Raw genomic sequence first — 72,089 nt, 5'->3', positions numbered from 1 at the left:
AGATTTGTTCTGCCCCTCGCGTATCCCGCGGCCAACTTCGCCATTTCTAGAATTCCTTCCAGTTTGCCCGTTTTCCGAGCAATAAATTCAGTACTGAATTCAAGTTAATACATGGAATACACGGAAAAGAAAGTTATCACCTTTTCAAGCGGTTGCTTCAGGAGATACACGAAGAGACATAAGCCGACAGGCCGGCAGCGGCGGTGGCGGATTGACCCGGCTGTGCAAAAGCGAGAAACATTGGGGCACACCGACTCGCGCTGCTGCTGCACACTTCTGCGAATCCAAGTCTCGGCAGTGGTAATGCACATCCGGCTGTCGAGGAACACGTCCTTGTAGAGGCCTTGAGCGTTGTCGTGCAGCACGGGTAGTTTGCGATTGCGCCGATGCGACCCACCGCCGAGGCTATGGCCGCCATGCCAAATTTGCGGCCGTATGTTTATATCAAGTGGCTTATACGCTAGTGCAGCCAAAGCAGGGCTTCCAGTTAAGGGGAAAGGCGCTCTGTTTTTCCTTGAACTTTTTCCGCAGTTGCTTTTGGATCCTCAATGCTTCGGCCCAAACAATTAACAGGCAGTATGCAGTGATATAATAGTTTTCGCTTTAATTACCATGGCCAATTCTCTGTAATGATTTGGGAATGACTGCCGAATGCGGTTCTGCTAATTCTTATGCTTGGGTGAAATTCCTTTTCCTGGTTTTGCTGTTCCGTTAGTAATTGCCTATGAATACACATTCTTGCATGAACTCCAAAGTATGGTTTACAATCACCAACTTTTATCTTTCGTCAGATTTGTTTACCATTATCATTGTGTGGATCATGATTCTTCGCCCTGAATTAATAATTTATCAGTTTAATTCTTTATTCAATTTGTGGGCAAATCTTTGCCGCACAGATATTCAACTGTAGTAGGATTGATAGGCGGGCGAGTTGGAACTTATCCATCTTTGCGCAGCGCACGAAATTGACAAGGACACAAGAGAAGAGGACGGGACAAGCGCTGATCTTCAACTGAAATATTTTATTTGAAAAAACAAATATATATCTATAAGAGAAACCACCGTGCCACGCAAGATTACACTCGATCAATGAAACGGATTTCTTGTTCCGATAATGAGGACTGATGGCTGACTTATACAAACACTATCAGAGGCGTACCACATGGCTAAGTGCGATAGTGTTTGTATAAGTCAGCCATCAGTCTCATTATCGGAACAAGAAATCCGTTTCATTGATCGAGTGTAATCTTGCGTGGCACGTGTGTTTCTGTACATATATATTCGTTTTTTCAAATAAAATCTTTCATTTGAAGATCAGCGCTTGTCCCGTCCTCTTCTTTGTGTCCTTGTCAATTTCGTGCGCTGCACAAAGACAGATAAATAATGCGCACCTTAAGCCCGCTTTGTGCAAGGTCACAGTCGACGGCAGGTGTGGAGCGATAAGCAACGCTTATAACTTGTCGTAATTTAGCACCCATATACCCGCACTCTTTGAAATATGTACTCTATCTCATCACGGAGGCGGCGTAATGAAGGAATGAACACGAAGATAAACACCGAACAAAAATGAAATGCTTCTTAAATGTCAAGTAGTTTCGGCTTCGGCTTCAGTATTAAAATGGACTAGGTGAATATGTGTCCGTTTTAATTTTTTGACGGGGGCTCTTAGAGTGCGCCGTTGTTAGGCTGCGGTCAAGCCTGTTTGGCTTTTTTGCGTGTTATGTATGAGAAGCAATTCTAGCTACTGGCGGGAGCATTAGTTTAATTCCTTCACGATTACGCTTGTCTTAACCCAGTCAGCCTCATGGTTACAGCCTACTGCTTTTGCGGCATAACTCCCCTGCACACAGCGAAAGCCGCCTGCCGTGCTTCCGTGTGGTTGTTTGACGGTATTTTTGTCCCAACTTATTGCATTATCTCAATTAAGTGCGCAATCTCGAAGTGGTGGTAGCAACTTTATTAAGAACTCCGGCAAATTCCTGGCCTGGGCCTAGGGCGCCCCCGAGGAGGACCGGAGACCGTGTCTCCTCGGCGCCTCACGGGCTCGCTGGATGGCCCACAATTGATCATGCAGGTTTGAGCTGCGCAGCGCGACTGCATTTTCTACGCCCATAAACCCATTCCCAAAGAATGTGCCTAAGAGATGCGTGAGTCCAGCCGCACAATTTGCAGTTATCGTCTAAATAGACGTCTGGGTATATCCTTCTGAGTTGAACGGGGTTGGGGAAGGTCTCGGTTTGTAATTGCCTCCAATCTACCGATTGGGGCCTGTCGAGTTTAGGGCTTGGGGTGGATATATACACATGAATTTTTGATAAAATTTTGTAATGTCACAGTATCTAGTCATTCTATCTCTCTCTGTCCAGCCCTCCACTGGATTTCCATCCGGGGGTGTGGGGTGTGGGATACGGGGGTGTGGGGGGACGTATGAGCCGGGAACCATATAATGTGTCGTTCTTCCGTCTCTTCAGAGGTGATATAATGCGCGTCCGCTTTGAGGATAGCTGCGGCCTCTGTGAAATTTCTGCCTTGTGCATAATTTCTGTCCGCCGCCTGCGAGTCACTTATGATATACGTGCAACAATCTTGAAGTGCGACAAAAAGTTTAAACTACTGCACGACGCATAAGACATCGATTGTTGCCCATAATTTAATTTCTAATTGGATTACATTGAGAATCCAGTTATGAATGTCCATTGCTCTGGAAGGTAATTTATGCATCTGATTCAATCATGCCCTCCGTGTAGTACAAGTGATAATCTGTGACGTAGAGCGCAGCGCATATCACAGCAAAGCAATACGTATAGGTTGCACAGAGGTCACTTAGCGAGAACGCACAACCTGCAGAAATACTTCATATTTAACTTTGCATTAGACCATGTGATATATGTGAACAACACAGATTGAAATACCGAGAAGTGGCCGACAACAATTCTGCCGTTTTCCCAGACACTGATTCTAAATTTTTTGTATTTGCATGGCTCACATATTTCCCAACATAACTGAGAAACAGCTGGCGGAACTCAGTATATTTGTGAGCCCTGAGTTGTTTCCTAATGTACAGTGTGCTTGCGATATGTGTTTCATAATTTGGCCTGCAGTTGTTTGTTTATAAATCCTGGTTTTCCTAAATTAAATCGCATTGTGGTAAGCAGCAGTACGAAAACCAGACAAACATGAGTTTGCATGAAGAAGGTAACGTGACACGCTCAAAGCCTGCAGATAAGGTATATCTCAAGAATCGAGGGTTATTTCGACAATGGAATTTGCCTTCCTTCTGAAGTTACAGTGTCTCTTTGAAATCACTTTTTGATCACAGAAATGAGAGGCGTTCTTGCAGCAATTCTAGCAAAAGCTGCCAGCTTTGGCTCGGTCAGATAGTGCATGATCATCATTTCCAATGGAACTTTCCGTAAACCATAGCGCCGCGCTAGCTCCTCGCAGGCGCGCAAAGCAATGTGGAAAAGAAGTGCGAGCCGCGTTTCATTTAACGTTCTCCTTACTTGGTGCCCGCGCCATTTTGTGCGTGTTCTCGCACGTTTAGATTAATAAATGCCGACGTGATCAGTGCAGGCTGTTCCTTGTGACGCGATTCCGTCAATATGAGGACGCGAATTGGCGTAATGTGTTCCAGGTAGTGATAACAACAGGATGGTGCATGGACACATTTTACAGCACAGCTGCTAAGGTCGAGTTTGGCCGCGCGTCGTAGATAGACGATGATCATCATCATGAACCGGCACGTGCCATCTTTTTTGTCGCCCACGGAGGAAGGAAAGAGCGGAGGAGAGGGCATGCCCAGTCGGCGCGCTGGCAGAAAAGTGTGGAGGAAATGACGTCATGGCGGCCATATCCACAGGGCACAATGGCGGCGTTGCTATGATTACGTGGCGCATCGGTTGTGCAGTGTAGCTGGCGTAGCGGCGGCGGCTACAGCGCTTCCGTAGGTCTTGTACCGAACCGGGGCGGATATCCATTTTTTCTGCCGCGTTGCTCGCTACCCGGTGTTCAACCAGTGGTTATTGTATCTAGCAACGTTTACAAAACCTGTTGGTAGCCACGGGGCGTCAACAGTGCGTGGAACGAGCGCGTATCCACGTACCGTGCAGCGTATAAAGCAGATGAAGCATGTATTTGAAGCTCTGAAGTGCTTAGAGAAATCGGGCTTAGCCGCCATGACAGCACGGGGCCACGACGAACGCCTTGCAGGTCAGCGTATAAAACAGATGAAGCATGTATTTGAAGCTCTGAAGTGCTTAGAGAAATCGGGCTTAGCCGCCATGACAGCACGGGGCCACGACGAACGCCTTGCAGGTCAGTGAGTGTTGTGCAGTGTTCCTGCTTGTGACAGTGGACGAAACATTCGTGCCCCGCAAGACTAAATGAGGACTATGTAGATTTGTGCTCTATAGGTTTACAGTAGGAACTTGCTTGTGCGCATTAAAACAAGTTTTCTGCTTTCATTGCGATGCTCGCTTCTAGCAGTGTACTCTCGGCATTAGAGCAGCCGCGTTCGAGTGTCATTCGCACTCCTGCACCATGCACAAGCTGTCACCGGTCGCATATTGCTGGCGGCGGTGAGCTTTTACGTGGAACACGATGACCGGGTGCCGCGTGAGAGACGGGATGAAACCATAGAAAGCGGCGCAAGGCCGATCGTGTTTTCTGTACAGGGCGTGAATAGATGTCGTACATACATTGACACCACGCGCCGTAGTCAGTGTATCTAGTTCGCGGCGTTCTCTTGTGATTGCTCCTTGTCGGTGTGCTGTTGCTGGCCATAATTCCCCGGCGCGTGGCCGCCTTGTTCAGTAAGTTAGAGCGATTCCTAAGCCATGAAGAAAAGACGTGTTTGCGCTCGTAAAATTCCGTTGGTATTGTCATGGGTCTGTATGCTGGAATGTACGTACGTACATGAAGTACGAGCTCTGTCGGTCATCGCCGAGCATTCTTAAGTGCCGTGAGATTGTGTGGATTGTATTCGTAGACTATCGCCGCGTCAAGCTCGCATTGTGGCTGATAGCCCGAAGAGAAGAAACAAAGCAGCAGCATAAAACTAAAGCGTTTAAAAAACGCGGTTGATCCCTCCGTCATATGAATCGGAATAACACGAAAGTAAAGCGTGCCCTTACAGAAGTAACTGAATGCTTACTGTACATTGATGTAAGAGAGTTTGCACAATGTATATTGATGTGTGGCAGCTAATGGCGCCGTTCAACGTGTATGCACCCACTTTGATGATTGGTCGTAGATCCCCATCCCGGCGACTAACGTCCATGTTAAATGATTAAACAAACCCTTGTGGTAGCTGTAGTAGTTAACGGTGAAAGCGTAATCAGAGAACAAGGTCTGATAGCCAGAAGAGCGTCGCATATTGGCCGCAGAAGTTGGTCGCCATCCCGCGGCATGTTAAGATGTGATTGAACACCACGGCCAGACTAGAGGGAAACGCAAAGCGCGTCGTGCCGCCCTGGTAGCGCGGCCGCGATTTTAAGGGATCCCGGTCGACGGTTAGGGAGGATGAGTGTGGGTTTAGGCTGACGCCTCTACCCCGTCATCTATTTGACGGGTGTCAATAAAGTTACTTCTCTCTCTCTCGGGGCGAGCGCGTGAGCATGGAACGCGGTCAGCCAGGTGAGGCAGGCGCGCGTCACAGAGCTATTTTTGGTTTGTATTAGCGTGATGCTGAGCTACGCCGAGGCTTTTACGACGCTTGGGCAAAGGTTGCCACCTCGCGGTGTATTAAGGCATTGACAAAATTCAACTTCTATTGAAAACGCGCCAAATGGGAGGGACACGTAACGCGTTGCAGGTGCTAGTCGCGGAGGCCACAGCAATGATGAATTACTTTACCTTACCACTCCCAGAGGTCAGCACCACCCAGCCGACCGTAACGCGCAACAAAACGCGCATCAAGGCACCCTAGCCGACCGGGAGAGTGGTAGATATAAAATGCGCGTTTGTAAAGCCTCCAGAGTTTGTGACCGTGGCGCAGTGGATAGCGTGCCCGGCATCTGTTGCGGACCGAGCGGTCGTGGGTTCGATGCGCGTTGACGGTACCTTTTTTTTTCGTCTATCTGCTTGTGCATATTTTTTCGACGTCATTTTCGTGACGGAAATACGTCACTGAAGTCTTGGTGGACCCCGGCATAAAACACTTTCGTGTTAATAACGTCTGTGGTTTAGCTCGGCTAGGTCCGGTTATGCAATTGAGCGAAAGCTTCTCTACTTGGTTATGCTTATTTGTCCTGCCGAAGCACATAATAATATTAATATCTGGGGTTTACGTCCCAAAACCTGCCGAAGCACAGCTTGCCAACCGAACGATATGGCTAGTTGAACGTTCCGTACTGCGTGTACTCACTACAGGCGTTTCGTCAGTTACAGAAGCCGTCGACGCGAGAAACGCCAGGCCCCTAAACGCCTAAACCACCAACAGACGCTCGCGCGCTCCTCTGCTAGCAGACGCGCGCGCTCCTTGCTTTTTCACCTCGGACGCTGAAGAAGGGCTTTCAAGGGTAGACAGACGAGCCGAAGAATGCGGTAGGCTCGTGCGCAACTGCAACGCACGAAACGATTTCGCCAGCGGTATCGCGCTGGCCCCGCGTGTTGAATTCCGTTCAGTTGGTTTCGGATCGCCACGGCACGCGCGCCGTGCGGCCCACATGCTTTTCGAGCGGGAGAGAGCGACGCGCCTTCCAGTGCGCTGTTCGCACGTAAACTAGAGAAGAGGATCTGCCCGGTTAATATGGCCGACTTCCGGCTTCACCGAGGCTTCACTGAGTGTGACGTCAGGGGCCCTCATCTGTTCTTTCCTTCCTCCGTGTTGTCGCCTTCCTCTTCTGCTTCGCTAAAAGAGGAGCTGCGCCGATTTGTCCTGAGAATGGCATAGTAGCTTCATGGGCGAAACGAGTGTAGAGAGAGCGAGACAGAAATATAGAAAGAAATAGACTGAAAGAGAAATTCCTGGCTAAAAGAAGTTGTTATGCCGTAGCCAGGATCCGGAGGCGAGCGTCCTACCCACTCGGCTATCCACACAGCATAGTCTTGTATAGGATAGTACAGAAATGTGGTGGGAAAGGAAAGTGAGCGTCAGGAGGCGAGATCTGAGGTTCACGAGGAGGGAAAGCAGGATGGGAGAACGAGTAGAGAGAAAGAGCTATGTACAGAGAGATAGATGGGCAGATAGATAGAAAAATACAGAGAAATACATTGAAAGAAAGGAAACAAAGAGAGAAAGAAGGTGGAAAGCGAGATACCAACTACGCAGAGAAAGATACAGAAATAAAGACATAGACAAGAGAGAAAAATCACACCATCCCCCGCTAAAGGGGACCATGAGGGGATGCGAAGCAGCGTTTCGGCATGTAGAGCCCGCGTTTAAGAGGGGAAGTGGGGAGGGGAGAGAGGGGAAGTGGAAAAGGAGAGGGGGAGGGGAGAGAGCGATAGGGTAGAGGTAAAGTGGAGATGGGAAGAGAGGGAAAGAAGAGAGGGCAATTGGATAGTGTAAGGGTGAATTGGGAGGGGAGTGGAGAGGGAGAGGAGTGCGGAGAGGGCTTGCGCATGCGCAGTAAGGGTGGTCACGCCGCACACAACCACCACCGAATTGAACTCCGCTATAACATGCTTCACATCTAAAAGACAGGAAGACACAGAAAGATATAGACATGGAGAGAAAGAGCTTGAAGCAATAATAGCGAAAGTTGGGCGAGTTGGTGGTTCATGCTTGGGATGTAAAAACAGCGCAAAATATAGACAAGGACCCATAAACTTAATTCCCCGTTCAGAGCCATTAAATCAGAAAAAGGAACTTGGCTGTCTGAGATGTCGGCTTACTTGCAGATGCACCTGGAAGCCCTCAATGTAGTTGACCCTTTTGTGGTAAAGAACTCTGAAGGTGCAGTAGATTTTCTCAGAACTAATAACCCGGGTTCTTGTTTGGCATTAAGCATCGACATTGAGGACATGTTTTACTCCTTACCGCATCTGGAACTGCTGCAGAGTGTTAAATCTTGTGTGGTTGAGGACAATAATGAAGTTCGTTAACAGTTGTGGCGTTTCCTTGGAAAGTTTTCTGGAATTACTGACGTTTTACTTGCGGTCAATGTGTGTAGAGTGGAAAGGGGGCGTTTATGTCCAAAAATCTAGTGTTTGCATCGGATCTAGGGTGGCACCAATTTTAAGTAATATTTTCCTGGGACAAGTCGACAGGTCCGTTGCAGATAAATTTAACAATCTGTCTTGCCACATTTTTCGGTATGTTGATGATTTCTTTGTTGTAATTAAAACCGACAGTCGGCAGAGCATGAGAGCTGACATTTTAAACATTTTTAAGGATTCTGGCCATGGGCTAAAGTTCACCTACGAGCTGCCTGAAAAAGGAAAGCTTCAGTTTCTAGATATTAGACTGCGGTTTCACGAGGAACATTTCTGTTGGCAATACAAGCCCCGATCCGTAAAGGGTATCTTGCCGTTCGCCTCAGGCCATTCTAAGATAGTTAAGTCCGGCATTATTTATGCTGCGCTGCTGGCTGCGCTCCTGAAAACGTGCACGCATGCGTTGAAAGGAAGTTTCCTGAGCCAGGTTGAGAGGCTGAAGTTGGCGGGCTACCCTGATACGGAAATCTTGAGGAGTTGTCAAAAGCTAATCAAGTGGGTTAAAGGCGTGAGTGATACGCACAGGAGAACAGAGCGCGTGCGCAATGAAAAGAAACCGGTTGTGGTACCCTACGTGCACAAGTTTTCACATAGCTTAAAAATGCGGCCAGTAGGTATGGGGTACGTGTAGTGATGTCCGCTCCCAATAAGTTGTCCTCTATTTGCTCCCGCGTGCATGAAAGAAGTTCGGGTTTACGAAAGACCTGCTCGTTCTGTCCGGAGAAGAGAAAAAATAGATATGTTCAGTGTAAATCGTGTGTTGTATATAAGTTGCCATTGTCATGCGGGGGGGTTTATATAGGACAAACCGGGCGGTGCATTAACGTGAGACTAAGGGAACACTTAACCACATTAACGGCAGCTGGCGCGTTGCACTTGCCAGCTCATTGTAGGGAGTGTGGCTGCGAACCCATGGCAGATAAAGCCACTTGTTTGTTTGGGCATCGAGACAAATGCACTAGGGAAGTGATGGACGCTTTTTTCATTGAAAGGGAGGGGGAAAGGTGTGTAAGTAAGCCGTCTGTGGCCCTTGGTGAAAAGGAGCTTCGGTACCTGGGTTCAGCGCTGCCAGGTTAAAGTGATTATTAGTTTGTTATGGACTGTTGCGCATGCTTTTTGGAGAGTATGAAGGTGGTGTTTTTAGCTTTTTCTCGGTTGTTACACAGGTGTTGATGTTCACAATGATTAGGCATGTTTCGTACCTTGTTTGCTATGCTGCGTAGACGCCTTTGGTTTGCCACGTGACCGGGTCAAATGCTTGATATATGTGCGTGTAATTTCCAATAAAGTTTAGTTGCGAGTTCAGCGCGGTGTCGTCTCTTCCTCTGTCCTTGTCTATATTTTGCGCTGTTTTTACATCCCGAGCTTGAAGCAACACAGAAGCGGAGAAAAAAAGTAGAAGGCGAGAGACTGACTAAAGAGAGAGAGAGCAATAACCAATGAAGAAACAGATATAAAATGGTGACGCTTGCACTGAGCCGCGCAAGGGTTAGAAAGCGAAAGTGGACGATTCTGAAGACTGATCTTATTGCTTCTAGGTTGTTTCTAGGCCTCACCTAGGTGATGAGGGTTGCTTCTAGGTTGCTTGTAGGTCACTGCTAGGCATCACCTAGCTGATGCTAGGTTGTTTGTGCTTTCATTCTCAGCGCAGATATGTTCGAGTTAAACCATAGACATTCTCAAACACGACACGGACGGCCAAACTCCAGAGACAGAAACTTGCGCTGAAACCAAGTGTTCGCCCCTTATAAATCCATGGGCAAGTCGTCGTTGGCGTAGGCCTTCCATCGCTTTGGGGTATTCTCGCAGCCGCAGTTGCCTTTCCCGTTACATAGTATTCTCTCGCTGTAAGTACTCGGGGCCTTCGGCTCGCCGCCATCGCTTCGCAGTCATATTTTGTTCAGCTAACTGTTCTCTCCTTCATTTTTAGTCGACCAGTGGTGAGTATAGTGGGATTTACCCGATTTCTGTGGCACATTTGTTGGGCTAACTGTTCACTTCCTTCATTATTACTGGACCAGTGACGTGCAGTGGGATTTATCCAATTTATATGGCACATACCCGTTCATAATGATGATTGTTTTTTGGTTCGTCGGACAAGCAACGATTTGCTAAATAGCTTCGCTGTTAAAAAGACAGAAGGCGAGACACCGACTACACAGATAGAGAGATGAAGAAACAAGGACATTGAAAGAAAGATAAAACGAAAAAGGACAAGAAAGGGAAGAACGAGAGACGACCGAAAAACAGAGAACGAAAAAGAGAGCGAGAGAAAGAGATGGAAAGCAACAGACACAAAAAAGGTGGGAAAAAAGACAGAAAGCATCGCAGTGTATAGTACAGTACAGCAAGTATAGCATGCTCTGTGGTGTAAGAAAAGCTATCATCTTTATGAACCGGCACGCGCGCTCTTCATTGCCTTCATCCTGTTCTTCCTCTTCTGCTTCGTTCCCAGATCACGTGCGCCAATGTGTCTACCGTGGGATGCAAGGACAACGACTGACGGAGGATGCTACATTTACCACGGTAGCAAACTCATAAATCCCGGCGTACCGCCGCCGTGCCACTCCAATATTCGCTATATTGGAGTGGCACGAATGGCATCCTATTCCGAGGTCGGACGACGAGGACAAGGAGATGGACGACGCTGACTGGATCTAGGCAACCGCACTGTACATAGTAAATGCACTGCACAAATTCACCACCGGGCCACCAGCTTTGTTGTGACCTCACCTGGCTCGACTTTTCGCAAACTGCGCTAATCTCTTTACCCTATACCCATGAAAAGAGCAGATGGAGACAGCATGGGTTTTGGTGGATAAACCGGCAAAGACGAGGTGGACCGTTTGGAATTTGTCAATTCTCTGCGCACGACACTTTGTACGTTTGGAAAATTGTGTAGCATGAAGTGGCGTAGAAAACTAGAAACACAGCGAACCACAGGACAACAGGAGAGCGATGGACCGAGCGTTGACTTACCACCAATGCTTTATTCCTTACAAGGGAGAACACATACGCACATTGTTCATGAAAGGGTGTGAGAGAGAGGGCAACAATGCCAAGGTATCAGTTAACAATTGTACACGATCAAGTGAAAAATGAAAAGCCATCATACACGTCAATGATATGCAAGTTGCTGAGTGAGGAGCGCTGTCGAAGGCAAACTCACGCACATATAACCTTTTTTGTCGATGCGATACGCCTTATATATTTAACGTGCTCGTAGGTCATAATTGCGCCTGACTATTTTGCATTGATCATATATAGCATGACAACCACAGACACAGCTGTGCGCGGCTTGCGTATCGTTCACGGGTACGACTGCCTCTCAATTTTTGCTTCATGAACAGTGAGTATCTCTTGTACAGAATAAAGCCCTGGTATAAGCCAGCGCTAGGTCCGTCCCTGTCATGTTGTCCTTTGTTCGAGCTGTTTCTCCTTTTCTAAGAACATGTAGCAACCGGCCCGAATAAGCACTCCACAGAAGTAAGACCATGACGCATATATTTGTCGGTAGTAACACTAGCCTCGCAGAATGACGACAGAAATCTCTAAAATGTTTTCTCCAAGCATACGTAGGGACGCTTCTAAACAAAGCAGTCGTGGGAGTTTCCGAAATGGCAGACCTGCAGAACAACTGTGAAATAAACGATGAAATAAATCAACTTGTTCGATGAACAGTACTTTATACACGGTGGGACGTTTAAGCATAGCTATGAACAAAAATTACATTTTTTTTAAACTCTTACAATGCAAATGGCATAGTCCAAATACGGCAATGAAAGTTTAGCAAAAACGCAGGCTAACAAAAAATTACACCATTTCCCGCTAAAGGGGACCATGAGGCGATTCGAAGCCGGATCACTTGCACGATCGCGTTCCGTTGGCGTTCTTTGGGCATGCTACCGACCTGGTGTCGTAGAACGCGAAGGGGAACGCTACGCGCGTCTTGTCTTCGGCAGGCATGCGAAGTCGGCAGACGTGCGTGAGGGGAGCAGCGTAGGAGAGGAGAGAGAGGGGGAGGATACGCGCATGCGCTGGTGCTAATCGCGGCGTTGCGCAGGAGAGAATTTCGGCATGTTTAACCCATGTTTCAGAGGAATAGTGGAAAGGGAGGGGAGAGGGAAAGTGCAGAAGGAGAAAGGGGAGAGGGGAGGGGAGAGGGAAAGTGGAGAGGGTGTGCGCATGTGCAGTAGGGGGGTCACGGCGCACACCACCACCACCACCACCACCGGATTGAACTCTGCCATTAGATACTTCGCATCTAAACATTACACCATTTCCCGCTAAAGGGGATCATGATGCGATGCGAAGCTGGAGCACTTGCACGATCGCGTTCCGTTGGCGTTCGTTGGGCATGCTACTGACCTCGCGTCGTGGAACGCGAAGAGCAACGCTACGCGCGTCTTGTCTTCCCTCTAGCCTGGTCGTTCATTCACACAGGGTGAGCGAGGAACGCGGTCGACAGACGCTCGAGAGGGGGCAGTGTAGGAGAGGAGAGAGAGAGAGAGGGGACGCGCATGCACAGGTGCTAATCGCGGCGTTGCGCAGGAGAGAATTTCGGCATGCCTAGCCCGCGTTTCAGAGGAAGAGTGGAAATGGGAGGGGAGAGCGGAAGTGGAGAGGGCGAAAGGAGAGAGGGGCAGTGTTGAGAGGGGGAGACGGAGGGGAGAGGGGAAATGTGAGAGGGGAAGAGGACAGGAGGAATGGTGAGGTGGAGAGGAGGTGTGTGGAGAGGGTATCTGCATGCATAATAAAAGGCCCTTAAACCACCCAGAGGTCGCAATTTAGTTGTGGCGTCGCAGTTGTGCACGAGACTACAGCGAACGCGGGTGGAGTTGCACGCGCTTTCTCGTTTCGCTCTTTCCTTCGCTAGGCTGCGTTCGTCGGCTCGTCTATCCACCTTCCGAGTGCGTCCGAGATGGAAACGCAAGAAGCGCGCGCATCTGCTAGCAGAAAACAGGCTCTTGTTTGCCCACTGACAGCGTCTCTTGCTCGCGACGTCACCTAATCATACAGGTGACGTCACGGCGGCTGTTGTCGACAAAGCAAATGCACGGAGAGGAGCAGGCGAGCGTTTGTTGGTGGTTTACTGGCCCTGTAAGTGTGGTGACGCCGCACACCACCACCACCTAGGGTGCCTTGATGCGCGTTTTGTTGCGCGTTTTGTCCAGGGTGAGGACATCTGCGGCGTCCACTGCGGCGCGGCTGCCATATTTTAGCCCACTGCTTCTTACCGGCGTCTCACCCCTCTACGGCAGCTGCGCTGAGAGGCACGAGACGCGGGGCAAAAGATGGCGTCGTGGCGGCATCAGCCCCTTCAAAGAATGGCAACACCCTAAGGGGGGCGCAAACATCGAGGCACACTACCACCACCGGATTGAACTCCGCTATAAGATACTTCGCATATAAAACACGCGCACTGTCGAAATCTGACATTGAGTGTTTAGAGAAAAGAGGGGCTATCAGAAATACGCACACTACAGAGCTCAGGATCGTCCGTGCGTGCTACATTTTCAATATTAGAAGCTTTTATTTCGCATTACGAGCTCGCTCGGTGACAACGTGGTACGAGCAAGCGGTTTTCCGAAGCAACGAACTCGTGCCACGCAATGAAAGGCGTGGGCTGGTAGGGAAGGGTGATTATTTGCATTGTTGCTGCTAACTTAAGTTGCAGCGCATGACATGCCTTGCGAGGTACAACGTGGGTTTACTCCGTAGCCTCCGACGACAATCCCAATATGAGAACTAGTGGTAACAACGTGATGGCGTCCGGAGACGGCACGTGAAGCTACATCACCACGTGCATGCGACAAGCCCGAACGTGCGGCTGAAGCAGACGTCGGAGTTGGGCGCTGTATTTTGCCATGGTGCACACGTCCACGCATTGTGACGCGCGCGAGCTTTAGGAAAGGTCCATTGGGCCTTCTGTGGGGACCTTCTTTGGGTGGCGTAGTGACGGCCGTGGAAGTAGCTTAAAGGGGTGGTGCCACCAAATTTGTGGCTTGCGCGTTCTTTCCTGTAAGCGTTTACTATAGCTCCTGGAAGCATGACACACGCACCAAGAGCCATGCATTCTCGCTAAATAATTTAATATCGCCTTTTTATGCGGACAACTTTCGGTTTCGTTTTCTGGGCGCCGAGCTTGGACACTGACGAAGCAGTGTGGAGGCGGGGGGGGGGGGCTTGGTCACGTGACCGCATAAGGCTGTGACGCACTTAGCCAGGAAGCGATCTATGGCGAGTGATGTAGCAACCGATGCTTTGCGTTGCGGAAGTGGCGGAGGTCCGGAGGTCACTCACATCATTACAGCACAGCTGGTGTGACGTTACTGCAACTTTCGTTGTCCCTCCTACAGCGCTACGTCAGTGTTGGCGCGCTAGCGATGGGTCTCGATCGGGAGAATGGGCATTTAGTTACACGTTGGAAGTGAATTAAAATGTATTCTAAGGGTTTGCTGTGTCCGACCCTTCGTGTGGAGTGTCTTTGCATACAAAGGGAACCCAGAAAAGGCTTGTTATAGCCTCGAAATTTGATGGCCCCACCTCTTTAAATCTATGCTTAGGTTCTAACAGTGCGTTAGTCAGCTGTGGTTCTCAACGTGTGTGCAGACAGTGACACGAAGACTCAAATGTCAATGGCTGTCGTTGGAGCCGAATAAGTAGGGGCACAACTAGCATAAGGCATCCAGAAAAGCCGCCATGGATGATCAGGGTATAGGGCAGAGGTCTGCTGCCCATCTTATAGCTGTATTTATAACCATGCAACAAAAAGCACTCAAAGAATAGAAATAAGGTATGCATTTTACCCTTTACCCAAATGAAAGCAAGGTAACAAAAATGGTGCCGTTTCAATGGTTGCTCCTAACCAAGCAAAGTGAAGGTTCAATCAAAAGAAACTTCACAGCCATAGAAATGAATAGAAAGACGTTTAACGCTCATTTGAGTGTATTTAATGGAGCTAGCCCCGGCGTTTGGTCAGCTTATGGATAAGTTGGGTAAAATTTAGAGAGAAAAATGCTGCAGTGTTGCGGGTGTGTGCCATCTTGATAGCGCATATCCGCCATGAAACTGTCTGCTCTTTCAATTAACTAATTCAAATAATTCAAGTGCACTCAATGAGTTTCGCAGCGTTCATCACACCGCTGAAACGGATCGCAGAGCCACGTAAAGATAAGTGGGTGGTTGGTGTGCTCCGTCAGGTACATCAATGATCCCAGCCATAAAGAAGAAAACAATGTGCTTCGTCAATTGACAAATTCAATTTATTTTCGTTATAGATTGTGACAGTTGTATAAACTAAACTTATACTCCCATATAATATGTATTCCGCACAACTCTTGGCTTGGATAATTGCCTCGTATTTGTATGAGTTTTTATTTTTCAAGGGGTTTCATAACATTAGAACCAATGCTTATCTTCCGGTTGGCTGGGTGCGAGTTCTGGTGTGCTCCTAAAAAGAATTATCCCATAGATTCCCAGTGTCATACATATAGCATGCCTCTTTGATGCACGCTAACATCGCTATTTCTTTAGCTGATGACTAGCGCCACCTCCAGCACATCAAGCAGGCCTCATCAAGCGAGCCTCCAGCACATCAAGCAGGTCTCACAGACCATCAAGCAAGCCTAGACATTGCTTGCTTTTCATGCGACCACGTGCCGACCGCTTTTTCCGGGCAAAGGCGTGCTTTGTATAAAATACGTCATGGGGAGGAAGAAGTGCAATGTCCTTTTGCACTTGAAATGTTTCAAGGCTTACCACACCCGCACTTAGCACCCCTAATGCCCAATGTCCTATATGTATAGGACGGCTTGAAAAACAATGTTGCGTTTACCTAGCACTAAATAAAGAAGTTGTGCTTTCCTTTGAGGGTAGAAGTACAGTTTTTGTGAAATAAAATATTTGTTTTGTCATGTTTTCTGAGTTTGGACATATAAGGGTTAAGACGCTTATGTGTACAAATGCAGCGGTGTAACCATGCGTTACTTGCGCCCGAGAGACATGGGCAGACCTGTCTTGCTTGAATATGCTGCGTAAGCATAGGGTTCGGATGCCACACCATAAAGGGCCTGTTAGAGAGCAGGCCACTTGACAAAACTGCAGCCTACATTATTCGACAATAGCTCGCATTATTCCTTTTTGTAGTCTATCTTGTCACTTTGCTTAATGACATAGCTGTGAATCTGGTAATGGTGGTGCTGTAAAAAAAACCCACCACCGCGGAAAAAACACATGACGCTTTCGTCCAAAAACACTTGTTGCGCACAGCTGGTGCGGATCAGAGAAGTAAAAACTCACAGGGTCCTTTATGCATTCACCTCAGCCTACTCAAACGTGAAAGCCATCTTCTGTTCCTTCTCAATTCATGGATCTATCCCACCCCGCCCCCCTCCGAGTGCTTTCTGCGACTAACGTGGTTTTTCACTGTCACCAGCATCGGAGGCATTGTACGCTTTCTACACCGCGCCTAGTTTTGTACTGCCTCCGTGATCGGCACACATTTCACCAAGGGTACAAATGTGCCAATATGGGCTTGTTGGTTCATCGTAAACTGGCTTGTACCAAAGCACGGAAACAAATAGGGACAAAAGACAATGCAGCTGACATGCACAAGCTCTTGTCGCGTGTTCTAGTTTATCTTTTGTACTTGTTTGTTTCCGTGCTTTGCCACAAGCCAGTTTATGATTTAACCACTGGACGATGTCATGTTATAAGGTCATCGCGTGATGTCACGTTGTTCGAATTGGTATTGACGCCGCAAATTTTGACGATTCGTGACGTCATGATGACGCCATATGGTGACGTTTTCACGTGACGATGATTGTTTGCGGTACTCGTGTTGACGCCGTCGACGCGTGACACTGATGCCGCCGAAGCTCAATTTTCACGTTTGATGAAGCGTCTAAGGTATTTATTTGCCTTAATAAAATATCGATGTAGAACATATATGATACTAGGTGCTAATATAGATACCCAGTGAAATTTCTTACCTAGAAAAATTACTCGTGGGCATATGAAAACATCTGCACAGTTCTTACAAGTATACCTGCATAATTGCAGTCATGTCCGAATCAATGCGGGACTCATACGCTGATTTTATCGCTGGGTGGGAACTGGGCGACCGCGAAAGTTACGAACATTTTCTTTTAAGAAGCCGGAGTAGCCCACCACACTCTAAGAACCGGAAAGCCCGCAGTAAGAGTTAAAGAGCTTCGCTGCTGCTACAGATCTCACTCCACTCTCTCTACCGACGAGGAAGAGTATTAACGCCTGTTCATGCCACCTGGCAAAATGAGCAAAGTTCCTGTTCCATTTTTGCGTCCCATGAGAGAGTTCAGCGCTTGTTTTACTCTTCTACCGTATGAAAGCTTGTTTCGGATCTTGTTTTAGTATTAACACGTGGGATCGATTCCCAGTCGCGTTGGTCGCATTTCGATGGAGGCAAACAATTAGAGGATCGTGTACTTAGATTTAGGTGCAGGTTGAAGCACATCAGACGGTCAAAATATCCGGAGTCACTACCCTACTGCCGAATTTCCACTAAATCATACCCTGTTTTTGGGGATATAAAAGTAAACAATTAAATTAATTGAAATATGGTTTCAGTCTTCCCTCCCATCAATTTGAAGGAGCTGTAAAGCTTGTTAAGTCTTCAGTCTTACCGGAGGAGCTGTGAATTTCGTCACGTGACGCAAGCAGGCAAAACAAAAGAGCGTTCCACACTCGCTGTCGTGGCTACAAGCGGCACTGATTAACACTCCCAGGTTTGAATGCACAAATATACACGATAAAGTGGACGGGAGGGTGAGCGGCGCCGTAGCTCAATTTGTAGAGCATCGGACGCGTTATTCGAAGGTTGCAGGTTCGGTCCCTGCTGCTGGAAGTTATCGGTTTGTCCACTTTAATTTCTTCATTTATATCACAATTATTACAAATACCATCTCCTATACTTTCCTTGGCTTGAATATCTGTTAGTCTTCATTAAATGCTTTTTCTGGTCCTTCATCATGTTGGTGATCTTGCAGGGGAATATTTTGCAAATGCAACTATGTATTGTGCCAATTTCTTCGGGGCTGCCGCATCGGCACTTGAGGAAGTGCCTCAAAAATGTTGAAAATAAACAAAGCCATCAAATCAGAAATCTGTAACGCTCTTAATTATACGCGAAACTTTGGCGTAGTTGGTGGTTCAGATTCGACGCGTAATCGAGGCGTCCCTGTTCTCGCGGAAACACACTAAAACAAATATCGTGTAAGCAGGCTTACGTGAAGCATCGGAATTACGGCGGCGGTCATCCTCCCGTCCACTTTATCCGGTATATATGTGCATTTATACCTTGGAGTGTTAGTCAGCGCCGCTCGTAGCCACGACTACGAGTGTGGAACACTCTTTCTTCTTGCTGCTGGCGTGACGTATCACGTGATATTTTCACGAGCAGGCAGCTGACCAAGAATCCCTCGCATACTACATGAGGCTCTAGGCTCTGCAGCGCCGCCGCGGTAGCGTCTCAAAACTATGCGTGTCACGCCTTCCCCCATTGAAAACGCACCCATTCGGCACGCCGGACCTCTTTTTTATTTAGCGGCCGTGCCACAGTAATGAGTGAATGAATGAATGAATGAATGAATGAATGAATGAATGCTCCATTTGAGTGTACTTTAATGGCCCTTAAATCACTAACAGACGCTCGCGTGCTCTTCTCCTTTCCTTTCCTTTATCAACAACAGCTTGCAACAGCCGTCATGACGTCACCTGAATGATTAGGTGACGTCGCGAAGAAGAGACGCTGTCAGTGGGTGAACAAGAGGCTGTTTTCTGCTAGCAGATGCGCGCGCTTGTTCCGTTTGCACCTCGGACGCTATGCAAGGGCACTCGGAGGGGTGTATAGAGGAGCCGACGGGCGCAGCCTGGCGAAGGAAAGAGCGAAACGAGAAAGCGCCTGCAATTTCGCCAGCGTTCGCTGTAGACTCGTGCACAAGTGCAACGTCTCAACTAAATTTCGAGCTCTGGGTGGTTTACGGGCTCTTTAATGGCGCTAGCCCCAGAATTTGTTGCAATTTTGGTTCATTTGTGTAGACATAAACTGAAAGAAGACTGTTCTATAGAGGGTGTGTGCCATCATCGCGGCGCATACCCGCAAGTCAACTGTCTCTTCCTTCAATTAACTACTTCAATTAATTTAAGCACGCTCGAGGAGGTTGTGCAGCGCACCGTTGCACTGCTGAAGCGGATCGCAGAGGCCACGTAGAAGGAAGTGCTTGCTTAGCGTGCTCCGCCAGGTACCTCAATAATCCTGCCGCTAACAAAAAAAGAGTCTGCTCCTTCAATTAACTCATTCAATTATTTTAATAATCATCCTGAGGCTGACAGTTAATTGGCCCTCTTCTTAACTGAAGTTATCCCGATATAATATATAATCCGTACAATTCTTTACTTGGACCATTACCTCATTTTCAAATGACTTTATTTTATTGGGGTTTCATAACATCCGGACCAACGCTCAACTCTCGGCTGGCTGGGCGCGAGTTCCAGTGTGATCCTTAAAACGGGAATTAGTACATGTGCACTGGTCGAACGAGCATAAAATTCGCTGCGTCGTCATACGGTTCGGATGTCGCGAGTGTACGTATTGTGTTGCGCCGTCACCAAAGTGTGATTCTTAAAGAAGCGGGCCCCCTCACTGTAGTGACTACCCACGGCAACACGGTAGTCTACATTGCCCAGAAATAGTCGTCATTACCCGTTTTTCAAGCGAAGCTAGTACTGACTTAGCTGTGAAGCTGGTAATGGTGTGTTCTAAATATCCTGCCGCCGCAGAAAAAGCACATCACGCGCTCACCCGAAAGGACACTTCACACAAAGCTGCGTGTCCCTAAAATATAAAAACACAAGGTCCATTTTGCATTCGCCTCAGCTGACTCGTAGGGGAAAGCCATCTTGTAAAACACGAATGTGTTTCATGGCGGTGTCAACGAAGACTTCACTGACGTATCCTAGCCCCGGAAATGCATGAGTGAAATACAGAACGTATGTGTATCCGCGTGAAACGGTGCTATAGCTGTGAAACACTAATAGACATTGTTAAAGTTCTCATACATCACTGTACAGTAAGGAGTGAACTATACTCCTGTGAAGACACGGTTGGCTTTCGTGCTATACTGATTCGTATCACCGGGATATCAGACATATTTTTGTCTTCTCAATCGACGTACTGATTCTCACCTGTCCACCTCCGAATGCTTGCTGCACCTAACGTGGTGTTTGCACTGCCTCCATGACAGGAGGCATTTCCAAGCTTTCTGCACCCCACCTTGTTTTGCACTGCCCCCGTGATCGGCCCACTTTTGGTTAATTAACGATTGTATGCGACGACTTCATGACGTGACGTGACAATTCGTGACATAGGGATGATGCTACGACATTTGACGATCTGTGACTACAGCATACGATGATTTGTTGCAACACTCATGCTGATGCATACATGCTCTTAGATGCTACATAGAGAAGCCCAGTGGAATTGCTCGCCTAGAAAAATTACTCACGAAAAAACGCCGAGTTTCGTACACGGTTTTTAATTATACCTGCTCAGTCGCAATCAAGTCGGAATTAATGCTTAACTGATAACTGATTTTATCAATTTTAGTGAACAGGGCGGACACAAAAGTTACAGTGCATTTTCGAGTATCAAGCCGTAAAAGCCAACTGCATAATAAATTCTCACCAACCAGCTCGATTTCCCGTGACTTACGGCAAAGAAGCTATGAAAATGACAGCCACGGCGTTGCAATTGATGTCCTCGTATCTGTAAAACCTGCTGTTATTAGCATTTTTATATGGTTGTTTTATAGTAGAGGTATAACTACAAAGATCTCGCGTATGAAAAATTTATTCGGAATCCAGTGCTTTCAAAGAAGGGCTCGAATATCGGGCATAACGTTGTCATCTCTTCTTGGGCCTCTACATCGGCGCCGAATGTCGTAATGTGCTTCTCGAGAAAACGATGAAGAATAAAATGAAAGTCTTCTGTAGAAGAGGCCGGTGTACCGGTAAACCTCCCGTTCCGCCTGATAAGAACAGAAAAAGGTGCACATGTACTGGTGCACACGCTTTTTAAGAGTGCTTTTTTGTAATGTCTAGTTTTACTTGTATTTCACCGCTTGTTCCCTCGTGTTTATACGCCCGTATGTCTAACGATCTTGTTCCAGACTGCCATGTCTCTCAGGCTCAAACAAAATGCACATGTTCACCGAAACGAACTGTTGATTGCAAGAAGGACGCAGCTTATCTGAAAAATGGAAAACTACAGCTTTTAACTTAGCTTTATTTATCCTAACAGATGATGGCCCAAAAAAAGTCACAATTTTTGAATAGGCAGCGCACAAAACGGCCAAAAATGCGTACACATCAAAAGACGCAAACACAAGCGCTGTACTGCAACTGGTGAATAATTGTCGAAAGACCCGGCTTATGTATGTGAACACGCACATGCGCTCTGAGAGCAGTGGATACGATGAGGACCAGAACAACACGAAGAAACCGCACAAATAAATGCACAACAAAAACAACAAAACACACGTGGGTCTAATACAAAATTTGCCACACAGTATGTGGTTATAAAACAAGGTATCGGCAAGTTGCCGAGGGGCAACTGACACATTCATCTTTCCATTTGTTAATTTCCATGGCCTCGATTACCTCTCTAGTTTCCTTCTTGCGTTCCTTGCGCCCAATCTCCGTACCTGTTAAAGTGGGAGCACAGCCGCAATCCCTACAATGGAAGGCCAAATGTCCAGAATCTTTTGCTGCAAAGTGGCGATTGTGTTTCGTTAGCCGTATGTTTATGCACGTGCCTGTCTGATCAATCTAAACCTTGTTACATGTCAGAGGGATCTTGTAGATCACCTATTCTGTGCATGCGACGCAGGGGTTGCGGTGCTTCATTTCACACGATTGCGTATGCCTCTTAGCGCCATTCACCGTTTTGCACAGGCCCGACAACCGCGCTGGTGCCGAGAACACAACGTCGACTCCGGCTTTCCGGCCTATATTTCGCAGATTGTGTGAAATTGCGTGCACATAGGGTATAACCACCGTACCCCGGTGGTTCCTGCTTGCCGCAGCACTTGTTTTCTTTTTCTTTTTTTCAAGCCTTCTGCGACCGAAACTAAGCGGTTCGAGGATACCCAGAGCGCCTAAGGCGGCTCACCTGGTTAGTGAAGCTGGCATCACCTTTGTGCGGACAGAATTTTTGGAGGGCGCTAAGGAAGCATGACCTGGCTATTGCTCTATTTACTAGCTTGGAGTGCGCGGATTGGTACGGGAGTGCGAGTTTGTTGCCCCTTGGTTCATAAGCCCAACATATATGATCAGGCGATACGCATGCACCAAGGAATAAAAACCTGATATACCCGCTAATGAAAATAAGTCACAGTTTCGCCGCAAGAGCGAAGCAATGAATGCGATAGCAAGAAATTGGAATGTCACACGAAGAACAACAAGCAGTTTGATACTTGCAGCGCGCCGCTGAAGCACAAAGAAGAACGCTCGAAAAGAACGCACAGGTATACACAGGACAAGCCTGAACTAACAACTGTCACATTTGTTACGTCTTTGTGCTAGAACTACGCGCTGCAAGTATCGACAATGTAGAATCAGATGTTCTTAGATATTTCTTTTTCTTTTAAACTGCAGCGCGTGGAATGGCCCCTGTGCGTCTCCTGCCACACAGGGGAGGCTGACGCCAGGTGTGGCCGGTGTGCTTTTAGGGGCGAAGCTCCTTAAAGCGGCACCCGTTCGTCCGCGTCGTAGTGCGCAACCAGTCTTAACGCTAGTACCAGATCTTGACCTCCAAGGTGGTGCCGGTGGGATATTTCTCCTGTGCGTTGTTGAAAAATAAAAAATTCGCAGCGTGCGCGTTAACTAAAAGCCGAATTCTCCTGTCTCTCATTCCCCATTAGCAGCCATTGGCATGTTCCAGTAGGAAACCTTAGTAGAAGTAGAAGTGTAAGTGTTAGCTAAAAGCCGACTTCTTCTGTCTCTCATTCCCATTAGCAGCCATTGTTTACCTCCAAGGTAGTGCCTGGTGAGATTTCTCCTGTGCGTGATTAAACAATAAATATTTTGTTCAAAGCGCCATTGATTGATGAAATAAACCAACGAAAGACGCCAGATATTTTCTAAAAGCAAAACAGAAGTAACGAATGGGAGAAGTAACGAATGCACGCTCTCAAGGAGGTGCCCGCGAATTGTAGTAAAAAACTCACGGGGTCCCTTATGCAATAACGAAAGACGGCTAGAAGGCGAAAGCCATCTTTCTTTTCGTTTCAGTCGATATCTTGATCCTGCCTCGCCACCCTCTGAACGCGTTCTGCACCTACCGTGGTTTTGCACTGCCTCCGTGATCAGCCCACCTTGGACCAAGCAAGATGTTATGCGATGAGGTCCAGGTGATGTCATAACCATGACGTCACCAATTTTCGCAAATTTGTGACGTCAGGATAACATTATATGGTGACGTCATTTTGCGATGGTTTTTTTTCGTCACTGCAATCGACACCGCTGACAGGGGATGCCAATGCGGGGCGCCGGAGAATTTTCGCGTTTGATCAGGCATCTCAGGCCTTCGCCTTATAGTGGCAAACAAACAACTGAAAATCAATTTTTGGTCTCCTGACTTCTTTCTTGTGTCCTTGTTTGCACGCGCTGTCTCTTTTGTATGAAAATCAAGCTTTGCTTATGCAAAGTTCGAATCAAGGACCGTTAAGTAGATGCCACGATTTCTGCAGAAAGGTATGTCGTATAAGAGTGTCGGTGTTGGCCAGCTTACGATTCTTGCTGAAGAAAAGTTACCGTGGTGTCGCGGCTACCTTTCCTAAGCATGTTATATATGTTACTTGTATAAATATTCTGCAGCAAAACGGGAGCCGTGGGAGTGCACCGCAACACATCTCGCATAGACATTTCCGTATACGGCCATGAAATGCCGGGGGAACGCATAACCGCCGTGAGTGCATTTCGATTAGAGAACTGCGACACAATGCAGAAAGACAGAAACGCGTCTTTTTTTATTGTTACAGTGACAAACATATAGTCGAAATCCTACAACGAATGTTTAGTAAAAACTTGTGTTATCTAAAACTCGCGCACTACAGAGCTCGTTCGGGTTTGTAGGATCGTCCGGGCGTGACACGTTTCATATAGAGGCAGCCATTCGTTCAAATTACAAGCCCGCTTTGGGCGAATTAGGTGCGAGCAAATGGTTTTCCGCAGCTACGGACTAGAGCCACGCAAAGAAAATCGTGAGCTGTTAGCGAAGCGATTATTTCCTTTGTTGCTGCTAACTTCCTTTGCATCGCATGATATCCCTTGCGTAATGCAACGCGGTTTATTCCGTAGCATTTATAAGACGACAACCACGATGTCAGAATGGGTGATAACTCCATGATAGTCTCCGGGGACGGCGTGTCAAGCGACGAACCATGAGCGTTACGAAAGCCCCAACTCGCGGCTGAAGCTGACGAGGGTGTTCAGCGCTCTTTCAAGCCGAACGCTTTATATGCCTCAAAAAACGCGGAATTTGCCTGTCGGCGTCGGCCTCCCCCGTCGGCGGCTTATCGCGTCCTGCCGCGTCGGGGACGAGTGATGCAAGGAAACCATCTTAAAAACACAGCTCGCATCCAAAATCTTCAAGGAAATCATCATCACGTGATGACGTCACCATATGACATCAGATTGGCGTCACAGATTCCAAAAATTGCGACGTCATCATCACGTCACAAATTCTGGTGTGACGTCATTTGACGTGACGCCACATGATGTCATTGAAACGCCCTGCTTTGGGTGGCGAGCAAAACCGGACAGCGTGCGACCTCAACGGCTGAAAATCAAGATGGCGCTAGGCAGTGGCAAGGAAAGCCACCGCTCGTGTTCGCTGCTGGCGTCGATTCCGGTTCAGCCGTCTCGTTCCTTCGCTGCTCTAGCATAAGCAAACACCCTCATCACATGACATAGTAGCTTGGACAAAGTTCGCATGATCACGGAGGCAGTGCAAAACCATGTGAGGTGTCTCCGATCCAGAGGCAGTGCGAAACCGCGCTAGGTACACAAAGCTTTCGGAGGGTGGCGGGGCGGGATCACTGCATCAAGGGAGCCTACATAACCGGGCGGTCATGTAGGCTCCTTAATACTGTTACGGAGAGGAAGTGAAGGAAGACAAAGGGCTGAAGGGCCTGACTGGCGCGCGAGTGTGGCGGTCAGCCATCTTGACACTTTTACTAATTCCTCTCTGTAAATACATATTTTATATACTCATACAACCCCGTATCATATTGGTGGAGGTGCTGGGTACTGCAGCAGGCAACGGAGCTCCGCAGCGGACGTCGCATCGCCCTCCCAACCATGGCTAACGTTGAGTCTCCTGCATCAACGTCGCTGTCTCCATCAACGTCGCCATCACCACCACTTGTTTTTGTACCACCTAAGGATCCCGGTACGTTCTGTGGGACCGATGGCGTCGACGTTGAAGACTGGTTGGCCATGTTTGAACGCGTGAGTGTACCGAACAGATGGGATCCCACACTTCAGCTGGCCAATGTGTTATTTTACTTGAGGGGCACTGCGAAGGTGTGGTACGAAAACAACGAAGAAGAACTCACTAGCTGGGACCAATGCAAAGAAAAGTTGCGAGAGGTATTTGGCAAACCCGCCGGCCGTAAGATCGCCGCCAAAAAGGAACTGGCCTGCCGTGCCCAACCTTCCACGGAATCGTACCTCTCCTATATTCAGGACGTGCTCGCTCTCTGCCGAAAGGCCGACAGTGACATGACGGAAAGTGAAAAGGTCGGACATGTGCTGAAGGGGATCGCCGACGATGCATTCAACCTCCTGATGTGCAAGGGCTGCTCCACCGTAGATGCGATCATCAAAGAGTGCCGTCAGTTCGAGCAAGCAAAAAGCCGCCGCATTCTGCAACCGTTCGCCAGACTTCCAAACACCGCTACCACGTCGACGTGTGAAGAGCAGTCAACACCGCAACATCCTTCGCCGCCGGAAGACCTGACACGAATTGTTCGTCGTGAACTGGAAGCGATGGCGCCCTCAGCATTCTATTCGCGCAGCACCGATGCCACCCCTGTTACCGTTCCTCTCGTTCAAGCCATCGTTCGTCAGGAGCTGGAAAATATCGGAGTGCATTCTGTGTATCTGTCGCAACGCCCAGAGTCAGCGAACGCCTTTCTGCCACGTCCTCCTCAAACCGACGATTCTCTCCACGTTCTCGCAACCCGGCTGAGTGGCGAACTGCAGATGACCGCCCAATATGTTTCACCTGCCACCGCGCTGGACATATTGCCCGCTACTGCCGCAGCACATGGTCCTCGGCACCTCGTGCAACGACCAATATGACCCGTTTTGACAGTAATGCCCACCATTTTTCACCCGCTCCCGAGTCCAACGCCGCTGACAATGCCGCTAGGAACACTTGGTACAGCCGCTCGCCTTCGCCACGTGGACACCAATCTCGTTCGCCGCAAACACGTCGCCCATCGTCCCGTTCGCCACAGCCACGACGCCTATCGTTCCCCGTGGCTTTCGGCCGCACCATTTCGGAAAACTAAGAAATGCAGCCCCCGGAGGTGGTGCTGCATTGACGACTACGGCAGCAAATCCTCTCTCTGTACCCACCAGACGAAGTGTCATCGACGTTAAAGTAGACGGCGTACCTGTTCAAGCACTTGTCGACACGGGAGCGGACCTATCTGTAATGAGTTCACGGCTACGCACACGTTTAAAGAAAGTCCTCACACCAGCAGCTACACAAGTGCTCCGTGTGGCCGATGGCGGCACGCCAATCGTTCTTGGTATGTGTACTGCCCGCTTAAGTATAGTCGACCAACCTACTTCAGTCATCTTCGCCGTGATTGACCGCTGCCCTTACGACGTTATCCTTGGACTGGACTTTTTGTCAAATCACTCTGCTCTCATCGATTGCGCTACCGGCGTCCTTCAGCTAGAACTGCCTCAGCTCGTCGCTGCTTCAAAGACTACCCCGCCGCGACTGTGCTCTCTTCAAGACGTGCGCCTCTCACCTCAGGCAGCCACCTACGTCGTTCTGACAGCAGAGCCGCAGGTTCCCGACGGTGAATATGTGCTCTATCCCCTCGTTGACATTCTTTTGAGCCGGAACGTTGCCGTTCCGCATACACTCGTCACTGTCACCGACAACCGTACCTCGCTACCACTTCTAAATTTCAGCTTGTGCCCTCAAGTACTTCCTCGTGGCATGTTCTTGGCCAACATATCTGATGTTGACGAATTTGAAATTGCAGCTCTCAGCGCCGAGACTGATTTACTTGCGCCTACTGCGACTCACAGCTCATATTCTTTGCCGGCTGATTTCTCGAAGATGATTGCCCCGGACCTCAACCCTGCACAGGCCAATGACATCCGTCGCCTCCTCGCGTCGTACAGTGACATTTTTGATCTTGAGGACAGACCTCTAGGGCAAACGGCCGTCGTTCAGCACCGTATAAACACCGGTGACGCAAGTCCTATTCGTCGGCGCCCCTAACGTGCCTCCCACACTGAGCGCAGAGTGATCCAAACGGAAGTCGAGAAAATGCTTAGCAAAGTTGTCGTCGAACCATCAGACAGTCCTTGGGCCTCCCCTGTCGTCCTTGTAAAGAAAAAAGATGGTAGCTGGCGCTTCTGCGTTGACTATCGCCACTTAAACAAGATCACCCGCAAAGACGTATAGCCGCTACCACGCATCGATGACGCGTGGGACTGTCTGCACGGAGCTACATACTTCTCGTCTATTGATCTTCGGTCCGGCTACTGGCAGATTTCTGTCGATGCAATGGACCGCGAGAAGACTGCCTTCGTAACACCTGATGGCTTATACCAGTTCAAGGTCATGCACTTTGGCCTATGCAATGCCCCTGCGACATTCGAACGGATGATGGACTCTCTGTTGCGAGGTTACAAGTGGTCTACTTGTCTTTGTTACCTTGACGATGTGATTGTCTTTTCTGCCACCTTCGACAGCCACCTGACGCGTCTCGCTGCAATTCTCGCAGTCTTCAGAACAGCCGGGCTTCAACTGAATTCCAAGAAATGCCAGTTTGGCCGCCGGGAGATTACCGTGCTGGGTCATCTTGTAAACGCTGACGGTGTCCAACCAGATCCTGAAAAGATCCGCGCTGTTCGCACCTTTCCTGTGCCCCGCTCTACTTCTGACGTGCGGAGCTTCATCGGCCTATGCTCTTACTTTCGTCGTTTTGTTAAAAACTTCGCCGACATTGCTAGGCCACTAACAGATCTGCTGAAGAAAGACACCACATTCTCATGGGGCCCTGAGCAGGCTCAAGCGTTCACCGCTCTCATTGGCTTCTTGACTACTCCCCCCATACTTGCCCACTTTGATCCATCTGCTCCTACAGAAGTTCGCACCGACGCCAGCGGGCACGGTATCGGAGCAGTTCTCGCTCAACGGCAGCACAGTCAACAGTGCGTGATAGCTTACGCCAGTCGCCTGCTCTCTTCCCCCGAGAGAAATTATTCCATCACCGAAAGAGAGTGCTTGGCTTTAGTCTGGGCTGTCGCTAAGTTCCGGCCATACCTATTTGGCCGCATGTTCTCCGTCGTTACGGACCATCACGCTCTCTGCTGGCTCACTTCTCTGAAGGACCCGACCGGACGTCTTGGTCGCTAAGGCTTTGCGGCTCCAGGAATTTTCGTTCACAGTCACCTACAAGTCTGGACGTTTGCACAAGGATGCAGACTGTCTTTCTCGTCATCCGGTGGATCCTCCTGACCCCGCTGCGCATGATCCGGACAGCTGCGTAATGGCTTTTACTGACGTGAGCGACATGCGCACCGAACAACGTCGGGATGAGTCATTGCGCACCATCATCGATGCCATCCAGTCTGGCAGCACCGACGCCGCACTCCGTATGTTTGTGCTGCATAACGGCATCCTCTACCGCCGCAACGTCAGCATTGAAGGCCCTGAGCTCCTGCTTGTCGTTCCTCGCCATCTACGGCCCGTCATACTTGAACAACTTCACGACGCACCGACGGCGGGACATCTCGGAGTTTCGCGCACATACGACCGCGTGCGACGTCGGTTCTTCTGGCCTGGGCTCTACCGCTCCGTGCGTCGTTATGTTGCTACTTGCGACCTATGCCAACGCCGGAAAAGGCCTCCTCTGCCGCCTGCTGGATTTCTACAACCAATTGAAGTTCCCTCAGAACCATTCCATCGCGTCGGCCTTGACCTGCTTGGCCCTTTTCCGACGACGACTTTAGGAAATAAGTGGATCGCGGTCGCTACAGATTATGCGACACGTTACGCCATCACGAAGGCCATGCCAACTAGTTGCGCCACTGACGTCGCGGATTTTCTTCTTCACGACGTCATCCTCCTCCACGGTGCACCCCGACAGCTGCTGACGGACCGCGGCCGCTCTTTCTTGTCCAGAGTTGTGGACGACCTACTTAGATCTTGTGCCACAGAGCACAAGCTGTCTACCGCCTACCATCCACAGACAGACTAATGGACTTACTGAACGTCTTAACCGCACACTCACAGAGATGCTTTCCATGTACGTCTCTCAAGATCATCGCGACTGGGACGCCACGTTGGCCTATGTGACTTTTGCATATAATTCCTCTAGACATGACACCACGGGATTTTCACCTTTTTATCTTTTGTATGGTCGCCACCCCATATTGCCGTTTGACACCGTCTTACCTTCCGCGCCATCTGTTACCATGTACGCTCACGACGCTATTGACCGGGCTCACACGGCTCGTCAAGTCGCCCGATCTCGTCTCGTCACGTCGCAGGAGATGCAGAAAGCCCGTTATGACCACCGGCATCGTAATACGAAGTTTGCCGCAGGTGATTGGGTGCTCCTTTGGTCACCATGTCGCCGTGTAGGGCTCTCCGAGAAACTCCTGTCCCGCTACACAGGACCCTACCAAGTCTTGCGTCAAGTTAGCGACGTGAATTACGAGATTGCGCCGTTGCACTTCGATTCGTCAAGTACGCCACCTGTTGACATTGTGCATGTTTCGCGGATGAAGCCCTACTTCTCTCGCAATTCATCGCCGGACCTGCGCCGAGACGGCGCTACAACGCCGGGGGTCCTGTTACGGAGAGGAAGTGAAGGAAGACGAAGGGCTGAAGGGCCTGACTGGCGCGCGAGTGTGGCGGTCAGCCATCTTGACTCTTTTACTAATTCCTCTCTGTAAATACATATTTTATATACTCATACAACCCCGTATCAATACTTAGACTGAGATGAAAAAGAAGATGGTTTTCGCCTTCGAGACGTCTTAGTTCAATGCACGAGGGACCCTGCGAGTTGTTTCCCGTGATGCGCTGCGCAGAGGCATGCTGGCGCACGCGACCTTTAGGAAAGGTTCATTGGACAAGTCATCTATACAATTTTTTTCCATGTGGAGTTGGGGGCTGAAATTTTATGATGAGTATCAAGCGGTCTCGGTGGTGTGGGACCTAGGCGTCAACCAAGAGCCCTTGGGACCTCGCAGCGGTCTTGGCCTCTAGGATCCCCGAGATCTGTTCCTCTGGATATGTGCCGAGCCAGCACCGTCTCTCCCTGCTCATGATTGAGAGCGACGGTTGCGGCAAAGCTTCCATTTACGCTAAGGTTGTAACTCACTGTAAGTAAGCTGTGTTGCTCACCGCAAAATATACACGGTGAGCAACACAGCTGCCTTCCGTGCCAATGACCGGTGGCTGAATGCCCTCTGTGATAGGCCTCCCGAGGTACGCCAGGCCTTGTGCCTTACCTCAACAAGCCCGTGGCGGCACCGACGTAATCCTTGCGACCGCGCACTAGGGTACCTATCCACATGTTTGATTCATAATTTTCTTAATAAAATCTTGTTTCTATCTCTCTCTCTCTCTCCCCGTGTATACAATCAGGGTTCACAAAGGGGAGTTTCTTGAACCGGTACACGCGAGCGCTAGGAACGCTTATAAACGTAATACTTATAAAATACGTATGTACACGCACACAAACGCTAGACGCAATCTTGTGCAGTGCAGAAAGGAAAGTTTCTTGAACCGGTACACGCAAGCGCTAGAGACGCTTATAAACTAAATACTCCTAAATTACGTATGTATGCCCTACATATACGCTAGACGCAATCATATGCACACTACAGTAATACACTCTACGCTACCAGCGAACTATATAACAACAATCCTGTTAGCTAAAACATTCAAGAGATCGAAAATAAGAAGGAAAAACACGAGAACAAATCAAATGCGAGGGGGTGTAGCACGGGGAGTCGGGTAACTTGTTTCTGTTCCTGATCTCAGTATGGCGCTGCAGGAAATTACAATTGCGTTTAGAAAAAGTTCATTTCATCAGAGGACGCTACTAATATTTGGGTATAGTCTCGTAATCAGGCATCACATTTCTTTTGAGTGCTCAGCGCTGTTGAATCCAAATTATTAGGGGCACAGCCAGCTTAAGTCATCCTGGAAGGCCGCCATGCCTGATCGGGGTACAGTGCAAAGTTCTGCTGCCTACCTGAAAAGCTTTATCCACAACTTATACTATGAATAGTACCGAGAAAAATATATAATGTTTCCATTTTATCTTTTAAGCAAGCAACCGCAAGACAATGAAAATGCCTGAATTGGTGCCGTTTAACCCTTTCAGGCCCAGTGATTCCAATCGGAATCAATTTTCTAGGTCACTCAGCAAGCACCTGGTAAAGATAAAGCATTGCTCTTTTTAGATGTGAAGCATCTTAAGGCGGAGTTCAATCCAGTGGTGGTGGTTGTGGTGGTGGTGTGCGGCGTGACCACCCTTACTGCGCATGCGCGAACCTTCTCCACTTATCCTCTTCACTCCCTCTCTCCCCTTTCCCTCTCCACATCACCTCTCCCCTTCCCTTCCTCCTTCCATTTCCCCATCTCATTTCCCTTTCCCACCCCCTCTCCACTTCCCCTCTCCACTCATTCTATCCTCTTTCCCCCTCTCCCCTCTCCTCCCTCCTCCCCCTATCCACATCACCTCTCCCATTCCCTTTCCCCTCTCATTTCCCTTTCCCACCCCTCTCCACTTCCCCTCTCCCCTCCCATCTCTTCTCCCCTCCCCTTCCCCCCACTCCCCTCCCCTCCCTCATCCCCCTTTCCCCTTCTCACCTCCCCCTTTCCACATCACCTCTCCCATTCCCCTTCTTCTTTCCCTTTCCCCTCCCCCTCACCATTCCCCCTCTCCACTTCCCCTCCTCCCTTTCCCCCTAACCACTCCACCTCTGAAACGCGGGCTCTACATGCCGAAACACTGCTTCGCATCGCCTCATGGTCCCCTTTAGCGGGAGATGGTGTGATTTTTAAGAGCTCATATTTAGCATCTGCTCTACATATGGTGCCAATCTGGTACAGAAAGAATCACACTTGTCTAGAGCAGTCAAGCGGCCGGCTGGGGGCTGCAACAGCGCTGCGTACTGGCAGTCGCTGAGTTCGAGATATGTTGGATGCAAGCGCCAAAAGACTGCACGTGGCATGTGCACTTCAGCCTAGCTGCGATGCCAGCTTGTAAATTTGGTCATAACAGATAGTCAGTTTTGTTGTTTTCTTTTCCTTCTCCTTTTTTTGGTTTTTGCTTGTTGCCGCTTGTGGAAAGGCCACTCTCTGTGACAAGCGTGGGTGTGCACCGGAATGCATGCACTGGCTCTGAAAACTACACATGATTCAAGATAAAAAATGGCATCGGCGTCTCGGTGAATGGTGACGTCAACGCCAACGGCGAATGGCCAAATGACGAATGACGCGAAGTAAAACCAATTATTTCCGATGCCTCCACGGCTAACGAAGGAAGAGCGGCTAGCGATCGCAATACTGAGGCGTAAAATGACCCATAGAGCTATTTGGGACGTGACAGGACGCCCAATGGGGACTGTGAGCAGAGTCTTAAAGGCGTACCGTAAAACAGGTAGCATCGAAGACGCTGTGCGTGGTCGCCCTGAAAGGGCCTACTGATTGTGGCCGCATCTGCAGTAGGCCCCTTTCTAAGTGCGAAGCATATCAGCGATGAGCACAGCTTTACAAGTGTCAGCCTGCCAACAATAAGACAGAGCCTCCACGAAGCTGGCATGCACAGTAGGGCTGCGTGCGAAAAAACCTTCCTGGAAGAATCCAACAAAAGGGCTCGTCTTGAATTTATTTCCACATGTAAGTCGTGGAATCCAGACAACTGGCGTGACCTTGTCTTTTACGAGGAAGCGTTTTTTTCCACCCTGTGGGACGTTCAGAGAATGGTCTGGCGGCCCGAAAGGTGTCGGTATGCTGGCGAAAATTGCAGTAGGTGCTTATATCTTTGATGAGATCGTTTTTAGATGCGAAGTATCTTAAGGCCGAGCTCAATCCGGTGGTGGTGGTGTGCGGCGTGACCACCCTTACTGCGCATGCGCATTCCCTCTCCACACACCTCCTCTCCACTCACCCTCACCCCTCCCCCTCTCCACATTCCCTCTCCCCTTCCCCTCTCCATTTTCCCTCTCCACTTTCCCTCTCCCCTCCCCCTTTCCACTCTTCCTCTGAAACGCGGGCTAGACATGCCAAAATTCTCTCCTGCGCAACGCCGCGATGAGCTCGAGCGCATGCGCGTCCCCTCCCCTACTCCCTCCTCTCCTACGCTGCCCCCCTCTCGCCCGCCTGTCGACCGCGTTCCCCGCTCGCCCTGTGAGAATTAACGGCCGGGCTAGATGGAAGATACGACGCGCGTAGCGTCCCTCTTCGCGTTCCACGACGCGAGGTCGGTAGCATGCCCAACGAACGCCAACGGAACGCGATCGTGCAAGTGCTCCGGCTTCGCATCGCCTCATGGTCCCCTTTAGCGGGAGATGGTGTAATTTTTGTGTGTGCGTTATGTCTACAAGATCCAGCCGTGAAATGTTTGCTATCAGCAGTACGAAATAAACAAAACCAATTAATTTTGCGTGTATTTTTTACTCGCTCAAATGTGGTGCATTACCATTTGCAGTTACACGTCGGCTTCTTATTATTTCGTCGACATCTAAGGGTTATGTATTAGCCGCCGACGTGGTACTCTGTTCTCCGTTTTTCAAATTACGTCCGGCCTATTCACGTGGCATAAGCCGCATCCTGTATACGAGACAGCCAGTGCAGTGCAGCCGATAGTGCCACATTCAGTTCGCTTCATCACAGTAAGCATGAAAGCCTCGTTTATTCTGCTCTCTGCCGACAGGGTTCGACTAATTTGTGTGTTCGTCACCGTGTTTCGTTAAAGAGGATTTTCACATTTGTGCTGCAGGTTCGACGGTAGATACATATATAATGTCTGTACCAGTGGCCGCACATCCGTCCACGTGTGGGGTGCGGTCAGCTACACATCCCTCGGACCACTTCACAGTTCAACAGGCCGAATGACGTCCGATGACTACATGGGCATCCTACAATATACATTGCTGCCGTACGTCCTTGATGGCCCATTTCCCGATGGCCTTTCTTGGCTTCAGCAAGATGGGGCGTCGGTACACACTGTCAGGCGCGTCAAAGAATTGCTTGATAACCTAGCTGTCTCCCCCATTTGAATGGCCGGCGCGAAGCCCGGACCTCAACATAACTGAGAATGTTTGGGGCCCAATAAAAACATATTTGAGCAGAAGGACCGGGTTAACAACTGCTACAGCCGAGGACCTCTAGGCAGCTATTCAAGAGGAGTGGAAGCGAATTCAACTTCCTCATTACGTGAATTCGCTCTGTGATTCCCTACCTAGGAGGGTCGGCTTTGTGACCGAAAGCCGAGGAGCCCCGATTAATTTTTGAGTCCATGCGTTGCAGTGGAGCACTCAAAGGTTTATTTTTGCTTCACCAGATTAAATGAACGTGTTATTCTACTTTCGTTTATTTTTTCCCATAAGGCATTGAATAACTCATGCGTGCCACACCCGCTTGAAACACTACCTCATGTATGTCTGCTGAACTAATCATTTAATTGAAATAGCAGCCCGATACATTTTGAAGATTGCAAATTGATTACCGTCTTTAATGATGCTCCGTTAGAAGAAACCTTCACCTGAAGGTGAACTTCGTCTTCCCCATTCAGCCCTCTGAAACACCAGGATGCTTTCATCAAGTTAGACATTCAGTATTTAGAAACAAAAGTACTATTCTGCTTACTTTCCGCGGTATAGAAAAGAATTTAGCATCAGGTGTTCTAATTGGTGTTCTAATTCAAAGCTCCGTAAGATATAATATCATTCACTTCCTTAGTGTCCACATATTTGATAATTTCTAAAAAAAGGAAGAAAAAAACACGGCTTGCATTATTGATCCTGGACTGTTCTTTGTGCCTGCTTTCTGCTGCTACCCGGCATCATTCGATAAACACCCTTCGAAGATAAAAAACGTCATGCTTTTATGGACGTTTCATAAAGTTAAGCTTCTCCTTACTGTTTCTGGTGTTTTACATTTTATTTCATATGTTGCGTTAAGCGTATTCTCAAGTTGCTGTGCTTTTTTGTGAACTCTAAAGCAAAAATGAATAGCTTAAATACTGCCAGTCTTTCGGTTTCAAAATGATACGAATCTATTAGGGCAATCGTGTTTCATTTTTTGCTCTTTATTAAGCTGAGGCGGCGGCTGCACGTGACGAAGCAGGCAGCAAATAAGCGCAGGTCCCGCCCACCCACGTTCGTGAAAAAATCTGCTGGCCGATAACAGAAATCGCCGCGAACAGTCATGCAGCGTGCAGGCTTTTGCCGCTGGCATCCAACATATCTCGAACCTACCCAGCGACTGCCGGTAAGCGGCGCTTTTGCAGTTCGCAGCCGGCCGCTCGACTGCTCTAGACAAGTATTTTTTCACAAGTATGATCTGTACATACAACAAAGTGAGGTCACGTGTGAACAAAGAAATTACAGAAGCGGTCATGCTGTTCGCGCATTTCACTGAGGCAGGTTCTTGTTTCACCATGCACAGATAAGGCACTTATTTTAGCTTTACGTTGGAAATATGAATGTTGGCTATTGGGCATTTTGCTATCCCATGTATATGACTGATTAAGTAATAAAGTAGCTAATATAACGGAAATATTATTGAATAATAATTATTTATAAATTAATCTGGACATTATTTACTGTTCATTGAAAAGTGTGAGCAAAGATTTTTTTTTCAATTTTTTGAACTACCATAGTCATGCACATATAAAAATTGAAAACCAGTTGCTTACATTAAAAGCAATTATTTTGGGATTGAAAGGGTTAAATGTCTGCTTCGAATTCCTCACCAAGCAAGGTGAAGGTTTTATCGAAAGAAGCTCCATCGCCACAGTGAGAATGAATGAATGAATGAATGAATGAATAGAAAGACTTTAGGGAAGCTTAATGTTCCGTTTTAGTGTATTTAACGGCCTTGGCCACAGCATTTGGTGAATGTTCGGTTCTTTTGGGTAGAAATGAGAATGAAATAAGACAGTGCTGCAGCGGGTGTGTGTCATTTAGACGGAGTATCCGCTATTAAACTGTGTGCTCTTTAAATGAAATAATTCAATTATATTAAGCGAACTCGACGAGCTTCGCCAGCGCACAGATGCACTGCTGAAGCGGATAGCAGAGGCAATTAAGATTGAAGAATGAAGTGTGTGGGTAATGTGCTCCGCTAGGTGCCTCAGCGACTCCACCTGTTCAAATGTTTCAATGAACTCATTCACGTAATTTTCATTCATTATCCTGCCAATTATTCGGACCTTCCCTTAATTAAACCTATGCTTCGATATAATATGTATTCCAAGAAACAGTTGACTTGTACCATTACCCCGTGTTTATGTGTTTCGTTTAGTGGGGCTTCACAACATTCGAGCCAGCGCTGAATAAGAGGCTGGGTCCGAGCTAGTTGGTACACTGACATTATGAAACCGTTAAGCGCACAAAGACGGGGACAAGAAGATGACACACAAAGCGCTCTGTGTGTCGTCTTCTTGTTCCCGTCTTTGTGCGCTTAACGGTTTCATAGAGCCAGCGCTAAACTTCCACATGGCTGGATGCGAATTCTAGTGTACCGTTATGTGTACACGTGCATTGGTCGAACCGTGTGTTACACGCGCCCAAGTGACACGAGCAGACCAGTCAAACTTAAAATATGCTGCGTACCGCATGTGTACCATAAGTGTTGCCCAGTCGGCACAAGACGACTGTTAAATAAACGGACCCCCTCCCCATAGTGGCTGCCCATGGCGATGTTGTAGCCTATATTATCCAACGACAGCCCTCTTTAGCGTTTTTCAAGCGAAGCTTCTATTGACTCAGCTTTGAAGCTGGTGATGGTGGTGTTCTGAAAAAATTGGATGACTCTCGAGCGCCGCTTTCAAGAGTAGAACGCGATAGCGTATCGCCTTCCCAACTGGTACCCTGGGTTCCCTTGTCGGTGGAGAACTAAACCAAACTGCAAGGAAAGCCATAGTGCAGACGCCCTCCGTGTCCGACATCCATGAATGCGGCGCGACGAAACACTGCCTTACGGCCACACGGCGGGCCAATGCCGTTTGAAAGCGCGGCCGTACGTGGACCCTTTGCACAATCTCGCGGGTGCTGTAGCAAGTCACTGAAGAACATCCGAGATGTGCGCACCACCAACACGAAATGCAATATATAAATAGCTCGCCGTTGCTATTATGCCACAGGATGTATGTGTGGCGGCCGAGTGGCTAAACGGATTGCGCCACGGAGCAAGCGGTCGCAGGTTCACATCTCCGGGCGACTCAAGCTGAAGATCTTTAAATGCGAAGCATTTCTTAGCGAACTTCTGCGACTTTGAGCGTATCTATCTATCTATCTATCTATCTATCTATCTATCTATCTATCTATCTATCTATCTATCTATCTATCTATCTATCTATCTATCTATCTATCTATCTATCTATCTATCTATCTATCTATCTATCTATCTATCTATCTATCAAGCCGCCTACGACTTTGTGCTCTCCTGCTCGTTTTGTTAATCGAATGTACACCAAAATTGCTATGGCATAACATGACTGTATGACGAACATGAATGACGAGTCATAACATGACAGTCATGACATGCATGTCATGAACGACATGATTTACATGCCACAGTCTCGGTGCTCTTATGGCCGTTCCGTTATCTTAATATATACCAACATTGATACGGCGTGACAAGAGTGTATGACGAACATAACTGACAGGTGCTAATGTGCAAATCATGACACGCATGTCATGTACAGCATTATATACATGCCACACTCATGGTGCGCTCGCGGCCATTTCGTTAATTTGATATATACTAACATTAGTACTGCGCGACGTTACTGTGTAACGAACATAAATAACATAAGTTAACATGACAATCATGACACGCATATGATGTACAGCATGACTTATGTGCCACGCTCATGGTGCGCTGGCGGCCGTTTCGCTAGCTTGATCTACCCTGAAATTGGTATTGCGCGACGTGACTGTGTAACGAACATAAATAACACGAGTTAAGATGAAAATCATGACACGCATGTCATGTACAGCATGACTTACGCGCCACGCTCATGGTGCGCTGGCGGCCGTTTCGCTAGCTTGGTCTAACCCGAAATTGGTATTGTGCGACGTTGCTGTGTAACGAACATAAATGACGTGAGTGGCACGCATTTTCCTCAATGACAGACAAGACGATGTATGCAGCTTTTTGCTGGCTGCTTCACATTACATCGATCCCCACAATGCGTGGGATCTGGCGGCTTTTTTATTTCTTTATTTGCATCTACAGCGACTATTCGCTCACGAAAAACGTCAATTTTTCGCTTACAATCAAAGGCGCCGCCGACACCAACACCAAAACTTCTGCTAAACGAGCTCGTTAACGCTATCGCATTAAAACCCACAGCCGCGGAGAAAAAAAAAACTACGCACACGGTGCAGTCACACGAATCTTTCCTCCCCAAAGCGGCGTGCACGAAAGAAATAAAAACTCACATGGTCCCTTCCTTATACATTCGCCTTAGACGACTGAAAAGCGAGAGCCATCTCCTTCTTCTAAGGCGAAAGTGTTATATGCAGTGGTCAATGATGAGTTCAAGGACGCGTCCGGAAAATAGAACACTGAACTACAGAACGTGGGTGCATCCACATTAACCGATGCTATAGCTGCCAAACACTACTAGACATTACGCAAGCTTTCATGCATCAAAGTACAATAAAAATTGACTACACTCCTGCGAAGACACGGTTCACTTTCGTCTTGTACTGATTCCTGTGACGGAGGGATGAAGCAGGATTTCAACTGCGAAGCTGGTTTAGTCGGCCGTTAAAATCTTCATGTCCGCAGAACACCGCGTCGGTGGGTATGCGCCACAGGAATTCGTCCAGCCCAAGTACCCATTACAGCAGATGCGAGCGGGAAACTAGAACTGTGCTCGGTGAAGTTTACCACTTGAAACACTAGAAGAAGAGAGCGATAGAAGAGAACGGTGTAGCGGAAAAATAGAAAATAGAGAGAGTGAGAATGAAACCAATAGAAAGAAAGCGAAAGATGGAGAAAAATCAAGCTAATAAAAACATAAAATATTGTAATACAGAAAAAACATAGAAAGAAAGAGATACGAAAAAGAGACAGAAAAAAAAGAGACAACAAGGCAGAAAGAGAAAGAAACCGAGATAGAGAGAAAGGAATAGAAAGAAACATACACAAAATAGAGATACAAGAAAGAGAGAAAAAGACAAAAAAGGTTCCACACCAGTGCGAAGGTGCCACATCTTTTTTTCGTAGTCCATGTATTGATTGCATCCACCAACCTCCGAAAGCTTTCTGCACATAACCTGGTTTCCCGCAGGCTCCAGGGAAGGGGGCATTTGCAGCCCGCCTGGGATTGCACTGCCGCCGTTTTCGGCCACCATTTATGCAAGTTACGATGACATGTGAAGACATCATCACGTGACGTCACGTTATCTTGGTGTTCTGCGACGTCTTGATGAGGCCCAATGATAATGTTGTGACCTGTTGTGGCAAAACGCGATTCCGACGTCGACGCATCTAAGGCTTTCGCGTTAATAAATAAATATATCCTTGTAGAACATACACGGTAATAGATGCTACATACAGAAGACAGGTAAAATCGCTTACGTAGCAAAATTACTCGTATGAAAATTCACACTTCCGTACAACGCTTCCAAGTCTATCTACAGAATCACAATCAAGTCCGCATCAAAGCGTAACTCATATTCTGATTCTCTCGCTCGCAGAAAAATGGGCTGACACAAGAGAACTAAAAACTTTCGATTGACAAGCCGCATTAGCTAACAAGATGATAAAATGTCGAAAACCGACTCCTTTTCTCGCGGCTTCATACAAGCAAGAAGCGATACACAATGACAGCCAAGTCTCTGCCATTCCCACATTTTCACTTCAAGTACCCGTATATGTGAAACTTGACGTCATTGGCATTTTCGCATGTTTGGTGTTTTGTAAAGAAATAACTATAAAGGTATCCTGCACAAAAACTGTCTCAGAAGCCACAGCTTTCGAACGAAAGCTTAAACGTCGTGCTTACCGTTGCCATCTTTGCTTGGTCCCCTACATCAAAGAAGAACGTCGTAGAAGTGCAGCTCAAATAATAAAAATTACACCATCTCCCGCTAAAGGGGCTATGAGGCGATGCGAAGCCGGAGCACTTGCACGATCGCATTCCGTTGGCGTTCGTTAGGCATGCTACCGACCTCGCGTCGTGGAACGCGAAGAGGAACGTTATGCGCGTCGTGTCTTCCATCTAGCCTGGCCGTTTGTTTTCACAGGGCGAGCGGGGAACGCGGTCAACAGGCGCACGAGAGGGGGGCAGCGTAGGACAGGAGAGAGAGGGGGAGCTGACGCGCATGCGCTCACGCTCATCGCGGCGTTGCGCAGGAGAGAATTTCGGCATGTTGAGCCCGCGTTTCAGAGGAGAGGGGGAGGGGAGAGGGTGAGTCGAGAGGGGGAAAGAGGATAAGGGAAGTGGAGAGAGGGAGGTGGATTGAAGAGGAGGTGTGTGAAGAGGGCTTGCGCATGCGCAGTAAGGGTGGTCACGCCGCACACCACCACCACCATCGGGTTGAACTCGGCTATAACATGCTTCGCATCTAAATATGAGAAGCCTGCCTTAGAAGTGACCGGTACGCATGTGAACCTCCCATACCGCTCTCTTAGAGCAGAATATGTGCACATGAAACTGTGCAGATGAGTTTCGCGAGGGTTTTTTTGTGAGGCGTTTTATTTTTATTGCACTGCCTGTTCCCTTGTGTGTTTACGACCGTATGTCTAACGACCTTGTTTCGTAGCTTCAATCTCTCTGAGGCATATAGAAACTGCGCATGTTCAACGAAACCTACTGTTGATTTGAACCTCGAAGCAGCTTACTTTAAAAAATCACAAATCAAAACTACAACTTGCCCCTTTTGTTACTGTTGATTGCACTTGATAGCCTAAATCAAAGAAAACTCAAAGGAACCCTTATGCAGTCACCTAAGACGACTGGGAGGCGAAATCCGTGTTCTTTTTCTTTGCATTCGATGTCTTCATCGTGCCCCGCCACCCTCCGGAAGCCTTCTCCACCACACGTGGTTGTCCACTGCCGCCAGGATCGACCGACCTTTTAGGAAGCTACGAGTTCACACTATAACGTCGCCATGTGACGTTACGCAATGACGTCACAGTATTTGTAACGTCATGATGACGTTATATGCTGACATCATCACGTGACGTTTTTTCACATCACTTGTGTTAATGCCGCTGACGGAAGACGCCGCTCAATTTTCGCGTTTATTGAGGCGTCTAAGTTTTTTGCCTTTATAATAAAGAAGAAATCAAATAAATGCCAACGGCAGTACAGAACAGAAAGCCGGCTACGAGAAGCAGCCTCAATAATTCTAGTTACTACTGAGCATGGTTCATTTTGAGTTAATTTCACCACAGCACATCTCAGTCTTGCTCACTGTGACTCATCACTACCATTTGACACAGGGAAAGCCAGGTGGTTTGACTTAGCAGACTCAAATTTAGGCAGATTCTCTTGGCATGCAGGTTACAAATTCCCCAGGACTTGTTGTGAATTGAGTATATTAAACAAGCAAAAAGTATCACACGATACTTATGCATACCTCATGCACAAGGATTACAAACGCCAACTTTTAATAAAGATTGTGAATATTTGTACAAAGCATACAGGAATGTGTTTGCTTTCGTGAGGATAAAAAGATGCCCTCAAAGGAACATTATATAATAAGGAAGTTCCCTCTGCCTTTCGTGTATGGCGGATACGAGTACATGTTGCTCAGGCGTGGTAATCATGCAGTGTTGTGCGCTCGCGCTTCAGCACAGGACATTGGTATTTATTTATGCCTCTGTGTGGTAAGAAGGCGTATCTTTTATATAACAGTGGGCGACGCAAATGTGTGCGAGAGAAAACCTACATCATACGTAATGCAATTTTTAAAGTGTTATTTGGGCCGACGCTCAGCAAGCCTTGCTGTAATGCTTTTTAGCGTGTAAAATTACGAGTCGGTCCACCAATTCTGTTCATCGGTGCATGGCATGATCTTGAAAAATCGTAGTCCAATAACGAAGCACAGACAATACATGGTAAGCACAGGACGAGGGCTGAAGGATGCTTTTACAGAAACTGAGCGTGGGTCGATCCCACGCTCAGTGAAATAATGGCTCACGCGCAGCGTACGTAAAGAAGGCCTCGCAAATAGCAATGCAGTCCCACTGGAGGACCTGTATTGACTTATTTTTCAATCGCCGCCATTAACATAATAATTTTGGCTAATTAATTCACTGCAAGTCACAGACATATCCCAATAATCTCCAGTCTAACCTGTCCTGTGCAAGCACATTACATATGATCCCTACTATGCTTCTTAGTTTCCTTACTCCATCTAATTTCTGCCTTCCTACAGGTCGTTGGCCATCCCTTGACAACCATACTGTCCACCTGTTGTCTGTCCTACGCATTACGAGGCCAGGCGCGGTCCATTTCTCTCGCTTGATGTCAACTGGAAAACTGCTACCCATACTTGTTCTCTGGCTCAGTCTGCCGTCCTCCTATATCTTATTTGAGTACTATCATTTTCCGTTGCAATCCAGGCAGCTTGATCCTCAACTTTTCGCCAGTTACGTTATTGTCAATGTTTCAGCCCCACAAGTTTGATGTGATAGTATGCAGTGATTGTATACTTTTCGCTTTATTGATAGTGGCCCATTTCTTGTCATTATTTGGGAGGTCATCCTGGATGCACTCGATCCCATTCTTACTGTTCTGTGAATTTCCTTTTCCTTAATGGGCTCCTATATTAGTATTTGTCCCAGGTATACAGATTATTTTATACACTGCAATGTATGGTTTCGAACCGTGAACTTGTCATCTTTCGCCTGGTAATTAAGCATCACATTTGTCTACACCAAGTTCATTCTTAGCCCTGCTTTATTACTTTCTCAGTTCAATTCCTCAATCATTTTTTTCAATATATTTCCCACACCGAGGTGCAATGCGCAGCTTAATAATAATAATAATAATAGTAATAATAATAATAATAATAATAATAATAATAATAATAATAATAATAATAATAATATCAGGGGTTTAACGTCCCGAAACCACGATATGATTATGAGAGACGCCGTAGAGGAGGGCTCCGGAAATTTTGACCACCTGGTGTTCTTTAACGTGCACCTATATCTAAATACACCGGTCTCAAACATTTTCGCCTTTATCGAAAATGCAGAAGCCGCGGCAATGCGCAGCTTAGACCCATTGTGTGCGAGCTTCACAGCGGAAGACAAGTTTCGCGCGATAAGCACGCAATATTACCTGTGGTACCTTACCCCTCTGTACCTGCACTCGATGAAATAGATGATTCATCCCATCGGGAGGAGAGGCAATGAAGGAAAGAAAAAGAAGAAAAACACCGACCTAAAGTGAACGATTCTTATAATTCAACTCGCTTCGGCCTTAAAACAGACAGAGACGCTTGTGTCCGTTTGGCACGTAGCTGAGGCACTTGTAACAGGCTGGTGGAAGGCTGCCATTACTCCTGTTTATCATGTCTTGCGTATTATAGATCCGAAACGATTCCATATACTGGCGCGAGCACTAGCTTAGTTCCTTCACGCGTACGCTTGTGTTAGCGCAGTCAGCCTCATGGTTAGAGTTCTATGCTGCCTTTTGCGACATATCTTCCTTGCGCACATGATGTCTTGCTTCCGCATGTCCTGCTTCCACTTTGTTGTTTAACAGTATTGTTGTCGCAACTACTACGTAATCTCAATCAAGTAAGTAATCCCGGAGTACGACAAAACATTTACAGAAATGCGCAACACATAAGACATCGATTGCTTCTCCGTATTATAATCTCTAAAAGGATTACTTTGGAGCCCACTCATGAATGTCCGTCACTCTGGAAAGTAGTACATGCATCTGATTCCGTCATACACTCCAACTTTAACATGTTAAAATCTATGATGTAGAGCGTAGCATAGAACACAGCAGAGCAACACTTATCGGTGCACACAGTTCACTTAACGGAGAACTCATACACTGCACAAATACTTGAGATAGAACTTTCTATTACACAGTTAGATATATGGAACAGCACAGATACAAATGCTGCGAACGGGTGGATGCAAATTCCGGTGTTTCCGCTGTGAACTTTTGCTAGATTTGTTCTCTATTTGCATGCCTCACATATTTCGCAACATCAATAAGTAAAATCTGGCTGAACTCAGTTTTGTAGCAGTGAAGCTGTTGTAGCTCGCCCTAGCTTGTTCAGTTTTTTTATTCACGCCAGTATGCCCTACTGCGTAAGTTATATAAAAAGAAAGAGTTCAGTTTCGCGGACAAAGGCCCGGAGTGGTCGATGGAAAGGCCCCTGCGTTCAGCGCGTAAGTCACGTGGTCGACCGGGGTTGTAGTCAAGGCCTCGTAGGTGGCGGGTGCGAGCCTTGTGAAGACCCGGACGGGTCCCAAGTAGGTTATCGATTGTTACCTCTGTGGCTGGAGCAAAGCAGAAGGGGCATGTCGTTGGGGGAGGCTGTGCACCGCATGTCCAGGTAGCCCGGATGGCAGGAGCCAACGCAGCGCCCACAATAACCCTCCTAAGTGGAACCTCCTCTCGGCGTGTTAAGCCGCCGGGAAGGTGCGATCCACGCGGAGGAATGAGTGCACGCGTGGAGCGCCGCAGGGTTTCTTTCTGCAGGAGCAGGTTGTCCTTTGGGGAGAAACGAAGTAGAGGCAGCGGGTGTTGAACTTCCATCGGATGGCTAGCGGCATCTGCGGCTATTTGAGCCGGCGTATACCGACGGATCCACAATACGCGGACAGGGCAGGCGCACGAGGGAATTAGTCGGTGCACATCGAAAGCTCTAATGAGGGAGCTGGTCGCTTTTCTCAACTCTCGAACTGCCTGCGTGGAGTCGGCATAGACAAGCAACCTACTGAGTGCAAGCAATCCACCTTGGGCATCATGAATGTTAAGCCGTCCCGTATAGCTGCGAGCTCCGCCAACATTGATGGGAATGGTGCCTCTGTAACATAGGAGCATATATGTTGCGTTTCAGGTAGCGTGGTGCATAGGAGGCTGGTGTGCAAAACGCAGCTATCGATAGCTGCATCTACGTATACCGCTAGTGAGTCGCCGATAGTAGAGACGACGCCCTCCTGTTCAACTTGCCGGTTGGATTGTCGCAGGCGAGTCAGTGGTCGGTTTTCGCTGGCCTGTGCCTTGACCCATGTTGGAGTTTCTGCAAAGTGCGCCACAGGCTGTGGCAGCGTTGAATTATAGTATGAGCTACAGGTGCCGCCGCAGGAACAGCTTGACTTTTACAGCGAAAGCTGTTATGAGATCACAACAAGGGCCGTTTTTGGCGCCGTAGTTGTCCGCCGCCGCCGCCGCCACCGGTGTCCGTAACCACTATCACTCGAAATAGGAAAAAAAAACGGAATAACAAAAAAATGGATGATCCCTCTGTCATAGGAATCGGTATAACACGAAAGTGAAACGTGTCTTCACAGACGAGTTGAGCGTTTGTTGTGTATTCTTTCGGCCCAAGCGCGAAGGAATGAATGCTACAGGATCAAATTGTAATGTTATGCGAAGAACGGCAAGCCGCTCGAAACTTGCAATGCGCTGCTCAAGCAGAAAGGACGCGCGGAAGGAACATGAGCGCGCTCTTCGAGCCCTTCGCGCCATCTCGCTAGTGCTAACGAAAACACGCTGTACCGCCACCGGCAAATGGTGTACATAAAAAGCTTGCCGTTAGCATAGCGGAAAACATGCCGTCTGTGGCGGTGTCGTATCGCGCTGCGCGCTGCCGGTGAAGAGGTCGTAAGTTCGACTCCCGGTGAGGGAACGTTTGCTTATAGTTTTTTTCTTGTCATGTGTTAGTCTTTTTATTTTACAACGTCATATCCGTGACGGAAATGCGTCAGGAGAGCTGTGGTGGACACCGGCATAAAACACTTTCGTGTTAAAATTCCAGGATAGAAGGAGGTTTGAACCTGGGCCCTCTGCGTGGGAGCCCAGTATTTTACCTTCGAGCCATGCCGGTGCTTAGAATTACGCTGCAAAAAGACCCTACGCAGGCTTCATTTCGGGAAGGAACCACATTAGGATGTGTAATGTAGCGTGGTAGAAGAGTAAAATAACCAAGCGTCACAGAACGCGAATGCTGTAACCAGGCGTTACACAATGCGAATTGCGCAACGAGTGGGTTGTTGAATGCTTCTAACCCATTACAAAGGGCTCCGCCATAATTCTTAATTGTCATGTGCCACAGCATAATCAAAGTGCAAATAATGACTTACAGTGTTTAGCAGGTACCACGGTTCTCCGCAGAATGACGAAAAATTGCACAGTGGCTGCTTCCTTACTTCACAAAAATTATGATGATTTATAGCGTAGTGGGTCCTCACAAATGCACTTCTATTGGTTGTCAAGGATGCCCATAAGGTTCCCATCATCCATTTCCTCAGGGTATAAATACAGATAATTCCCTCTCTCTATCTCTTTCTCACGTTAGCGTATGTTATAGAGCGTGATGTGAGAGTGAAATAACGACCGGGCGTCACACAATGCGAATTACGTAAATAGTGGGCCCTTTAAAGCTTCCAACCCAATATAAAAGGCTCAGTCATATTTCTTCATCGTCATCAGCCATCGCATAAACAGCACATAATGCCGTATATTTAGTGAATCGCTTCTCCGCAGAATAACGTGTAATGTCGTAGTGTGTGCTTCCCAACTTCACAAAAATTATGATTTGTGGCGTAGTGGGTACGTTGCTAGTGTACTTGTACTAGTAGCCACAAGGGAGTTTATAACGGGCTCTAGAAATTCCGCTCCTCGAGCTTTCGCTGTGACTCTGCTGCGCTTTCCGCGCAGGCCTGGCGTTTTTTTAGGTGGCGAGCCATTGCGACGCTGGTGTATGATTTGTCGATGGTAGTGAGCAGCGCTTCCGCCTGGAGGGTCGCGATAGGTGTTATCAGAGGAAGGCATGTGATCGCCCTCATGGCATGTCGGTTGGCGGTTTCTAGCAAGTCCCATTCTCTCAATGTCAGGCGTTGAAACTGAGCTTGATAAACAAGCCGAGGTTGCAGGATTGAGGGCACTAAAACACGAGCCATTCGAGAGGAAGCACCTCCGGTTTTTTTCGGAAATACGTCAAATTGTAGTTTTCATCTTCTGCTTCACTCCCAAAACACAAGCGCCCATTTCTGCGGCGCGGGATGCCGGACTGATGTGAGGGTGAGGAGGAGAAAGTAAAACATACCGTATAATTAAAGAGGAAGAGAGTAACAGAGAGATCGAAACGCAGAAAGAAAGAAAGCGGGACAAAAAACAAATCAAGGAAAGAGAGAGAAAGTTATAGAAAGTGAGAGAAATAATTATAAAGAGGAAGCGATAAATACAGAGAAAGAAATGAAACATAAAGAAAGAAAGAAAGACTGATCAAGAGAAAGAACTAGAGAGAGAAAGAGAGAAAAATGGAGGTGAGGGTCATTACGAGGGGCACGCCACCAGCTCCGCTGGTACATAAGCCATCGCACCACTAGTGCCGAGCCGCCCTAATGTTTTTCCTGAGCCCTGAGGTATTTCCCGCTCTGCAGTGTGTTTGCGATATCGGTTTCATTTATTTGAGCAGCAGGTGTACGTTTGTAAATCTTGGTTCTCCTCAAATTAATGACAGGGTGCTCAGCAGCAGTACGAAAACCACAGAAGGCATCAGTTTACATGAAGACCGCAATGGGACTAGATTAATAGGCTGCAGATTAGGTATTTCTGAAAAGACAGGCGTCACTTCAAAAATGGAATTTTTCTTCCTTATCACCTGGAATCCCTCCTTGATATAAGTTTTGATCACAGAATTGAAAAGCGTAGGAAATGCAAAATTTCAGGAAAAACTCTCTGGTTCGTAATGGTGAGATACTACGTGACCATTTCCAACGGGTATTTCCATAAACCGCAGCGGCCGTTAGTCTCTACCGGGCGCGCAAGGCACTGATGGAAAAAAACAGCGAGCCCTTTCCGTCCAACGTTGTTCCTACTGTGTTCTCAAGCACTTGTTTGCGTCTTCTCGAGCGTTCAGGTTATTTACTGTGCCCCGTGATCAATACAGGCATGTCCCTGTGAAACATTTCCGCCAAGACGATGAGGAAGACTCGTGCTGTGTTCCAGGTGATGATAACACGACGATGCGTGCACACATTTTCTTCTGTTATATCCATAAAAACGAGAAGATGAAAACGAAATTGGTGCAGCGGATAAACCAGCAACGGCGAGGAGGATGGTTTACACTTTCCCAACCTTCAGCGCACTCGACTTTGTCCGCTTCTTAAATTCGGTAGCCTGAAATGGCATGTTTGGTTGCACCATGCTGCCTGGCTTCGCAGGCACACTCCAATGCAAAAGTGTGTGTGCTTTGTCCTTCTTGGGAATAACGGGGCTGCCACAACCATCAAACCCTTTAAGGACAAACGATAGCGAGTATAACAGTTAGTTGTCACAGATCGCCTCAATGAACAAATATTTAGTCCTCGCATTTACACCTTCTCGGGCAACTGTTATTCCCCCCAGTTGCACCTCGCCGGACAAACGGTCGGTCCACTGAAATACACCATTCGGATAAACGTTTTACCCCAGTTCAAATGATTCATTATTCTTCAGGGACGATTTTCTGCAGTTACTCTCCGCAAGGCCTAATACTTTTTTCACGTGTTTTTTTCCGCGGGGAGCAACAAATGGCAAGGAAAAGAACGCGCGATAATTATTTAGTCATGTCTGTTTCGCTACTTCCGGACTAAATACGACAACGAAAGACAAAAGTAAAACATTGATGTTTCCTTTTTCGGTATAAATATGAAGTTCATGCTTTCTTTCAGTGAATCCACTGTCAAATGCCCGACACAGGTCCACTCGCGTTGTCATATCTCGTAGAGTGCTCTTTGTGAAGCTCCTCCAACGAAAGACACACACGACTGGCATTGCACACGCCAGCGTACTCAACACTGCAAGTTGTGGACGACTGCTGCAAGCTGCAAAGCGCAAAAAGATTGCAAAATAACTAGTCATAACGCGACAGAGAGGATGAAGATGCGCGCACATGGCACGGTGAAATAAGAATACCTGTTCAAAATATGGCATTAAATAATTTCCCCGTGATGTCATCCAAGACGCATTTCGAGCGACATAGCGCAATAACTCAAGTGCGGCAGCCTTAGCCATTCCACCAAGGCACCACCAGCGTGTCGGCGAGTTTTCTGCGAGCGGCGTTTGCTCGAGCAAGCCCGTGAGCGGTGGCTGCCGCCAGGGAACCAGCGGACCTCGAGGGCAGTAGAGCAAGCAAAATTGAGGCCGCTGCTACGAACGGCGACGAATGGCTTGCGAGCGAGCAACGAGGAAGCCGATGACGACGACCAATTTCCACGGAGCTCCGAAGCACTGCTAAAGTCGGCTAGCTAAAGCACACGCCAGCCCATGCCGGTGTATTCAAGCGCTCCACATACAATCGAGCTCGTTGCCGGCCACCGTAATGCGTTTTGGACGAGTACCAGTGCAGTGGTGAGGTCTCTGCACAATATTGCGAGCTCGCAGCTCATCACCACGGCGAATCCTCGGTGAGTGAGCGCCCGGGTGGCCGACGGCAACGACGGCCAATATCCAGGCGGTCACAGAGCACAGGCGAGCTGACGCACAAACCGGCCCTCGCGGTATTATTCGTGCGCGCGATATCTAACACAACAGATCACATTGCCGTCAATCGCGATGCGTTTCGCGCACGCGAAATGTACGGCAGAATAAAAAGTGATCACTTACTTGTGAAAGGATCCAGCGCCTATTTTTTTCTATAGTCAAATTTAAATCATAGATCGATAGGCCTACTGTCTTCTCGGCCGCATTTCCGAGCCGGTGGCGACGCGGTGCCGTGACTACGGCGAAGAAATAGAGCGCTGCGTGTCGGCACCAGCTCCATACTTCATGGGCGGGGCGAAACCACTCATCGACGCATACGTGTATATCTAAGGCGCCGCGGCATAGTTCCTACACAGGGCTGGGCAGTATCGCGATACGGCAGTATCGCGGTACAGGAGTATCACAATAGTACTTCAGAGATACTTTTGAGTATCTGTATTTTTGTATCAAAATCCATTTGAAAAGTGTATTTGTATCTCAGTAGTGAAATACATTTACGATGTATCGTTTGTATCGCGATACTATGCAGGACACGGGTATCTCGCAACATTTTTTTTGTCGGATATGAGTTTAGGCATGTTTCCAAGGGGGTAATGACGATTTTGTGTTTGTTTTTATGCCAAGACAAGCAGAGGCGCGCCGCCGGTCGCCGACAGAAAGGGCGGCAATGGTTTCCCCTCAAGTACAGAATGGCCCATGTGGTAAAGCGCCCGACGCCACGGACGGCAGAATCCCGGTTGCAGTGTTGTAGGCTGCTGCCGACTAATGTCGCTGTCTCTCAAGAACAGTGCAATACGCCTAATTTTCTGGGGATGTAAGCCATTACTTCGTGACTCCCCGCGCAGATACCGCCTTGGAACAAAGGCTTCGCGTGCGTTCAGTTCTCAAAGCAGCGGTACTTCCAAAAGCATAGGCGTATCTACCGGGGGGACAAGGGGGGCGCTGCCCCCCCCCCACCCCCAGAAGTCGGGGGGGCTGAGCTCCCCCACTTTTGTGAGCGTTCACTGCCGGCAGCGATGTGGCAAACCAACTGTGACGAATTTTTCGTTCGACACAACTGTCGAAAAATTAGATTATGAGATTTAGAAGTATTCCCAGCTTCTGCAGTGAAGATCGTCTTCCGTGCCTCACCACGACACACCGTAGATTCTGTGAAACGATTTGATACCTTGCGCTCTTGCATTGTTGCGGAGGCTGCGACTGAGCAGGGGCTCTCAGGCGTCAGAGTCTTCCGTCCTTTATTTATTCCGTTCTACCTGAAATCAAATTTGCATCACCGCCGACGCAAGCTAGGGCGGGAACCAGCAGCATTTATGAAGATTTCAGTCAATAAATGTTACTGCAGTTTACAGGAAATGCATCTGTTTTTTCTTCGAAAACGTACAGCATTGCCTGCCATATCCCCTTGGCCGAAGGGAGTCGATGAGCGCGCAGATGCCCGAGTGTTACTTGGGCAGAGCTGACGCGGAGCGGCGATGGATGAAGATTCCGCCTGTGCTTCCGAATTAATATGATTCGCCTGTCTGATCGTACCGTAGCTTGCAACAACCTTAGTAGCTTAGATTTGGGCGATAAAAAAACGCATCCTCAACAAAAAGAGTTTACAGAACGATGCCGTATACGCGCACGAACGGTCCAACACCATTGTATAAGCCCTGAAATTATTTATTTTGCGCAAATAAATCCATTCTCACCGCTTGCTACGACTATAGCCTCTGCTAAACCATCGTCGCGATGCCATCTTCTCTTTCGTTCGGAACAAGACGAAATAAGTTAAGTTTTGCTTGTTATATTAACACTTAGGATGACTGCCGGTTGGGCAGGTTGGTAAAGCTTCATGATGAACCAAGCGCAATAAGCACGAAGACTCAGAAAAGAGACCAGACGGAGCGCTTCTTTTCCTTTTTTACCACATGAATGCACGTCACCGCAAACCTCGTATTATCAGAAACAGCGTGAATCAGCTAAATACCGCTATGATAACCGATGGCATACAGCAGGTAAGCACGTGTTAACCACCAAAAAAAAAAACAAGAAAAGAAATGATCGAGTCATGTTACGTCCAAGAAGGCAAATTCAGAATCTGTTAGCAGAATAGACGCCTGGCTGATGCACTTATCGCCTCCTTTCTCAATTCGAAACGCTTCGATTATTTCTCTTGTTGTTTGCTTCTCGTGCTTGTCGATTATATCTGTGTCACAAAATTGTCGATTATTTCTGTTTCTGCGCTCCGCCTTGTGTCCTTTCTCAGTCTTCGTGCTTATTGCGCTTGTTTGATCATGAATATAAACACTAATGCGCGGTTTTGTGCGTACTCGTAATTCTGACGTCGCCAGTTTCGCGGTTTTGTGGCGTTGCGTGACAGGCAAGCTATTTAACACCGACCAACGATGAATAACCAAGAGCGAAGAAGTAATGGCGAGGAAAGGCAGTATCAGAAATAATTTAGTACCTTGATCTTCTACCTAACAATACGTGGGGAGTCATTTAGATGGGACATTTTAGCGCATTTGGTTTTATCGCATTACGAACAGGCGCTGTGGGCATGGCGCAGGAGACTTAGACCGATAATAAACAGCTATTGTCTTATACGAGACACAAAAAATAATGGACAACTTTGTTGTTATGCCAGTCCAGATCTAGTCGATGCAAGTGTGAGGTTCTGACGCTTGCATAGCCATGTTTACTGAGAGGAGAGAGTTGTAAGGGCGCACTTGCCCTTACAACTCTTCCTTCAGAAATAAAAGGTGAAACTGCGACGCCGAAGGTGCCATTCGTTGACCTTTATAATCTTTTAGTTCCCATTCAATACTTTTTCCGTAAAATCATATCGACGAAGCTTGCTCATCTTGCTCATGAGGTTAATTACAAAACTCAATGTCGCAAAGTGGCACACGGCCTATTTTTATACTTCTCCAAAGCCGTTCACTTCGTCAACCACAACGTTTTGTTAGGAATGTTGGAATTTTTTGGTACTGGATGCATAGAAAGTTTTTGAACCTCATCATATTTATAACGTCGAACTCAGATTGAAATATTTGCAGGTGAATTCTCAGATGGCAGTACCTCACAGAGAAGCGCTTTGTGACATTTCCGTTTGCACTCGCTACTTACCATATCCTAAACATTGATAGCAAAGCTAGATTTGTAATATATGCAGATGGCGCGACTTTATCTTTTCTTAGAAATTAAAGTTCAAGGCTAGTAAAAAGGGTTAACACACCCAAACTGGCATTTATCTGCCTTGACGAACACATGATATGTGATAAAAACATCACGAGTATGATGAGTAAACTCTGTAAAAGAATTGGTATTTTACGCAAAAAAAAAAATTGTGTGTCCTACATCAGTCGGCGCGCTTCTGCACAAGGCACGTTTTTACAAAATAAATATTTCGCATTGCTCGTGCGAGCCATAACCACCAATAAAAATATTACCAAGTCGCGCTGTTTTAAAACCGCATAGTTTATGCAATATGAAATGCGTCGTACATACCCTTTTCAGTGGCCTTTTTATAATAAACCCTGCACCATTTAGGTTATTTCCATGTACGCTGATAATGTTCCAGAATATACAAAGTCGGGCTAGTTGATAGTATTACTGAATATATTAACAATAATTATAGCATGGCAGTGTCACTAGCTAGACTAAAAGCAAACAAAACAAAATGTAGAGGCAAACCTCTAGACTGGCAAGTAAGGTATGTCAGTACGAATTGAGGAAAACCTAGGCTGGAGTTTTTGTTACCTCTATTACTAAACACAATAAATGTAACAACTTACTGATAGAAAGGAAATGTCACCAATTTATCTACGAAATGTACTACTGAGAGTGACACAAGTAACATATGCTCATATGTAATCATTCCTGCAGTCACTTTAAAATGCGTTGCTGGGCTAGCTGGTGCATGGATAAATCTAGGAAAGCGCCGCATCAAAAGACAAGTAGAAGAGAGGACGATCAAGTGCACTCGTTGTCCGATTTCCCGTGCTAGTCTTTTCCTGCGCTTCTCTCCATGTATTTATCACTTTTTGAAAATTCTTAATAGTTAATGATTAAACAGTCGTGGCTGTAAATACTGCTTATATTTGCTTTTAAGACGCAAAGGAACACAATCACAAGAAAGGACATGGGACAGAGCGCCCCGTGTGTCCTTTCTTGTCATTGTGCTCCTTCGTGCTTAAAAGAAAACATGAACGTACAACAACTCGCCCAACGAAAATTTCTCTAAAAATACTCCTTACTTGTATGATACGGATGTGTATGCTTGTTCTGAGGCATGACATGTAAAATATATTGTCCTTTTTTATCATGTTGCTGTCGTCTGCATATATATATATATATATATATATATATATATATATATGTGTGTGTGTGTGTGTGTGTGTGTGTGTGTGTATGTGTGTGTGTGTGTGTGTGTGTGCTTCGAGGGCCCCCCACTCGTGAACAAGTTGGTACGCCACTGTCCAAAAGAATTTTCCGTTGTCGCGGCGGAAGTGAGTAGAAGATTGCTATCTTTGTGGCGCTTTCAGCCACCTCTCCAGCGTGTCATGGTGCGTTCCTAATTGATTAAAAGCATGAAACGGCCTTTTGTGGTACCAGGCTCCACCGGAGCCGACTTCGCCTGTTGCGGCTTGCTGGAATGGGTGCTGGGAGCGTCGGTGGAGGTGACAGCTTTATTGAAGCGTGACCCTTTTGGTTAAGGTGACGAGTGCTTGCTGTGGTTTATGATGGGGCGCTCTGAGCAGCTGTCCCTGTTTCCACGTCTGTTTAGAGAGCTGACAGGAGCGACTTGGGAGGGCTTAAACCCTCTCACCCCCAAATAACGTAATTTAGGAAGCCAATGTTTGAATTGATTGTGCAGTTTTTACGTATTCCGTTCCATTGCGCGCAGGTGGTTATTACCGGCCTATATGGGCAGCGGAATCCTCAGCCGCCTGGCCCGGTCAGCGCCGCGTCAGACGGATGAGGATTCCGAAGATGGGGACCGACTCCGGCTTCTGAACGGTCAGAACAACCCACGTGGGGGCGGAAATGTTTCGGTATCTAGATGACCCGAGAAGAGATATCACCACCCTGCGAGGCTGTTTTGCTCTAAAGGCGGTATTTATTCACTATAACACGAATCTGTGTTCGTCTGCAGTGGTGGAGATACTTTTCTTCTTTCGCGAGTCTTGTGCGGAGGCCGAAAAGACGCTGTTAAGAAGACAGCCTATTTGAGACGATCACACAGGGACCTTCTCAGCACTGCAGATGTTATGTGCAAAATAAATGTATAATTTTTCTCAATTCACTTTTGTTCATTAGTGATTTGTTCATAGCTCATTTTTGTTCATAGCTCATTTTGCTGTCACCAAGTATGTCGATATCGGTGACCAATGCTTGTTACTGTTGCTGTGAAATAGTGTGTTTTATTGCAATTGATTCGTGTAATTATATTATTATTACTAATTAGGTACTTTGTAACCTCCCCACCCTGTAATGTTTAATGGCGTTGAGGGTACTGCAATAAATTCACAACATTACGCTACACGCAGTGGCGTAGCCAGGGGGGCGCACAACGGCCCGTGCCCCTCCCCCCCCAATTTTTTTTCTGCCATGGCATACAAGCTCAACATGACACTCGATCACATTTGCCTGCCTGACCCACACTTCAGATCAAGGAGGTGCCCCTTCGAAAAAAATTCTTGGCAGCACGTATGAGCATATTTGAAATAAAAAAGGTATTCCAGTATCTGTATTGCTCTATCTGTATTCCGGAATACTTTTTTCGTCTAATCGCGAAAGTCTCTCAGAAATATCCCGTTACGTTAAAGGCAAATGTATCTCAGTATCTGTATTTTAGGCGTCTAGTCCATGTATTTCGATACCTGTATTCCGGAATACTTTTCCGAATATCTCTGCCCAGCCGTGTTCCTACACCGTCTAACTATAATTGTCGAGCACGAGACAGCCACCAACACGCCACCGGGAGCTCGAATGGGAAGACTGACTAAAGAGTGAAGAGAATGGTTAATTCCCTTGACCAAGGTTTGCACACGCAACGTATCACTGCACGCGGCAGGCAATCGCGATGCATTTCGCGCACGCGAAAGGTACAGCAGAATAAAAAGTGAAGGAGAAGTGAAGGGATCTAGCGCCTCTTTCTTCCCATTGTCAGACTGAAATCATAGATCGAAAGGCCTTATGAAATATAACGGCACGACATTGTACACGGGGACACACAAGAGAAGCGACACAGACAAGCGCCACCTTCGATAGGCCTACTGTCATCTCGACCGCCATTCCCAGCCGGTGGCGACGCAGTGCCGTGACTACGCTGGATAAATAGAGCGCGGCGTGCCGACACCAACTCCAGACATCATGGTCGGGGCGAAACATAAAAGCAGCATCACAGGCACATCCAAGGATATATACGTGTACATCTAAGGCGCCGCGGCATAGTTCCTACATCGTCGAACTGTATTTGTCGAGCACGACACCACTACCACATGCCACCGCGAACTCAAGTGGGATGACTCACCCAAGAGCAAGAAGAATGGTTAGTTCCCTTGACAACGGTTTTCACACGGACGTATCTCTGCACACGGCCTGCGCTGTTGCTCTGTTTGCAGACTAACGGGTTTGCACGCGGCCTCGTCCCTCTGTGGTTGATCTTGAACAGCCCAACAGTTCATCGCGCGCCTATTGGGCTTCGTAAATTACTCTTTCGGCTAAATTTGCCTCAGAGTGTGGTAACACTAGCCTCGCAGAGTGATGACGGAACACCTCTCAGATTATTTCGCCAAGAACATTTAGGCAGCCTTTGACAAAAGGAGTGGTATGACTTGCCGACATATTGCAGCTGCAAAATATTTATGAAATATATGGCGAAAAAAATCAAAAAGTTCACTGAGGCATACTGTGTACTACGGGCGATGCTTAGACATAGCTATAAATACAGTGAGTTTTCTTTTATTCTTACGATGCAGAAAGTATTGTCGAAATTCGACAGCTGAAGTTAAGGGAAAACATTGGCTATCAAAAACACGCAGACTATCGAAATGTGCCACTGAAAGCTTAGACAAAAATCACACCATCTCGCACAAAAGGGGATCATGAGGCGATGCGAAGCAGCATTTCGGCATGTACAGCCCGTGTTTCAGAGGGGGAGTGGAGAGGGGAGGTGAGAGAGACAAGGGGGAGAGGGGAAGTGGAGAAGGGGAGGGGAATGGAAGAGGGGAGGCGGTGAGGGAAATGGGAGAAGGAAGTGGGAAAGGGGGACGAGAGGGAGGGGAGAGGGGGAAGGAGGTGGGGGAGAGGGAGGAGAGAGGGGGGAGGGAGGAGAGAGGGGGAAAGGGGAGATGGGGTGTGGAAAGGGGTGGGAAGAGGGGTGGGGAGGGAGGGGAAGCGTGGGAGAGGGCTTGCGCATGCGTAGTAAGGGTGGTCACGCCGCACACCACCACCACCACCACCACCGGATTGAACTCCGCTATAAGATGCTTCACATCTAAAAAAAGTCTATCAGAGACACGCACACTACAGCGTTCGGCATCGCGGTGGGGTAGCGGTTACGGTGCTTGGCCGCTAACGCGAAGGTCGCGGGTTCGATCCGGGCCCGGCGATGGTATTTCAATAGAGATGAACCGCTAGAGGTCCGTGTACTGTGTGATATCAGTGCACGTTAAAGAGCACGAAATGGTGGAAATTTCCGGAGCCCTCCACTACGGCGTCCCTCATTATCATAGCGTGGCTTTGGTATGTTACGCCGCAGATATTACTATTACACTACAGATTTCTCTAGCTGGGAGCATCGTGCGTGCGTTGTACATTACCGATATAAGTAGTGACTTGATAGAATTACAAATCCGCTCTACGCGAATGCGTTGCGAGCAAGCTGTTTTCTACAGCAATCAACTCAATCCACTCAACGAAAGTTGTAAACAGTTAGCGAAGTATTTATTTCCATTGTTGCTCCCATAAGCGCTCGCATGGGGGGTGCGGGGGCAGGGCGGAAGCCTCCCCCCCTAGCCACCTATGAAGAGGGGGACGCAATGGCTGCCCCATACATTGACATAATAGCGAGGGAGGGGGACGTCGCAATAAACCTTCGCCCCTCCCCCCCCCCCCCCCCCCGCCGGAAGGGGAGCCCTGCTCGCGCCTATGGTTACTCCAAATTTGAGTTTCGCCGCTTGACTTGCCTTCCGAGATACAACATGGTTTACTCCGTAGTCTACGGCTACCAGCGCGATTTAAGAACGATTGCTAAAAGCGTGCTGGCGCCTTGAGAACGCGCGTGAAGTTGCGATCTACGTGCATGAGGACAAGCCCCATCGCGTGCCTGAACCAGACGACGGAGTTCGGCGCTCTTTTTTCCCGAGTTGCACAGCGCCGACGCATTTTGGCAGGCGCGGCTTTTAGGAAAGGTGCATTGGACGGGCCATATATGCATATTCTGTCTTTGCGGGGGAGTGACGGCCGTAGCCCAACTTTCATTTGTTCGACAGTAAATCAGCTATGCCGCATACGGTAAATCGGACACCCGAATTGTCGTTGGAGCCAAGTGAGTACGGTCTAGCTTGCTTAGTATTCATCTAAGAACGCTATATTTGATCGGGTTACAATGCAAAGTTCTACTGCCTATGTAAATAGCTTTATTCATGACCAATGCAATAAAGTATGTACAGAAATAAAAAAAATACTGTTCGCATTTTATCTTTTATATAAACGAATGCAACGCAATTAAAATGCCCGGAATGATGCCGCTAAAATGTCTGATTCGAACTCCTCCAGCAGCAAGGTAAAAAAACAAGGCTGATCCCTCTTTCATAGGAATCTCTATAACACGAAAGTGAAACGTGCCGTCACAGAAGTAGTTGATTGTTTATAGTGCATTGATATATGACAGGTTGTACAATGTCTATTGTTGTTTGACAGATATAGCACCACTTGATGTGAACTAGAGCTACCTTAAGGTAGCATATACAGTAACTCTAGTGTGGACGCACCCGCGTTGACGCCTAGTGGCACGTCTCCGTATCATGATTTAACCCTTGCGGTAGCTGAAGTTCTCAAGATATACCTGGAGACTGCATATGGCGAATACCGCGCAAAGATGAGATCAAGAAGCACATAGTAAGCACTGATACTCCATATGCAAAGCGCCGTTAAACGCGACGAGCGTCGTGTGTTTCCTCTGGCCTGGCTGTTAATTATCGCATGGCGAGCGGAGAACGCGGTGCGACAGCAAGGCCACCGTCGGAGAGCTATTTTTCTTTATGGATAGAAGCTGTGAGCGAAGCTCTCGCTAAACCCGCCCGCTAAACCCGCGTTGATGAACATACACTTCTTCTACTAGAAACGCGCCGAATGGTACGGTCATAGCAGCGGTGTGTTGCCGTAGCTAACTGCGGAGGCAATGAAGTTTTTCTGTTTTTTTAGCCTGGTGGCACACATTTGACCACCCCGTAATCAACGGGATACTCATAGCATCCACCCATCCATCCAAGAGCACCGGGAAAGGAAAGTGTGAAAGAAAAAAGGGACGTTTATGTAGGCTACATTATGTGATTGTCGGTAGCTCAGTGGGCTCAACGACCGCCAGCTATGGTCGCGGATCTAGAGGACGTGGGTTCCACTCATGTCAACGGAACATTGTCTCATAGTTGTTTTCTTTGCCATTTGAAGGCGTTTATTTTCCTAAAGTACCTCCGACACGGAAGTACGTCATGAAAGTCTTGGTGAACCCCAGCATGAAACACTTTCGTGTTAAAAATCGCGAACCTTGCACTAAGCCGCGCAGTGCCTAAAAGAGCGAAAGTGGACGATTCTGAAGACAAATCTGCTTGTTTTTAGGTTGCTTCTATGTCGTTGCTAGGCGATGCTAGGTTGTTTCAAAGTTGATTCTCACCGCCGAGAGGTTCGACTTAAACCACAGACAGACACAGAGACGACGCGGATCTCCAAACTACAGAGACAGAACCTCGCGCTGAATCCAAGTGGTCGCCCCTCTCATAGATCTATGGGCACATCGTCGTTGGCTCACGCCTTCCGTCGCTCTGGGGTGTTCCCGCAGCCGCCGTTGCCTTTCCCGTACCCTAGTATTCTCTCGTTGCATTCTCGTTGTACTTGGGGTCTTCGGCTTCATGAAATTACTTCATGTGAAGTAATTTCTGCTGCTTCAGGAAACAACCTATTGCACTGGCTTATCGTCCTGGGAAAAAATGACATATTAAATGCATCAGTCCGGCAGCTTTATTTCCTTCATCTTATTGGCATAATCCAGTCACTGCGAAATGTAATCCGGTTTGAGAATGTATCGCGAGGAGACCAGGCGTGTTCGGTTATGAAATATGTTATGAAACAGTTTCAACCTCACATATTCCCTTCATTTGTGCAGAAATTCTCGACCAAGTGTTTCTGTTGCTTTTGAAACACTGAAATGTCTGGTATAATCCGAGCAGACAAACCGAACAGCCATGTTCTGAATTATTTCTAGATTGGACACGTCACTTGCCTTCTACGGATCCCACACAGCACACGCGCAATCTAAGATAGATCGAACGTTAGACATGTATAGTTGAGTCTTGGCCTCAAATTGTAAATTTTTTTTGCATTTCTAACCTAGCACACGTCCGGCTTTAATTGTGACGTGATTGATGTGACGGTGCCAAGAAAGGTCCGATGTCAAATATACACCAGCATGCTTGTGTTCGCGAACTGACAGCAGCCTGGTTGATTTCACCATATAACATGAGTAATGGGAGGCCTTTTTCCTAGTGAAACACATATGTACTGTTTTTTTGCATTAATAAACATACGCCACTTTTCGCACCATTCTAAGACCCTGCCGAGGCCGTTTAGAAGAGTAGTGCAATCATTGGAGCAATGTATAATTTTGTACAAAACACAGTCATCGGCAAATAGTTTGATATGGGATGCAATACCGGAACAAATGTTATTTATGTAGATGAGGAACAACAGCGCACCCAAGATTGACCTTGGGGCACACCAGAGGATACATCAACTTCCCGGGATGTCTTACCATTGATAACGACCTTTAGCCTTCTCAAATTTGAATACTCCTTTATCTAGTTCACAACCGTATCGGTCACAATATACATTTTTAGTTTTTCAAATAATTAAAGAGTGGTGTACAAGGTCAAAGGTTTTTTTTTTTAATCTAGGAACAAGCAGTCAACAGAGAAACCCTTATCTAAAGCACAGAATAAGTCGTGTGTCAATTAAAGTAATTGTGTTGTACAGGAAAAACGACAACGAAAGCCGTGCTGCGGAGGATTATGTAAGGAATGCGTACTCATATGACTCACAACATCGGTAAATAGATCATGTACAAGTATGTTGCATGAAACACTTGCAAGTGAAATGGGCCTATAGTTTAAACCACTACTTCGTGGTCCACTCTTGTGAACAGGCACTAAGTTAGCAAGTCCCCAGTCATCGGGTAATGTAGATTCTTCTAAAGACTAAGTGAAAATGATGCACAAGTATTTCGAGAGCTGGCGCGGGGACAAAGAAAGCTATGCAGGTGAGAAACCATCGGGCACAGTGGTTTACAGGCATTTATGGACTTGATAATAGCCTCTATGTCATGCTGGTTAATCACAATAGCGCTCATTTGTTTCGCCACCACCTCAGTGGGCCGTACGAAAGTATCAGTCGTGGTAACCCGAGGGGTGTCTACTGAACTGAAAAATGAGAGACAGCATCCAGCTTTTTCTACATCATTATGGGTGGTGGTGTAGTTCCTATCAAGGGCCGGGAATCGATTCGATGTCTTTGCTGTTTGTCTTATAGAATTTGCACAGTTCCTTGGGGCGTTTGTTTATGCGCAGGTGAAATGTACGAAAGATTTTATCTTTAGCTATTTTCAGAGACGCTTTCATATGCACTGTTTCTTTGCTTGATTTCATCTCTAATACGTAACGAAGGGTTTTTTAGAAACAGAGTAAACGCTCGTACGCTGCCTGGCCCTACGTTTCACGTTACGTGAGTACCATGGTTTACTTTCACTGCGCCTAGCAGTGAGAACCCATGATGGCACACGCTTTTCGCGCAGTTCCAGCATTTTTCCTTTAGAGGTTTTTCACAATTCTTCAACATTCATAAGCTGTGCCTCTCTTTAAAAAGTGACAAAAAGAGTTTAGAGCGAGAGATTTATCACAGACGCGTGCTTTCTCATAGCTGAAAATTTGACGGGCGTCACAGTATGGAATTTTCACGTATTGCAAGTTCATATCACACAGGACAGCGTCATGATCGCTTATGCCCGGCAGCACTAGTGTTGATCGCGCCGATTCAGGAGCATTGGTTAAGAGCCAATCTAAAACATTTGTTGCTCTTGTGGGCTCCAGAACAAGCTGTGTTAACCCGAAGAGGCGACATGACCTTAGCAGTTATTTGCCTGACTGGCTACAAGCACTAGAACTGGGCTCTGCCAGTGACCAATTATTTTTTCGAAGATTGAAATCTCCACCAATAAAGAAGTAATCAGTACTCACTCTTTCAATTGCGTTGGTAAGTTCCTCAAAGACATTAATCTTACTCCCTGGTGGACGATAGAACGAACATGCCGATAGAGATTGACGATTTTTCAGCCTAGTCTTTGCCCATAACATTTCGCTGCCAATGCACTCAATATCTATTTTTGGTAACAAATTGTCGCATCTACTAGGATAAACACTCCCCCACGAAACGATTTCGATCCCTGCGATAGCAAACACAGCCTCTAAGAAGTACTTCTTCATCAGTAATATCTGCATCAAGCCAGAATTCTGATCCAAGAATAATAGTCGGTGTAGTCATTTCAACAAGATAAAAAAATTCATCACTTTTATTGCATAAACTTCTGCAAATCGCAATAAGAAAAGGAAAAAGCCGACCCATTCACTTTTGGATCCTCTCAGTCCGGCCGCACAACCTGATATGGGGCATTATCGTAGACGTACTTTACTTGATTAATATAAAGAGTAGTGAACTTAAGATATTAAATGCGAAGCATTTCTTAGCGAACCTCTGGCACTTTGAGCGTTTCTATCTACGTATCTATCTATCTGTCTATCTAGCCGCCTACGTCTGGGTGCTCTCATGATCGCCTCCTTAACATGGTGTAGACCAAAATTTGCATAAGAGGGTAAGAGGATTTGACGAAAATGATTCCCTGGTCTTGACATGAATAACGTTAAAATCCTGTCGCGTACGTCGTCAAACCCTTTCCACTAGACACGTGTGGCACTGTGTCATGGTATGCGCCACAGGTGATTGACAGTTTATATCTACCCAGGAACGGCGAGAACAGACATGGGTAACTTAAATGCTAGAGCGTTAAGGAAAACCAACATCGGCAGCGTTGACTCAACGAATGGGAAGAATGAAAATTAGGATCCCAGCAGGAATCGAACCCAAGAATTCTGCGTGGCAATCAGGTATTCTACCACAGAGCCACGTCAGGTCTCTAAAGTCGTTTTGAAAAACAGCCTATGCAGGCGTAATAACGGTGCAACGTTAATTGTGGTTGTGGTGCTGGCTATCTAATTTTACAAGAAAGCAATACACACTACATGATACTCCTACGCTGTGTACTCCTAAGATACAGGCTTCACATCAGGTTAAGGTCTGTAGTTCCAGTGTTGGCTCCGCTTTTAGAGCAGTCAAATAAACATTACGTTTGTATTCCTATGATTGAGCAAGCCATACTGAAGCATTGCTCGAGCACGGAGGAATATATTATTGAAAGTTACATATGATATCTACATCACCGCACCGTAAAGTGCACTTCGTCCACCAGAACGACGCAGTGTCCTCTTCATTTCTTACGAGGCTGGGCGATGGCCCCATGCTGACCGAGGATGATGCCAGATTGATTGACAGCCGCTTTGTAGACTAGGCTACGTAGGCCACATACGTTCAGGTAGTCTACGAATACGACAAACAACATCCACTGATGTTGGTCTACGTAGCACTATCCAGGTCTACCAGCCTCGACGGCCTATACCTCCGCTATAGGTTCCGACTGTCGCCGGCTCTGTCGACAGACAATTTGTCGACGAAATGACCGAGGCATACACGAGTTCCAACAGCTCTACTATACCACATACTTAACTACACATGGAGCCCTCGTCACCACGATCACGACTGCATCCTATAACAAGTCATGACCAGCCGCTGGTGCTCACTGATCACTGTGATGATGTCCTTGTTCAAGAACTGTCAAGAACTTCTTGCACACTTGCACACGGGTTCGTGAAACGTGCGTGCGTTCTCGGGACACTTATAAGCACTACATATCAGCTTACCGCTTCTGGTGTTGGAAATACCCACGTTGCCATTGGCAGCGTTACCCAACCGCAAACAACTGACTATATAACACATATGCGGCTGTTCAACATATATATGTGTGCGTATAAAATTTACAGAAATCGTACTGACTTGTCTTTGAACGAGAGGAACATCACAATTATTGGCCGCTTTTTGTTCGGACTGTACCTTCCCAGACGATGTGCTCTGTCTGTCTATGAAAATTTTATTACAGTCTAGTTTCGACTCACAAATTTCTGTTATGCACATCTCAAACTTTTCGTATGATTCCTGCTCTTGGTCTTCTGACAAACCATTAAATATTAGGTTGCACCTCCTACTACGGTTTTCAAGGTTATCAACCTTTTCGACAAGCGACCTTATTTGGAGTTGCCGCTCTTCTCATGCCTCTTTGAATTCCCTTACCACGTCGTGCAAGTCATCGAGTTTACAGAGTGTTGTTTCCAACCTACTCAAACGTTCGTTCAGGCTCGAAATGGCAGAGTTGCTTTCGGCTTGATGTTTCTCAATGGAACCCAGTTTTTTCTTCAGTTCTTTTTGGCCTGTTTGACAAGGGTATCATCGGTACCGGGGTTAGTCTCAACATCCCCACATATCAGCAACAATAAGAAGTAAGTGCAAAATGGCGCAATAGGTTGAACCGATAGCGTCTACAATATATTGTTCGCGAATTACAGGTATGGGCCCTTACACTATAGAAAAGCACAGGGGGTCGCACCGGCAGAATAAATAAGTAATGAGTACCGCATGCGGCGTTCAGACGAACCTCCACAAGCAAAAGCATCCGCGTGAGCGACGCAATAATAGTAGAACCGGTGCCACGCCCCAGAGACACACTGAGATGCCGTTCCATTTGTATGCTGTAGTTTTGCACAGTCACGTTCCAAGGTTCGTTGACTGGTATCAGACATTGTCCAGAAGAAGCGGTGATGATACGTGCGTCAAAAAATGTGGTTACCTCCTTCGATGCCTTCCAAAGAAAATAGGCGATGGAAGAATCGTCGGCCGAAGATGCAGCTTTCCAAGATTCATCCTGTCAACTTGCAAAGCACTGGCGGGAAACTAAAGTGACGAGCACATGCGCAAGCAAAAGCATTCGCGTGAGCGACGCAGTCATAGTCGAAGCGGTGCAACGCCCCCTAATTTGAATGATAAGAGACTGTTCTGCAGCGGGTATGTGCCATCATGATGGTGTATACCCGCAAGGAGACTGTCTCTTCCTTCAATAACTACTTCAATTAATTTAAACACACTCGACGAGCTTCGGCAGCGCAACGGTCGCACTGCTGAAGCGGATCGTAGAGGCCACGTAGTGCGTGCTTACCGTGCAGGTACCTCACCGATTCCAGCCGTTGACGAGAATACAGTCTCCTCCTTCAATGAAGCCATTCAATTAATTTTCATCTGCCATCCTGGCAGTTATTTGGCCCTTTTCTTAACTAAACTTAGGCTCCAGTACGATATATATTCGGCACAACTGTTAACATGGACGAGTTTTTTTTTTAATTTTTATTGGGGTTTCATAACATTCGAACCAGCGTTCAACTTCTGGTTGGCTGGGTGCGACTTCCGGTGCTCTCCTTAAAGCGGTTATGTGTACTCGTGCAGTGGCCGAAGCACGTGTCACGAGCGCCCAAGTGAGACGGGCAGACTGCTCAAGCATAAAATTTGCTGCGTCGTCATATGGTTCGGATTCCGCACGCGTAGAAGCTTTGTGCCATCGCCACTTTGCGATTGTTAAAGAAGCGGGCCCTCTCACGGTAGTGACTGCCCACGGCAGCACTGTAGCCTACATTGCCCAACAACCGTCGTCATTATCAGTTTCCAAGCTTCCCTTGAATGGGCGGTTATATTATTATACCTGTGAAGCTGCTGATGGTGCTGTTTCAAAAAAATTCGACAGATCCCATGTACCATAGGAATCGATGTTATGCGAAGCATGCTTGGGAAAGTGACTATGACGTAATTTGTCACACTGAGGAAAACGTGACGGAATGACGCTAGAGAAGTGTGCAAATGGTAAACAAACACATATGTTAAAGAGCCGCACGTGTGTTCTACAACCAGTTGTTTACAGTTGCACAACGATGCCAACAGCAACATGGGAAGCTAATTTGTAGTGCTTATATACTTCAATACTGGATAGCATGGATTCGAACAGGACAAATAAGAGCACAGATGCGCAGGACAGACGCTACGCGCAAATAAGCTGCCTTCAGAAAAACTGGTATATACACAACCGAGTGGCACGCGCAGGCGCCCTGCACGTACGTTACACTCATAATTACAGTTTTTACAGCAGCATCTCAGTTTATTTATTTATTGACTGGTTTATTTATTTAAAAATACCTTACAGGCTTTCGTTGAGGCGTTGTGTAAGGGGGCAGTACAAAAAGTGGACTTCCGTAGCATAACACAACATAACACAATGTTCATGAAGAGCGGTCATGTAGCAGATCACATAAGAAGAGCAGTCAAAATAATTAATTAGTTCATCAGCAATCGTAACAAAAAAAATAAAAATGCCCCCACCTCCCCGAAGGAAATCGTGAGGAAATGCGAATGCATTTCTTGCGCCGAGAGTACACGGCGTAGTAATTTTAATTGCGTAAAGCTGGACACATCGACGCGCTCAAGTGTCTCCCTTTTGGGCGCCTCTTTCAACGAACGCTTCCTACGTGCGTTCGTAATCACCTCAGGGATGTTGCCACCGCCTTCAATGCAGCACAAACCCGTTTACAACGCGCTGTTTCCAGGCTGTGCCAAGGCAGCACAAACGCTACAAACGCGTTTCAAACGCATTGCATTGAGGTGGTGAGGCAGGGAGGACGGCGAGAGAAGCGAGAGAGCGAACGGCGAGAGAAGGAGCGCGCGCGCCCGCAGCTGTTGCTATGGGAGAGGGAGTGAGAGCGGAGAGGCGCGCGGACAACGCCGGATGCCTCACATAGCCCGACTAAGAAATGCATTCGCATTAAAAAAAATCAACAACACTAGCAAATATAAAACATATAATAAGGAAATTTCATCGAGACATGCACAACTGAAATATTACAGTACTAGGGTTAAATAGAAAAAAAGAAAAAGAAAAGCACGCTACGGTGCTATACAATAACAAATTGCAAAAAGGTTACGACACAGCGAGAACACTGCGATAATGGCAAACATTTTTACACTTCGTTGGCCAGATAACTGGTCAATGAGTCACGAAATGCATCGATGTCTGTCAGACATGCGATGCTATTCGGCAGTTGTTATGCTTTTACTTGTCCCTTACGACGGACACCGCACGCACGTTTTACGAACTCGTGTGCATGTGTGGAAGGGGTTTTTGACAGTTCTTGAACAAGGTCATCATCACCGTGATCAGTGAGCACCAGCAGCTGGACAGGACTTGTTATCGAATCCGTTCGTGATCTCAGCTACGAGGGGCCTAAGTGTAGTGAAGTGCAAGGTATAGTACAGCTGGTGGAAGTCGTAGATGCCTCTTACGAAGAAATTAACTATGATGCCTGCTGTCCTAGATCTGGCAACGAGGTCTTGTGGTGCCCTGGTCACATCGAAGCCGTCTTTCGTGCAGTGTGAGAAGCAGGAGTTGTTGGGTTTTGATAAAACAATGTTCAAGTCACTGGCAATGATGGTCCCCTCGGTAGAGTTATTGTTGGAAGCACTGACGCGGATTTTTGCGCAATCCAGGTGGTCCACGTTGTGGACTACAGGAACGAATGGATGGCAGTCTGGCGCCTTCCAGAGCTGTTTTGTCTTCAGCTCCCTGAATTTCATTGCGTCGGCTGCGGTGATGTAGCGGTTACGGTGCTCGGTTGATGAGCCTAAGGTGGCTGGTTTGATCCCGGCCGCGGTGTTTGCATTTCAATGGAGGCAAACTGATAAAGGTCCGTGTGCTGTGCGATGTCAGTGCACGCTAAACAACACTGTTTAAACGCTCGTTAATGTTGGTTATCACTTTAATCGCGTGTCATTGTGTATGTTCGTGGTTACTGTGTTGATTGACACCCTGTATCACCTGTGGCACATGCCCGCATAACATGAACTCTGGTATACGGGTATGTACCACACGTGACTGAGAAAAAGGATTTCATGACGTACGCGACAGGTATTTTACGCTAGTCATGTCATGACCAGTGCATCGTGTTGTTCATACAATGATCCTCTGCCATGGTATATTACAACCTATGAAGACGACCAGGAGAGCGCCCAGACGTAGGCGGCTAGATAGATAGATAGATAGATAGATAGATAGATAGATAGATAGATAGATAGATAGATAGATAGATAGATAGATAGATAGATAGATAGATAGATAGATAGATAGATAGATAGATAGATAGATAGATAGATAGATAGATAGATAGATAGATAGATAGATAGATAGATAGATAGATAGATAGATTGAAACGGCCAAAGTGCCTGAGGCTAGCTAAGAAGTGCTTCGCATTTAAAAATCTGCTGCACCTTAAAAGAACACATCACGCGCTCGCCCAAACAATTCTCCACACCCACAGCTGCGCGTCCCCCAAAAATAAAAACCCACATGGTCCCTTGTCCATTCGCCTCAGAGGACTCGAAGGCGCTGGCCATCTTATAAAGCATGAAAGTGTTCTACGCCGATGCAAACGAAGGCTTCACTGAAGTATTTTGGTCCCAGAAATAAATCCGTGAAATACAGAACGTCGGTGCATCCACGCCAAACGGTGCTACAGCTGCCAAACTCTATTACACATTATGCAAGCTCTCATATATCAATGTACAATAAAGAATAAACTATACTCCTGTGAAGACACGGTTCACTTATGTGCTATACTGATTTCTATCGCGGAGGGAGCGGACATGTATTGATTCTCACCTCTCCCCCTCCGAAAGCTTGCTGCACCTAACGTGGTTGTTCCACCGCCTCCGTGATCGGTCCACCTCTGGCTTAGCAATGATGCCATGTGAGGACGTCATGACGTGACGTCACGTTGTCAGACGTCATAACCCTACGATATCAGGTGATCTGTGATTTCAAGATGACGCCATGCGACGATTTTCTGCATCCCTCGTGCTGACACCGCCAACTCCGACGGCCAATTTTCGCTTTTGACGACGCGTCTAACGGTTTTTTCTTAATAAAGAAATATATCCGCGTAGAATATACATGATCCTTAATGCTAGATAGAGAAGTCGAGTGAAATCGCATATCTTTAAAAAATATTCATAGGCAAATGCCGACACAGTACAAGACTTCCAAATGTATCGAAATATATGGAAATATAGCAGAATCGAAATCAAGTTAAAGTAAATGTTTAAGGGATAAGCCTATTTATTCATGCTCAGTGAAAGGCACACGCAGAAGTTACCGAGCACTTTCAAGTAACAAGCCTGAGAAGCCGACTACATGACAAATTCTCACCAAACGGCTCCTTTTCACGCGACTTGATACGCAAAAGAATCTATGAAAATGACAACCAAGACGCTGCAACTGAATTGTTCATATGTAAGACATGCTGTGATTAGCATTTCTATGTGCTTGTTTTACAGTATGGGTTCAACTATAAAGATCTCTCCTATCAAAATTCTATTCGCAATCGAGGGCTATCAAAGAAGTGATCGAATGTCGGGCTTACCGTTGTCATCCTTGCTTCATCCTTTACTTCGGAGGCGAATGTCGTAGGAGTGCATCTCAAGAAAAAGGACGAGCAAAATGAAAGCCTTCTATTGAAGATGCCGGTGTGCCAGTCGACCTCCCATGCCGCCTGATAAAAATAGAAAAGGCGCACTCGAACCGTTGGAGGCGTATGTTAAGAGTTGTTTGTTTTCGATGTGTAGTTTTTCTTTCATTTCACCGCAGGTTCCTTCGTGTCATTACGCCCGTATATTTAACGATCTTGTTGCTCAAACTGAATGCACATGTTCATCGAAACCAACTGTTGATTGCAACAACGACGCAGCTTATTTAAAAAATAGAAAACTACAGCTTTCAACTTTGATTCATTGATCCTGGCATTTAATTGTCCAAATAGTTATACACAAGAACTCGAATGAACACCAACAGCCGTTCAGAACAGAGCGCCTGCTTCAAAAAGCAACTTCAATAATTCTGCTTTCCTGGGGCCAAACTAACTCACACCTACCTTACTGCTACTCATATTGGTTCGTTTGGAGATACGCTCACAGCACTTTACCTAAATTTAGCTTCCTCTGATTCATTACCACAAGTATACTTGGTCACAGTCGTGCGGCTTCACTGAGTAGATGCAAATTCAGGCATACCTTCTTGGGTCTTCCTGGTTAGAGGATACAGATTTAACTTACTCTCGGCTTGTGAATCGTGCACAATAAATAACCACAAAGTTTGATACAATACCTATGAATCGCCCATGCACACTTTTGTATTCCTTGAATTATGTTTTACATACCTAGAATCACCAAACCATTGCTTTGGGGAGAGGGTCACAATGCATTTAAAAAGAGATAGATTACAATTGGCTTATGGATCAGATGTCATAAAGAAAAGAATATGTTATAAGGAAGTTTCCTTAGTGTTTGGTGCATTGTTGTGCGCACGGGCTTCAGCCCAGGGGTTGGTGGTTTATTTGTGCCTTCGTATGGTAGCAAGGCTTGCCTTGTGGGCAAACGTTGATTACCTACATTAGCACATAGCAAGTATTGCTGTAATGCTTTATAACTCCAGTGTTGGACAGTATAAGACAAATGTATCTTAGATACTAGCTTAGACACACTAGGACTAAGTATGGTGCAATATTGCCACGTGCGTTCCATATTATCACTTTTGTTGTATTCCGTTTTCGCTCACAAAGTCTGCCAGCGACGCTCAGCGCGAACCGCGCCTCAGTGTTCGAGAAGCTTCACGAGATTAGTAGATCGTTTTTTTAAGATTGCGCGCAAGACGCGAACGCTGGAGCTTATTCTAGAACATGCGCAACAAGCAGCGATATCGCTGGAAAGTTCGATAGCACCTGTATAAAAGCCGACGCGCCTCACCACTTGTGAGTTGATCGACGGACGACGCCCTGTTCGCCGCTATCATTGTACAGCGGGTATTGCTGTAGTGCTAGATCTTATTTTCCGGCCACAAGTTCGGCCAAATAAACAGTTTCACCCTGCAAAGGCCGGCTGCTGTCTTCGTCGACCTCACGACCACGTGACATCTGGTGGAGGTGCTGCTTCATGATCCGGACGCCACCGCGAAGCGCTGACCCAAGCCCAAGCCGCGAGGAGGACGACGGCAAAGAAAACCCGGATCGTCGAACAAGCCACAGGCAGAAGGGACTGCAGCCAGAGTACGGGCTCCTTCCCGAAAACACCAGGCAGCCCCAGGTCCCAACACCGACCGCAGCGACGATGACCGACCCCGTGCAGCCTGCG

Source organism: Rhipicephalus sanguineus, chromosome 8 (assembly GCF_013339695.2).
Source record: "Rhipicephalus sanguineus isolate Rsan-2018 chromosome 8, BIME_Rsan_1.4, whole genome shotgun sequence".
Taxonomy (NCBI): Eukaryota; Metazoa; Arthropoda; class Arachnida; order Ixodida; family Ixodidae; genus Rhipicephalus; species Rhipicephalus sanguineus.
This window is presented reverse-complemented; position numbering follows the sequence as displayed.